This window comes from Hypoxylon trugodes (assembly GCF_022578975.1).
Source record: "Hypoxylon trugodes strain CBS 135444 unplaced genomic scaffold F4822scaffold_3, whole genome shotgun sequence".
NCBI lineage: Eukaryota > Fungi > Ascomycota > Sordariomycetes > Xylariales > Hypoxylaceae > Hypoxylon > Hypoxylon trugodes.
This window is the reverse complement of record NW_026250018.1, coordinates 1,701,319-1,755,649: the sequence shown is the minus strand read 5'-3', so window position 1 is coordinate 1,755,649 and position 54,331 is coordinate 1,701,319. Positions and strand designations below refer to the sequence as shown.

Below are 54,331 nucleotides of genomic sequence, written 5' to 3'. Positions count from 1 at the left end.
TCATCATGTTGCTGCTGCTAGGAAACCATATTCAAAGCAATTCTGGTCGTTTAGACACCTATCTATGCCCCCGATCTTTAGCGAGTGAACCAGAGCCGCGATAACGAGTATGGCAAGGTCGACCACCCTTTCGCGACGGGTAAAGCTGTTTATATGAACAAGTCCTTCGATATCGTGTATCAGGCGCAGGAAGGGAAGTTTCGTTACATACAGTAACTGGGATGAAATTCCAAGTTTTGCATTCGTTTATGAAAAGGGCAGGGAGTGCTATTCGGTCAACATTATCACCAGCACTCGATTTTCGTCCCTCTCGCTTCAGAACTGGTGGGATATTGTGGCGCATAGTTTTTATGTGAAGGCATCTGTCAATTCGAGATTGAAATATGACAAATGCGCCTAAATTTACAGGGCTATAAACGCTGTAATTCTAGAGGGCTTTAGTGGAGTACTGTAGAACGCTGTATTTATGGGGGGTAAGCGCTATAAACCTACCTAGCAGCTATTGGAAGAATCGTTGCTTAAAATCCGATATCTCCGGAAATTTGTCACGTGCTCTAGGTGTGTTACGTCGATATCTTAGGTACCTAGAATAGCCACTAATACGTTATCGGTTAGGCTAGTTATAGTGGGAGTCTTTTTTCGAATGATCACCACCAACTCTGCATAATTTCTATCGGCGCGAGGCGAATTCATTCCATTTGTCATCACCACTTCCCAAACACCAAAAAAAGCTTACCGACACATCACGGCGGCAACCTTTAAGTCGACAACCGCTCTCGCCCGCTTTACTAGCGGTTGTCGCACCCATGAAATAATACGACCCGCGACATTTCCCATTCCTCCGAAACCCCCTCCAAACCACCCGCCTTTTCAAGCTACCGGCTTCTGGTCTTGCCCACCATGTCAAGCTTATTAAGGCGGTCGGCCGGTCTTGCGCGGGTCGCTACCTTTTCATTCAACACTCCAGCCCGATCAAGCATACGGACCACCCGTCTATTACGAAGCACAAGACCTATTTGGTCCGTTCAACAACCTCGATACTATTCCCAGGATAAGAAACCCGAGAGCTCCGACGATAAAGATGGAACCCCTCCACCGAAAAGTTCCAAGTCCAAGCCTCAAGTACAGAGTTCGGGATCACCGGGTCCGACGGAGGGTAACGCACCGGGAGCGTCCGGTGCGGAAAAGGATGACAGATTCCCGCTGCCTGAGGGCTGGGTGCACCTCAACGAAAAAGAGTATCAGCTTGTCGAAAAAATACTTCGTGCTGGACCTCTTCCTCTACAGGATGATATGATCAAAATGGTGAAGCGAATAGGTGTACCAAAATCTCTCCTTGACGTCATCAAAAGACAGGAAGAAGGCACAGCTTCATTTGGTGACATTGGCAGGACATTTAAGAGTCTCAATACCTTAGCTTCGAGGATAGCAGAAGTTGAAATGCGGGAAAAGTCCCAGGAGTCACCTGATAAGCCCGTCTCAAACGAGCCTCGAAGGAGAACGAGAAGCCAACTCGAAAAACCACAAGAAAAGCCACAGGAAAAAGAACAGGAAAAGGAACAGCAAAGCGATGAACAGAACCCTAAGCAGGGTGAAAAGGGTTTCAGCGGGTTTGACTCAAATAAAAAGCCGCCCCCAGGATCCGAAAATAACAACAACAACAATCCCTTAAAAGGAAACGACTGGCTGACGACGATTATCGGCTCGGCCATTGCTTATTGGATTTACAGCTCTTTATTCGAGGAGAGTGGCCGAGAGATCACATGGCAGGAGTTAAGGAAGAACTTCCTAGACAAGGGTCTGGTTGAAAAAATGGTTATTCAGGGTCATCGAGTCCGTGTTGAACTCAACCGAGATGCAACTCAATCAATGTACCCCGATTCGGTTGCAACTCGCCCTGGTTTTAGCTACTATTTTTCTATCGCTTCCCCCGAGGCCTTCGAGAGGCGTCTCGAAGAAGCTCAGAACGAGCTTGGAATCCCTACCAATGAAAGGATTCCCGTAAGTTATGCCCCTGAAAGCCCAGTATTGAACCTCGTACTGGCATTTGGCCCTACGGTAGTGCTGGTCGGACTTCTTTACTGGGCTTCACGACGTGGTCCTGGTGGCGCTGGCGGCGGGACCGGTGGCGTTTTTGGTTTCGGCAAGAGTAAAGCGAAACGCTTTAACCACGAGACCACTATCAAAGTTAAGTTCTCAGATGTCGCCGGCATGGACGAAGCCAAGCAAGAAATCATGGAATTCGTTAGCTTCCTCAAGAAGCCAGAAAGGTTTCAAAGACTTGGCGCAAAAATCCCTCGTGGTGCAATTCTCGCCGGGCCTCCTGGTACAGGTAAAACATTGCTTGCAAAAGCCACTGCAGGCGAATCAGGAGTACCATTTTTCAGTGTGAGCGGATCTGAATTCGTCGAGATGTTTGTTGGTGTTGGTGCATCCCGAGTCCGAGATCTTTTTGCTACGGCGCGAAAACACACACCGTGCATCGTCTTCATCGACGAAATCGATGCCGTTGGTAGATCTCGTTCAGAGGGGCAGCGATTCGGAGGGAACGACGAACGAGAAGCTACTCTTAATCAAATTCTCACGGAAATGGATGGCTTCAACACGACTGACCAAATTGTTGTTCTTGCTGGTACCAACCGAGTCGACGTCTTGGATAAGGCGTTAATGCGGCCTGGTCGATTTGACCGACATATCAATATTGATGCCCCAACGATGGCAGGACGGCAAGACATCTTCAAAGTATACCTCAAGAAAATTGTGACGAACGAAGAGATAGAATATCTAAGCGGCCGACTTGCGTCTCTAACACCAGGATTTGCTGGTGCAGATATCGCAAATTGTGTAAACGAAGCCGCTCTCATTGGTATGTTTATCTGTTTCTTTGACAATGATTTTGCGTACTAACATTCAAATAGCTGCAAGAAATAATGCTACATCAGTCACATTACCACACTTTGAGCAAGCTATTGAACGTGTCATCGGCGGTCTTGAGCGCAAGTCCCTCGTTCTTAACCCTAAAGAGAAGAGGACGGTAGCCTATCACGAAGCCGGACACGCTATTTGCGGCTGGTTCTTCAGATATGCCGACCCACTCCTCAAGGTTTCGATTATACCTCGTGGTAAAGGTCTAGGATATGCACAATATTTGCCAGGAGATGCGTACCTCATGACTTCGGAACAATTAATGGACCGGATGGCTATGACGTTGGGAGGCCGAATTTCAGAAGAACTTCACTTCCCTACAGTAACGACGGGAGCTAGTGACGATTTTGACAAGGTGACACGAATGGCGACAGCCATGGTAACACAATGGGGCATGTCAGATAAAGTTGGGCCACTACATTTCCGAAACGACGAAAGTAGAGTGTATAAGCCATTCTCGGAGGGAACAGGCCAAGTTATTGATGCGGAAGTAAGACGCATTGTTGAGCAGGCCTATAAGAAGTGCAAGGATCTTCTCCTAGAGAAGAAGAAGGAGGTGGGAATTGTTGCAGAGGAGTTGCTAAAGAAAGAGGTGTTGGTTCGAGATGACATGGTCCGATTATTAGGACCTCGACCGTTCGACGACCCAGACGATTTCAGCAAATACTTTGGTGGTGACAAGCAAGCACCACCAGGTCCTCCGCCGCCACCAGCAGCACCCGAGCTTCCCGATGCTCCTGAGCCCCCAGTTAGCCCTGCACTATTCAGGGACATTAACGGCGAAGATAAAAGATAACACTTATGTATATAAACTTAGGGGGGTACATCTTCGACCGGGAGCTGTTGAGGGTTATCGTTATGCTACGTAATGACTTAAAGCTCTCAGCTCATCTTATGTGTTATATTTACTGACGAGAGGAAGGTCGGGACAAGAAGAAAAAGGAAGAAGCACCCCATTCTCGTCACAATCTGCATATACTGTACAAATACTAGATAGAAAACTTATAATCGCAAGGCATCGGAGTTTGGAAGTTGGAAAAGAGAGTTTTCAATGGACAATGCCGATGACGCAGTCTTGTCGCCCCCACAAAAAGCCGTTGCTCGCCCATGCTCACTCACTCTCATCAGATCTATTCCTTTATGGTAATGTACCACCGCTAAGTTGCCCCCGGCCTCTGTGGGGAAAAGAAACGAATCGGCGAGATTAGGACTAAGCCAAGTAGAGCTACTACGTCAAGGTTCTTTGCATATGTAAGTACATCTCGCATTTGGTGAAGTAATTGTAGATTTTTTTTCTCTCCCTTCTTCTTCAATTACACCGCCGGTCTAACTTTGTTAAATTGATTGGTATTTTTACTCATGTGGTGAACCATTCATGTTACGCTGTTGGGCCTCACAAGACGCGGTTTTTCTAGATCATGTCGCTTAAGTCTAGATCTATGCTCTACTTAAGCTAACGATTCATTGACGCTTGTCTCTTGGTTGGTTAAACCTTCAGGACGAATCGGATTTTTATATATACATTGGTCGAGCTATATTATATTGATTTGTGCGGATGGCATCCCGGCTTTGATTAGTTGATTGGATTCGTGCTGGATGTTGGTACGAGGTTCTTGGGTTTTAATTTTTTGTTTTGAAGAGACTGATACAATATGTCGCGAACTACTGACTCGCTGACTTTTCCGACGGCGATGCATTCTTCTGGAAGCGGCCACGGGGGAACGAATGAACCCGGAGGGGCGGGAGCCGCAGCCGGTCCGTCGTCGAACGGAGGAGTTCGGCGTTGGGCGAGGTCGCTCTTGCCGTCGCGCAATGCCGCCGACTATTACCATGGCAGTCGCTCCGGCGCTAATAGTAGGAGCTATAAAGCTGATAGCTGGTGGAAGATACACTTCTTCCGCGGTATGATCAACGATCTGCGTCGCCGTGCACCATATTATTGGAGCGACTGGCTTGATGCTTGGGATTACCGTGTCGTGCCGTCGACAGTATACATGTACTTTGCTAAGTACGACCCTATCCCGCCTATTCCATTCCCTGTTAATCAATTTACTACGATACTACTGTATCCTATATAAGAGTTCTTAGAGAGAGAGAGAGAGAGAGAGCTAATCGTGAGCTTCTTCTAGTATTCTACCCGCATTGGCTTTCTCATTGGATATGTTCACGAAGACGAATATGCAATATGGCGTGAATGAAGTATTGCTGGCGTCTGTTCTTGGTGCGGTGGTTTTCTCTATATTGGCGTGCCAACCGTTGGTGATTGTGGGAGTTACAGGTCCTATTACGGTGTTTAACTAGTAAGTCATGTCTGACGCATTAGCATGGCTTTACTGACCAAATAAATCCAGCACGGTTTATGATATTATGAGGCCTACGGGAACTAACTACCTGGCATTCATGTGTTGGATTGGACTGTGGTCTCTCGTATTCCACTGGATTCTCGCCGTCACCAACTCGGGTAACTGGCTGCGCTATGTGACACGGTTCCCCTGCGATATTTTCGGCTTCTACGTCGCTTTTATATACCTGCAGAAGGGCATCCAGGTGCTTGAACGTTTCGGCGACCAGGCCCCTTTTTACCTCTCCCTCGCAGTGGCCCTGCTCGTCTTCATGATTGCGTACGCCTGCGGTGAACTCGGCGGGTCCCCCTTATTTCGCCATCCTGTGCGTGTCTTCCTAAAGGACTACGGTACCCCTCTTACTGTTGTCTTCTTTACTGGATTCGTGCACCTTGGACGCATGAAGACAGTTGAGCTAGAGAGGCTACCTACTACAGCTGCTTTCTTTCCTACGGCTGATAGGGGCTGGCTTGTTCGGTTTTGGGATATTGATGTTGGTGACATATTCATTGCTATTCCATTTGCTGTCTTGCTCACGATATTGTTTTATTTTGACCACAATGGTAAATTTAATGAACATTCACTTCCTTGATTAGGGGGAAGGCTACAGAAACTACGAATAGACAAGCTGATACGAGAAATAGTATCCTCCCTCATAGCCCAAGGCACTGAGTTCCCTCTCCGCAAACCCGCCGGTTTCCACTGGGACCTGTTCCTCCTAGGCCTAACCACAGGCGTCGCCGGCATCCTCGGTCTCCCCTTCCCAAATGGGCTCATCCCCCAAGCCCCATTTCACACCGAATCCCTCTGTGTGACAAAAGTCGAAGCCGACACCGAAGAAACCAACGGCGAAGCCAAGGGTCACTACGTGCTCAAACGAACACACGTAGTAGAACAACGCGTGTCAAACCTAGCGCAGGGCCTTCTAACCCTAGGAACCATGACCGGCCCTCTCCTCATCGTCCTCCATCTAATCCCACAAGCCGTGCTAGCAGGTCTATTTTTCATAATGGGATACCAAGCCCTCGAAGGCAACGGCATAACCGCTAAAATCCTATTCCTCCTCCGCGACCGCACCCTCACACCTGCCGGTCACCCGCTTTCCCGTATTCCGCGGCGGTCGGCGGTCTGGGCGTTCGTGGCGGTTGAGTTATTAGCTTTTGGCGCTACGTTTGCGATTACGCAGACGGTGGCTGCGGTCGGGTTTCCGGTCGTTATTTTGGCGTTGATTCCGGTTAGAGCGTTGGTTTTGCCTAGGTTGTTTACGCGGTTCGAGTTGGGGATCTTGGATGCGCCGACGGCGAGCCCGTTTACGATGGAGAGTGTGGGCGGTTCGTATGCGGCGGCTGCGGCTGCTCCTGCTGGTGGCGATGTGCAGGAGGTTGTTCGGGGCGGGGTTGTTGAGGGTGGGAGTGGGAGTGAGGAGGTACTCGCTGAGGAGGGACGGGGTCGTGCGGTCGAGGATGTAGGACCGTATGGGGAGATTGAGATGGGTCGGCTGGGTGTTAGTCGGAGAGGTCAGGCGAGTCGGAGTGTTGCTCGGGAGGAGAGCGAGTGAAACTTAGTATGAACGTTCGCATGTAATGTCTTGAAAACTGGGCAGTAGGTATCAATCCTCTCCAGAGCGGCCTACATTAGACGGTGGTATTGTAGATAGAATTCAGGATACATAGAATCAAAGGGAGACTGCAAATACCTGAATCCACCCGGATTTGACCCTAAACCCTACCGTCGGATTCGATTTGAATATCTCGGTGAGCTGGAGTAGTAAGTATTCCTAAAAGCTGTTGTACAGATCTACATAGACCCCATATCGTAGAAATAAAAAATAGGAATCTCCGACGCAAGCCATAAAGGCGCCGTCGTACTCGTACACTCTCCATAAATTCGACATCATTTCAATTTTCTATCTAGTCTAGTAAGCAGAAAGCGATGCTAGAGATTGCGCGATGATCAATTTTCTCCTTTTTCTATGGCTAGTGTGGTACGGACGGTAGTAAACGGTAACATGATCGGAAAGGTTTGCAATAAGGTACATCTTACCGCTAAATTGGAGGATATAGGAGGAGTAAAAGCGTACGTAGATGTGATGTTCCTTCCATGCCGGCTTGGGAAGCCCCCTACTGTATACCCCCTATTTCAATTAGAGAAATGGATGTCTTCTCTCCTCATTCTTTTACTCGGACTTCTCTACCTAGCTATAACCTTTTTGTCTTTCTATCTGTTCTGTTTAGGCCGACCTATAGGACGATGGAGCATCTTGTAGCATTCTCGATTGTGATGGTGTAGGTGTGTGACCTATGGAGCATAATATTGGTTCCAATTCCGCTACGACAATCCAATCACTTTTCGGTCAAGGTATCTTCAAGGGTGTACTTCCATGCTAGGTAAACGATTTTCGAAGAATGTTCTGCGTTGTTGGATCTGCTGGGAGTGGTTGGATACCACTTGAGGGCTGTCTAAGGCTCGCCTAGTAAACAGAGTTAGTCGGACATCCGAAAAGTCAAAGCACAAGCCCAAAAACCTGTAGCTCCTCCCGCATAGTCGTTGGAACAGGAAATATGGAGATATATTGACGTTCTCAGTCTGTTTCCAGTCTGACTATTGGAGGAGGCGACTCGGAAAGATCTTCGGTTTGCTGTGCTTGGATTCGGCTGGGAAAGGGGTAAAGTGAAGACAACAACGATAGAAGCAAATATACCTACACTTCACAAACTATAGGGACGGTTAATTATAAAAGCCTAACATATTTATATCGCCGCGTTGTTGGATTTTATCGTGGCGCTCTAAATCGAGCGAATCGTCGCGAGTAGATCTGCAGTGCCCCCTTTAGAGATTCTCGTAGCACAAACCCAGCGATTTTTACACACAGTTTCCGACTTATGAAGGAACCGTAGGTTTTTATGACATATTATGACGATGAAATAAACCAGCGCGTTATTTTATTCATTTCTAAATTCTATTTCGAGCCTGTGCTACGAATTGCTCTCCTTAAACGACTCAATCGCATCTGACCGGTTCCTGAGTTCGCCTGTCTGTTGGGCTGGTTTCTACATGTGATAGGGCCGTTAACTGCTTTACCCGCACTTCTAGGGCCACGCCTTATAGGGGCGAGGCCCTCTATTCATATGAATTTGTAAATTGGCTTCATTAAGAGGAGCACATGTCTGTCTATTAGAGCTCGCATGTTTAATAATTACTATAGACGTTGATGCGAATCTATCGTTCGCCTATCTAAGAGATTCTCTAACTTCTACTTGGTCGAATCTATAACTATTAGGGTCCGTAGGTGCTCGTACGTACTGAATCCTTCATAGGACTGGCCACATTAGCCCCTTCCTTGTTGTAAGAGGGAAAATTGCTGAAAGTAGCCGAAACATCGACTCCATTTCGTGCTTCCCCCCTTTCCCATAGGCGACGGCAGTAGTAGGTATCATCGCTACGACGGATAAACGCTGCTCTTTCGTCAGGTCCTCCTCATCCTTCCCTTTTCTGTTTTCCTGACGGTTTCCAAACCATGAAGACCCATTCTACCGTTTCGACTCCGTCGTCTTCGTTGCGCCTAGGGACTTAGCACTACGTAAAACAAAGACAATGGGCGACTGCCGTGCTAGCTTCCCCTCGATCTCGATATGAGCCGGTGCACTTAGGGCGGCTAGCGGAGGTAGTAGGGGGTTGGTAAGAATGAGAAAGATGGGGCTTGGGAGTAGGAGCGCGGCAGCCCAAGCGGAGCTGGAATGGGACGTCTACATTGGGTTTCCAAGCACATGTGTTGACCCCCCATGGCTCATTCTCACGTAGAAACACCGAGTTTCTGGCCGCTTACCTGCTTGTGACTGGTAGTTGCTAGCCCCCTGCCCCTTTTGAACGAACGGGGGTTACAAGCCATCGGGAGGTGAGTAGTAGTGCGTACGGTAGTCTATCCTGCGTCTCGTCTGTTTTCCCCACGCTAGAAGGTCGTGTTAAACTAAGTAGAAGTCCTGCAGAGCACTTTAAACATTAGAGACATTGCCCAGGTACTCGCGCTATGCTGCTAGATAGATAGGTAGATAGATGAGCCAACCCCCGCGCTGCAGCTTCCCAGTCGCCCCCGGATTCCAAGACACATGCTCTAAACTAGCTCGTCTCCTGGACGAAGGGAAATGCCCGGGGGCACTCCTCGGAGCCGCCACGGGGATTCGCAAGCATTGGAGGATGAACTAATTTCCTTGTAAGTAGTACACGGGTGGAAGTATGGCGCGCCAGACTTCGATAGACCTAAATGTACACCGCAGCAGACCCTGGACCAAGCCTCCTGCGGCGTGGTTATTTCCCCATGCGGGAGCCTACTTGGAGAGGGCGCAATTATCGACTCATAAAACACTCGGCTTCTAACTATAGATATTATCAGGGGCTTGGTCGCGAAGAAAAAAAAGTTTACATGTCGCTGTTTCCGGTGGCCTACTCTTGCAAGCCTGCAGACTAGGGTCTGCTGTCGGCGAAATATAAATCGCATGGCATCATCGCGTGCTAAGAGCAACCATTACCATAACCGCAATGCATGGGAAATGGGGACAGGCAGGGCGCGGCTATAAGACAATGTAGGCCAACCTAGTTGCAATACAGCCGAGTCGGGTACCCAGGAAAATACGTGGAAGAACCGGGCCACAAACAAAGCCCGCAGACGCCAACAGCTGCACGGTTATCGTCATCCATCTGCAAGGAGGAGATTACAATCTAACCCTCCCAAACTGGTGGCGTGATACGATCTGCTGGCAAAGTCGAAAGATATGTAGTAGACAAATGCAAAAGACACGAGATTTTGACGCGCAAGGGCGCCAGAATTCGGGCCCGCGACCGGGCTCACGGCCGAAGTGGCTTGCCCCTCGGCGCGGCACGCTGCTCGTATGGGCAGCCCTGGCGGCGCCACTCGTTTCAGCGCTGTCCCTTCGAATTACAAACCGACATCCTACCTAGGTACTAGCAAATTTTCGGTAAATCCTTTGGGGTAGGTCACAGCAGCGAGTAACAGTAGTATAGGTACACAAATGAGATAGCCAGGGGGGAACAGGACCTGCGTCCGACAAGCCACTCAGACGATTTTTTTCTCTTCACCAACCTAGCCTACTGCTGGCTAGAAAAGATAGGTAGTTTACGATACTGTGCATACCCACTAAGAAGTAATCTCAGCTCCTGGTGAAAAAGAAGAAAATAAGTGCCGAACTGCATCTAGGCTCCAGGAACCGGTTTCTGGAGATCGTCCTTCCGGGGCCCCGACATCTCCTCTGTCGACCCTTGACTATTTCGGAAATTTCCACTGTCGTTCGACATCGTGGAATCCGGTTCGCCTACCCCTTATGCGGCGTCCCTTGTTCCCTTCCTTCCCCTCAGCCAGCTTCATCGTATGAAGGAGCAGAGAAGTATGTATGCTTTATTCGCTATTTGTTTGTTCCCCCACAGCTGCTGCGCCGGAAAATTTCTTCCTGGATAGGCAAACCTATGGGGTCCAGTCAGGCCAGACCTAGTTATCATCGTCTCGGCTCTCAAGCTGGCTGGCTGGCCCCCAGGGGGGACCCCATCCATATGTTGTCATTCCACACCTTTTGCCTAAATGGCGGGCGAAGTCTCATCCTAGCGAATCTAGGCGGTTCCTGGCCTGTAGGCTAGGAGCTTCAATGGCCGTTGAGCGAGGCTTCTTCGGTGTTCAAGGCTGAAATTTCCGTCTAGTTTTCTGATTGTCTTGTCTTACTTTTTTTCGCCTTCAATCTACGAGTGTGTAGAGGGGCATATCTAAGGGGTGGAGGCAGATCTAAATCTTAGCGGTCCATCCGTGGTCAACGTCAGATCCGTCAGCCGGTAAGGATTTTGCTGAGTCATTTTCTATATTATAGATACGTGCGCGAATGATAATTTGTAGATCGGAAATTGCAAGCGAAGTCATGAAGTAAGCGAGCCTAGAACGCCATCGAGCCTGACTAAAATGATCGTCTTCCTGGATTTCTCTCTGCACACCCGTCACCGTGCATTCGTGCGTACCTACTGAAGAAGCACACGGTGAAGATGCAGGAGGTATGTAAGTATTTATGTAGGAGGGTACAATTACATGGCATCCTGTACTATGTATCTACTTTCACGGTACATAGTTGGCCTACCTTAGTAACCTACACGTACGGAAAAGGACAAGGCTATGACGGGATTGGAATCGCTGCATCTCAATAGGGGAAGTCAAGATTCAAGGAAGACTTGGATGGAGTGGAATGAGTGGGGGCTATAACAGCACATCTTATAGCCCTGGCCTTTCGGCTGCTACGGCCAGGTGCATAACACGAACCAAACTGTTGTGTCAGTCGGGTCCGCGGACTTTGATTGACAGTAATCAGTTAAATCTGTTCGATCAAGATTCAATCGTCCAGAACCGATCGACGACGCGCGCTTGCGGCTGTGGCTGAAAAAGAAAAAGGAAAAATTAGAGGGGGTGTGTAGACCGGTTCTGTCTAAGCGTAGGCGTATCGTGGCCGCAAAAACGGGAGAATAACAAAAGAACACGACAGAGCTAAGAGTCTCCAAGACGCAGAGACACGTTGACTAAGTCGAACTGCAGTCAGATTCGGCCGTCGCTGATGTTGTATGCAGTCTGCATAGATACGTAGGCATGGATGGATGGAAAGAAATCCGTGAACAAAACACAACAATAACGCCAAAGCCAACGTAGCTAGGTAGCTACCTAGCCAGGTAGGTAGGCACTGTGGGTGCTCATCGTCGATGCTCATCGACGCAAGGCTAGACCGAGAGATTCCGACGGGTACCGAAACAGCAGAGAAAAAGAAAGAAAAAAAATGAAGGAAATTAAACCCTCGTCTGCAACGCCGACGTTGTCTTGTCTCTTGTCTGTGCAGAATGACGCAAAGATCATCCTCGTCGCTTTTTTATAATACTCAGACATAGAAAAATACACTACCGATGCTGCGCTGTCCGGCGCCTAGTCCCGAAGGAGCTGGGCGTTAAACGTACCGTCTAGCCAAAAATATCGGAGCGATCTTAAGCGTCGTAGCGCAGCTGTCTGTTCTGTCTTGGGCACGGTCGTTGTACCGGGAATCCTTGGCCGGAATCTCAATCTGCCCTAGGCTAAGCTTCGACATATAGCTTTGCCGGCGAGCGACGGGTGCGGCATCTGCAGTGCAGCATGACATGTAGGTATTGATGTGAGTAGGAGGCAGGAGGTAGGTTATGTTGAAGACACCTTTGCATTCAATAATACTATGTTGCTAGGTATACCCAGACACGTATCTATACATGCCTTTCGTAGGGTACGCTGTCGTATAGGTAAGTACTAGGGCTAGCATGTAAGTAGGTAGATGCTTGCTTGCTTCGCTTGCCTGACGGGAACATCCCTCTTTCTCCTCGAAGGTTGGGAGAAGTACGGCCGTCCAACTGAATCCTTCCCGTGCCCGAAGATCTGAGCCAATCGTTATGTCGTGGCATCTGGCACAGCGTATTTGGGGCCCCTTGTACTTGTCTTCTACAAGAACTAAGATCCAGCTCCCGACAGGGTCTCACTGCGGCGCTGTTTATGTACCTAGGTAGGTCGGTATGTACATTGGACATTCCTTTCGTCTCCTGCATAGGTAGCGTAGCCTACCTACCTAGGATTTGGTGGAGGGTCGCACCAAACGCAGCAGCCGTCATAAATCCCATCCCTTTCGTATGCAGCGGGCTGCGTCTTGTGTAACCCATCAAATGCAGTTGTCAGCTTTGGGATCTTTTCTAACCCTTATTGGCCTTTTTTATGAAATACCCTGGGTGCATCCATGTAACGCAGTGCTAATTACCTTACCTAACCTTCATTCAAGCTGTTACCGCGCGTTTCGCTATCTGTGCTTTAGGTATACTGTCAGTGTAGATGGAAGATAGGAACATCCCAGGGGGTTCGGAGACGTTCTCCTACGATGAAGGAGTGCGAGAATATGATTGATAGGGATCCCGAACTCGCCGATTGAGACCCCTGGCAGTTGGTTTAGGGTCGGCTTTTGTTTGTTAGGTGTGTAATGGGGGTTCCTTGTTCCCCGTCTTGCCTATTTAGTATTATGAGCGAAAAAAAACACACACAACTAGGTATGTAGAGATTCGTAAGGATTTTTTTTTCTTTCTCTTTTTTCTCATACAGGTAAGATAAAACCTCTTCCCCTGGCCGGAACAATCCCGCTTTTCCCTCTACGCGAACAACACTGCCCACCCGGAAATAGACTCAAGGCAAATAATAAACAGGGAGAAAGTTAGCGGTCTGGCGCCTGCAATGTCGCATCGAACGACGCCTGGTAGGGAGGACCGTCTGTGTTAATTGCTAAAACGTGTTCGGGGAATTATGAGTGGAACGAGATCTCCCCAAGACGAGATTTACCATCTATCGGCGTTACATTCCGATTTTAGGGTCAAAACCCTCTTTCTCCACGCTGCTACGACTTGATCATGTACGCTATAAGGCAGGCGAGCAGACAACCTAGCGTACTGTAGTAGTAGTAAGCTGGGGCGCATACCTTCGGTAAGTGTTTGTCTAGTTGTCTACGTTGAGCCGTCTAAGCCACCGCGCAATACCGGGTGAGAGGCTTCGTGCCTTACTAGTCGTGAGCCTCAACACAGATCTATGGGGCTTGCGGAGAAGGTTAGAATTTGGAATGCAGATCGGTACCAAGCTTCAAATAGGAGGTATGTAAGGCATGTAGTAATCCGACTTGCTTGTCGCTATCGTGTGGATCCCGCGCAAAGAGAGCAAATATCAAACTAAGCCTTCACGCAAATAACTTGACACTTTGATGAGGTTGTTGATCACCAGCCTGATTCGCCTTTGCGAACCAGGAGCTTACATTGACCACGATCGAGGAGGTTGTCTATGTACAGCCCCAAGGGCAAAAGGTACTACTAGTTTTGCGCGCGTCAAGCGGTGTAAAAGTATGCTCGTTCGAATTTCGCCCATCTTCCCATCTTGATCACACGGCCTTCCATTTCCTAGTCGCACTAAGTGTACCCCCTACCACCAGAATGTATGTATGTTGAGTTATGATATGTTCTTTTTATCAAGCCATAAACAAAATTCATTCTGACTGATCTGACCTCACCACCACTAATACCAAAAAAATACTTCAACACTCCCAATAAAACCAATTGTGACGCTGTGACACATCCGCGCCGAAAATGCAACGGAACAAGAAAAAGAAAAAGGTATATAGTAACACATGGTAGTCTAATAAAGTCCACACAAAATTTTGGGTATTATTTTCGAATAGAACCAGAAGAGCGCCACGTTGATTTCGGGTTTCCGTGTCAACTCGCTTCACGTTTGGGCTTGGGCGTTTCGTAGGTCGTTAGTTTGGAGGTGAGGCGTCCTTCAGCTCGTGTGTCCGTAGGGTTGAGAAGTCTGCGCCGGGCCAGGAGTATGGCCACCTTGCGAAAGACTGAAAGAGCTTCGCTTCCGCTTTAATCCAGAGCTAGATCCACCTAGTCCTTCTTGTGAATAGTCCTCGCTTCTTTCATTAGACCCTTGCCCCTGGTTAACACCCAAGGGGCCACCGCCAAATGTGTCCCTCATAGGTGTTCTAGTGCCGTGTAATGCTTGAGTGAAGTCCTGCGGAGGCGCGATGGGTGCGCTCATCTGTGGCATTGAATAATCTTGGACGGAGGTCCTGTTAATCCCTGGCGTCCTGGAAAGTGGAAAATCGATTGGTGCTGTTAATGGAGCAGATGGAAAGCTAGTGGTGTATGCAGATGATGAACCGTAAGGCGTAGTAGTAGCCACTCGAGGTGTTGAGGAGTGGCTAGGAGACTGGAGACTATGGCTAGATGACATAGGTCGGTATTGGTGTCGTAAATCGAGGCCGAGTGGAAGATTCGCAGAAGCCGCCCTGAGGCGCGACCTGTTCTGTGAAGGCTGCTGCAAGCTCGAATAATTAATGTTGGTGGGGGAAGATTGGACGCCCGAAGCTGTAGAACAAGTCAACAATCGGAGCCCGAATGGTTAAAGTGGTGATTCCTACAGGAATAAGAACTAGAGTCGTAGTTCATCGAACTACCTGGGTTACTACTCATCTGGTCGGATTGGTAAATAGATTGATGCCTCCCACCAATCCCGGGGCTGCCGCTAGTGCCCGGGTACGTAGTGTAATCGATAGAATCCCCTTTCCATGACATACTCGAGCGTAAAGGTGATTGCAAATTGTCTGGTCTTGATCTCGACATCGTTTCTCGCAGTTGGAGAGGCTGTAGAGGGCGAATTTGTTGCCTGTTTTGCGGGTGCATCTGGACCCCGGAATCAAGACTACCCTGCCTAGCAAAAGGGTTCGAAGTTCTGTGACCTCCTCCAAGTGGGCTCGTCAAATGGCTTGAATAGTACCCCCGGTCGTTCGAAGACGTTGACAGTGGTGAAAGAAGATCGGAGTTGCTCATTGTTCCTGAAGGGTTGAAACCAATACTTCCAAAGGCTGGGCTTAGTCCAGTAGAGGACATGTGGTCTTCGTTCTCGCCTCTTCGCATGGTGTCCACCATCAATGGCCGCATCATGTGCTCCGCATATGAAGAAGTCCCAAAGTCGACGGGAGGAGTAATTGGCGTCCCCAATCCATGGACTGCCCCGTAAGGTGAATGCAGTGCCTGAACATTATCAAAGTCGTCTGGCACAGCACGCATTTTGATCATTCGATCCCGATCATCAGCTGTAAGTCGCTTGATCTTCGCTCTCCTGCGAATTGTTTAGGTTTCTTCCTAGAAAATAATATCTAGAAGTCTTACCTGTTTTGAAACCAGACTTGAACCTGCCTCGGGCTCAAGCCTGGGATCTCCCTCGAAAGCCGTTCTCGGTGTGCAGCATCTGGATGGGGCTGCTTCGCGAACTCACTCATTAAAAACCGAGTTTGTTGGTGTGTGAGCCTGTTGGTGTCAGCATGGCTTACTTGAATTTAAACCATTTTGTTGTCTCACCTAAAACGCTTCATTTTCCTGCGAGCAGCTGTACGCTCCGCTGCAGTTTGTGGTTGCGTTGTCGTCTCCCCTTCCCCCTCCACCATTTCATCATCTTCCAATACTTCGTCGTCATCGTCTTTTCCTATCGCTGACTCGTCGTTTCCGGTTGGACCAGGGATTGTTTCTTGTCCTTGTCCTGTTGATGATGTTGATCCTATCGTGTTCGGCCCGAGTGGCAGCCCATGGTGGTGATCCGCAGAAGCTAACGACTCTTCGTGGGCGGACTCCGCCTTGATAGCATAACTCGCACCCTGTACGTCAGGTTGTTCTGGCGGGGGAGATTCGGCCTTCGGCTGTCGCAACCCAAGCGGATCTAGTATGCTGCGGTGGTGGTTCATTGGCGAATTTAGACTGCTTTGAGTTGCCTGGTTCGTGTTGTCAAGAGTGCTGTTGTGCGCACTAGAGGGGCGCTGCTGAGAAGGAATGTCATTATTGCTGCTAGAACCCGACACTTGCTCGAAAGGTTGTGCGAAGATGCTGCCCTCTCCAGGAGGAAGAAAGGAGTACTGCCCCTGCCAATCAGGCTGTGTCGACAAGTGGCCGTCGTAGCTCGACATGCGTGGGCTTGTAGGTTTGTGAAAGGCGGTCTCGAACTTGCTAGACCAGTGGTTTTGCTCCGTATCGAGATGCCTGGTAACGAGCATTGGAAATGTTGCAGGGGTTGGGTATCGATGGCGATGTGATTCCAGAAGCTATAGGATTACTTGCCGAAAGTACGTCGTTCAAAATATACCACGAAGGAAACTAAACTTCCACGGTTGATGCTCGACCAGGTGTTAGTAAGACCAGAAGATTTATTTCCCGATCTCGAGGGCAACGGTAATCTCAGCTATCGATACGGCTGCAATACGACCGTCCGGGCCTTTAGTACCAGGGTAGCCTTGGGTGGACTGTAGTTTCTAGGTGTCTTCCTAATATTTTTAGAGGTGAATGCATATGTCTACTAAGGTCTTGTAGAGCTGTTGTCGAAAGTGCAATTTTTTGTGAGTCTGATATAGTTATTCGTTGTTGTTTTCCTCAAGGATCGTCGCGGGAAAAAAAGAACCAGATGGTAACGCTCGGAGCCAGTAGAGTAGGTACTCTTCACCGCTTAGGACCTATTGGATATATATATCGAATCGTCGAAAAGAACGGTTAGGCAACGCAGGTTATAACAATACAACCTTATGGTCAAGTTTTAATGTCACCGACTGGATTGGATGACTAGAAGGTTGCGAGATGTAGACATGAAGCCACCACGTGTATACTAAGAATGTAAAAGGAAGTGTTGCCTTGAAGTTCGTCCGTCTTAGGAATTCTTATGATGAGTCGTGTATAAATCGAGGATCCTCGAATGATGGTCTGGTGGGGTCGGTCGCCTCAAAAATGTCTAGACACTGGTAGGCCCTATGTTATGTATGTATTTGGGCTTTTGGAGGTTGTCCGTGGTCGCAACGAGGCGCCTTTGAGGGAACCCCTGCTCTCGAGGATGACAGAGGTGGAATTAATACCGAACGGTACCGCCCATCCTTACGGAGAAATGTCCAGGGAGGGTCCGAAGAAGGGACAGGGCCTGCACGGGCTGGAGAAAGAAGAGGGTGTTCGTGAATGTTGGGTCAGCCTGGGACGGTACCTGGCCAGATACGGTAGAGATATTGAAAAGGGACTGGATGCACGTTTTAAGGCTTCGTTGACGAGACAGAAGCCGCACTGCTTAATAGGCTAGGTGTGGTAATAAGAAAAAAATCCCCCAGCATGGTAACTAACTGCTGAGCCACACACCTCTTCTGTCCAGTCATGGATGATAGCAGAAGTAGCAACGTCTATATCGAGTGGGCCGTGACCATTGGGTTTTCTCGGCTGAATGGCTAATGCCGTGTTATGGTGGCCTGCCAAAGAACCAACAGACAGACCCTTGCCGTCGCAGGCCCCAACCGGAAACGTCAATAGAAGGACAGTAACTTGCGGGAAGACAGCCGCTAGACTGCCAGGCGTTATTTGTGATCAAACGTTCGAAACTCAACAAGTCTAGGGTAAACTACTTTTTCCCTCTCAACGGCCTGGGTTTAGACGAAGTGGTAGAGATTGGGAAGTATCTGACACGTCCAGGATAACGACGGTAACGAGACTTCTCCGTTAAAGATCGTTCGCACTACCTACCAAGGTACATACCTTGAGCCGAAAAAACTCATGCCATACGTACAAAACTGAGGTACAGCGGTAAGCAGAACCCTCGGAGAGAGGACAGGATAGGGAAAACATAATATCTCGGCTGGGACATCTGGGGGTCAGTCATTGGTCCTTCATTACATTAGCTCAGCGTAGACTTCGCGGATGAACGCATGACCGTTGATGAGACTAGTGGAGGTTCACGCCAATAGGAAGATCAACGCTGCTTGGGTGGGTGTGGTCCTCGATGTCTGCGGGGATGGCCTGAAAGTACACTGGGACCAAGCAGCCTGGGACAGAATGTCTATGTACAATACACATGTACAAAGACTGCTTGGAGGATCGCATCCGAATCGGTAGGGAAGTAAGCCTGCGAATAATGTGGGTCGAATGGTGAGCAAGGGGCATCGATTTGTGATGCTTGCCCTGGCGGTGGCGACAGGGGGTCAAGGGAAGATCCCATAAGATCTTCCTTGCCGAAAGCCCAGTACAATCTATGTACCTCGCACAGACAGAGCGAGCATGCAGAGTACCGTACCTGTCATCGTCCCGCGTTCTGATGCTTATTAAGAATAGTGAGCCGATGTGGACAGATGAGGATTCTGCTCAATGGACCTTGTGATCACGTATAGAAGACGGAATTATAGGTAGGTCGATGTGATGATTTTTTATACTAACGGGAGTAAAATAGGGCCGGCTTCCCAAAACGAGTCTTCCACGCTATGTGCCCAACGAACTTGTTGTGGATAGCGAATGAGTATAGGTGATATTGAGAGAGCTACGGCACCTACCCAATGTAAGGTAAGTAACCAAACTAACAACTTTCAGATCTGGGGGGTCCCGCCATGGGGGGCAAACAAGAGGCGCGCTAGGTGGCTAAACCACAAGGGCCATCCGAGCACTGATGGGGTTGTGGGAATCTGCGCCGAATGAGCCGTAGGCTGATAATGTGTTACCTACAAAAACCAGTGGGTCTCAGTGCAACGGTAAGTAAAGTCAGGTAGTGAGGTAGCAATGCAAGTCTTGATCTCATGAGATTACGGAATCTTAGAAGGAGCCGCAAATGAAAGAAAATTTAGGTATAGAGTAAGATCTAAGTGGAGAGTCTTCCAGGGAAAGAGAGATTTTGACATTTGAAAGTACTCTAACAAGGGCTAGGGATGGCATGAGATGTGTTAAGGGTCTGCAGAGATGGCCCCCCCGATGGGCTTTGTGACGTTGGAAGGATACTCGAAATCTAGAATAGAACTTCAAAAAAGTTTGCTGGCAGATTTGGCTAGACTATTGTAGGGAGGTCTGTGGGTACAAGAAGAACGGAGCAAGCCTCTAGCGTGGGAAGGCTCTGCGGCAAGGATATCAGCCCGTGGTTTCATCACGGGAGGCTGGCTTGAAAGAGGACATGGGTCCCTGCCAGGGTGAACATGAGGATGATGCGATAAGATTGATTTCTCTTTCGGATTGCCGTTCGAGACAGACGAAGGGATTCATAAAACAACGACCAACACTACTGCCAAGAAATAGTTCCTAATGAGTGCCGCAAACTTGAGCTTGGGAGGTTGTAACGAAAGGAAACGACAGATACTACCGACTGAACTGAAAGGTGATCTGTAACAAAAATGGGAGAACTTCAAGCTGTGGAGACACGCGAGAGCCCTTTCATTACCTGCAAGACCGCCCTCATGGAACAGATTGTCTCATACTACTGGCGGGATACGAAAAAGGTCGGCAGCGAGAAACATATCCGGCATCATTGCGTAACTCATGATAGGTACCTACAACCTAACCTATAGATGTTAGGTATGCCGCCATGCATGCAAGTGAAAGAATCCTAGGTCCCGGTGCTGTGGGATTGCTCACTAGAAGACATTTGTGATATATTCTTCCTTTGTCGCGACTGGCGCGCGGGGTGAGATGGGTACCCTCCTTCTAATCCCGATATATACCTAATCTTGGTTGAGGAGCGTAGGATCTCAAGCCATACACCATCATCATGGCCATTTATCAATGTCATTATCACCACCACCACACCACCAGATGAAGCGGTGAAGACAGCGACCTCGATACCTGTTTTTTTCGTTTCCAAGAATAGGGAAAAGAAGGTTAAGAAGCGTGGGATACAGCACATATGCGAGTGTGATGGAGGGGGATTAGCGGATTGGGCTTTGATCATTTCAGATCACATTGGCAATTCCAGGATAAGTCTCACAACTAGTAGATGTACCTGCATACCGGCGTGTCGGGTCGCTTCTCCGGAAGTACAATGTACATGACATGGTTTATTGGCATCTGAGCGAGCATCTGTGCTCATTGATTGGCATCAGCATCATCTCTCTAGCACAGACCTATCGATGTCTTGCAGCACGGGGTGGCTGAGCATGGGACAACCCTCAAGACTTCGCTATGGTTAATCTTTAGTTCCTCGCTGTTAGAAGCTATTAATACCTTATTTCTACTACATTCGGAATATCAATAAGCACCCCTTTTGGTTTTCAGTCTTATACCAGGTACTGGGGTTTATGTCACAATATACATAAGGCACTTTCTAGCTGCGTCTAAACTTAACCCACGAAGAAGATGCTATTTGCTGTTATATTTTTCGGTTTCAAGATTATAGGTAGGGATGTTTATGGCGCCAACGTGCTCGATTAAAATACATCTCATGACGTTAGGGGAACGTGGCTGTAGCAGGGATTGGTGTTTTTGGCGATTCTGTACATATCTAAATATTAATCTACTAATTACCTTACCTACTCTTACCGGCCCCGAAACCTGGGATTACGCAGATCGTACGAAAGAGATTCTGAGACAGCTACACATAAACTTATTAGCTGTTCCTGACTAGTATCTAAGGCCTAGTCTAGTCAGGTCCCGACGATACGGTCGCCGGCGATTGCATAGCTTTGTCCGGGTTTCGAAAACCGTTACCACTAGCCTCCAACGCACGAGAGAGGAGAAAAAAATAAGGGTCGGCAATTCCCGTCCATTTCTCTTACACGGGGAGAGGGACTAAGCGAGTTTGTTCGCAAATCCTCTTCGCAAAGGGAATAGCAAAGGCCCGTCATCATAGCCCCTTGGAAACCTAGTGGGTAGCAGTCGCCGAGTCTTGATGAAATGCAGTGGCCGGCTTTCGAGGGATGCGACGCGACGATGCGAGCATCTGCTTTGATAATTTACCAGATTATATGTGCAAGGAATAGGGAGCGTGCCGTGCGATCTTGTGGCGTAAAGATACCTAGGTACGGGATCGTCTCTCTTCTTGACAAGGGTCGACTGCCCGTCAAGATGCTAAAAAGTTGCGAAACGGCCCCCACGAGGTGCCGTCGACGTAAGTCAGCAGCAGGTAGCCGAAGGATCGGGAATTGTTGACTCTCGGGTATCAATCATCTGCATAAGGTTATGTTACAGTCTGCCTCTGCCTGTGTGGTACCTATTTAGAAGCTAAGGTATTCTCTGCCCATCATGGAGGTAGCTAAAATAGTCAACTAAGTATAAGCTTGAGCAACCATAAGCGCGCATCCGTCTGCTGAATTCAGTAGAATCACATGTAGTGTAGCAGTGACACATGTGCCGCCCGCCATCGAGTCTTGCTTTCACCTCTTTAGTCCTATCCTACCGAGGTGGAATCAACGATGGTCCAAACATTTGCGCCACAGTCCTTGGCGAACGATCTTTAGCGACTTGGGGTGTTTCTTGTGGATTATATGTACTTACTATTAGGGATGACAAGTTGAAGCTATATACAACACCTTACTTCGTAATACCTTTATGGAATATTATAAGTGGGGAAAGGAAAGGAAGGAAAAAAGAGTAGCGAATTGTAAAGACGGAAAAGAGAAGAAAAAAAGGGGACCCCTGATCGAACCCCCTTGTTAAAAAAACTACCTAGTACGCAGCTGCAAGTATCATTTGCAGAAACCCGATTCTACGTATCTGCATTTCGGTAAGAGCTGTATTTAGCATTGGAGTTAAGTTTGCAAATCTTTCAAAAAAAAAAAAAATCGTATACCTGATCCTTGAAGATGGACGCCTAAACCTGCCGCGATAGGTACGCTGTACGCAATTCTATTTGCGCCACAGTCTCAATCAAAGAACCAAGAACCCGAGGGATAATACTACCTACAGTACAGTACAGTACGTGCGTAGCGCGGTATCCTTTACCCGAAATAGCATGAGCGCAGATCCTTCTATCAGCCTTTACCCACAAAGGTAGGCCATACTTAGTTATTGCAGCAAGATATAAATAGGTAACTCTTGCCTACCTAATGCGAATTGAGGCGTTGAAGAAGAGTTTTTTTAATGCCGGATGTGTGCTGTCGACCTGCCGTCCAGGTTTTGGTTCAACGAGGTATATACAACGTAGTAGAGAAGATCTCTCTGTAGGTCCAGGTACTAGATGCTCCGTGCCAAGGGAAGAAAGTGACCTACCCTTCTCGAGAGATCTGACACAAGGATTCTAGCGGCATACAAGCCGACAACTTACCGACCTAAGTATGTAATAATATTCTCATGGATGATGCGTCTGATGGCGGATGGTAACCGCTAATCCCCGGGTGGTCATGTCGCCAAATGTCGTCAAATGTCTCTCTTTCGCAAGGCTCCCCAAGCCTCGACCACGTCACGCTATTCTGGATTTTGGCGCATTGACAAGTTTTTTTTTTCTTTCCTTTTTTCTAAGATTTTACTGTCGTTAGACGTAATTCCGTTCAATATGACGGTTCATCGGCTGGCCACGCAACACCTCCGCCATCCGAGCCTGAAACCACCTACGTATCGCTTGGAAGATACAGCCACGGATCGCGATAGGGTCGTGTTAGGGTCTGGCATTGTGCGGCCTGGAGAAAGTTGATCCAAATGGCACTGAATCTCCGCAAGCCGGCATATTCTTTAAATTTCAGCCGTCAAGGCTTAGCTATGTGAGTTGATACACAACTTGCTACATTGCATCCTCGGGGCTGTCTGATTTTGAACACGCGTACAAAAACAAGGCATAGTCTGGTCAGATTTGAGTTGTTGTCTTTGTCTTGGCTAGGAGTAAGTACATAATAGGTTGCTCGAGGAGTTATGGACCTGATTGGTTTCTATGCTCCTCATGCAGGTTTGAACAAATGATGCATTACTTGCCTACACACATCTTATCCCAGGCCTTGCACGCCTGTACACGTTACCCCCATGAGTTGCGTCGTATGAGCGCAATACTTGGCAGGACACAACAACTCGAAGCTTGACCTATAGTCTGGTGGAAGTGATACTAAAACTCATCCAATGTATATATACCAATTGCTTCCTTACTCAGCAACTCGTCAATCTTGATAATATATTCTGAAATTAATTCATAATATTCAATACCACTATGCAAGGTACATAGCAAACCATCATTAATCGTAGGGCTGAGCTGAAATACGACAGTACTTTCCAGGTAATAGGTAAAGAACTAGAAGGGAGACAACCATACAATCAGTCTACCTGATTATTACTAAAGATATGACTCAGCTAAGTTTGTACGATTTTTATATTGAGCATTCAACATTTGACGTTTGGTTTCTCCGTGTGCTTCCAACCTTCGCTGTTGAGATGCAAGTTGTTCCGCTGTAACAAAAATGTGACTAGGGGGGAAGAGAGAAGATGGAAGGAAAAAAAAAGAAGCGAAAAAACGAAAAAAGGGGTTTATTGTTAACGTGTCCTATCGATAAGCCAATTTTATACCTACATCTTTATGTCAAGGGTACCTAACTTCTTATACATCTATATGCATCATAAATCTAACATAACTTACACTAATCGGGATGTAATCACCGTTTATGATGTCTGTCCACAAAATAAGCTTCCCCCTTCCTACACAGCTAATGCACTGTTTTCGTACGTAACGTGCAACCTTTTATTTTATTTGGTTTCTTTTTCTTTTCTTTTCCTTCTCAATCCTCACCCGCGCACCCACGCCGCTAAAGTTGGAATGGGATCCCTTTCGTCCCTCTTCCTCCCCGTTCCTCCTACCTACTAAGCTAACTCACTCATGAGCGAACGGACGATTCCCCGGTAATTACATCTCCGTTTCTTGTAACATGTTAACGAGGAATACGAATTCTATGTTTTGCGTGTCTCTTTGATGCCAAGCTGCCCCCCATCGCGGTCAAGGTACTCCGTTGTACAAAAACAGCCACTCATTTTCCGCCCGGCCTATACCAGGCTAGCATTTACCCATTCTGAGACTACAATACTGGGTCTCGAAAATTGTGGGTAGAACTATGTAGGAAGCCGTCCCGGAGTTCAAGCTAGGTTGTGGCCGGTACCCCGAGATCCCAAGAAATGAGATGTGGGTGACGGGAACCGACCTCACGCCTTGCTGGAGGCTTTATCGCTGTGCGCCTACCATTGAGAGCGGGAGACGCGCAATTACCTAGGTGAAGAGCAACACGATGGCTGTCCGAGAAACCCCAAGTTGCCTGCGTTGACCCACTGTATTTGCGGTCCCGTCACCCTTCATCGTGTTTCCGACGTACATGTCAATATCTAAGAGGTGGACTATCTATCACTTTAATGTCCCGGATCTCTCCTCTAATTCTATCATAAACGTTCGAGACCACCAATTGAGCGAAAATTTTCTCGCCTGGAAATGTTTTGGGTTAGAGCGAAAAAGATCATAACCTGTTGCATACTTCGTCGGTGAAGCTCTAGGCTGATATCAACGCGAGTCTACAGGGCAAACCCTTGGCCCCGTGGCCGTTTCCACCGCATATGAGTATTAAATCCGCGGATACGAAACGCCTCATGGAACCTACCGATTGGGTAGGCTTAAAATCAGCCCATATGACACTAATGCCAGTTACGCTACAGGTAAAATCTAGATTCCGGCTGCCGGGGGGCTTTTCGGTCCCCTTGTCTTGACCAACGCGCATAGACAGCTCTCGCAGTAATAGACAAGAGATCTGCATCCTACCCCAATCAGCGGGATAAGTGAAGCATCCCCAAGATCCCAACGGCCGAGCGGGAATTGTTCAAGCCACATTACGACTCTAACCTATGAAATTCACCGCGTTGGTGACGAAAACTCTAGCTATCTAGGGATTTCGCATTTTCCCTAGAATATGATGGGCTAACGGCTTCTAGGTACAACTTATGGCCTTTCGCAGAATTCATTATTGGGTGCCCCTCAAGCCTGCTACTGCCGCTAACACCTGAGTAAGCATGCTTGATTAGCCGACGACACTGATCCATAGGCGAAGTGCCGTTAGCAGAGTTCCCTTCCCGACGACTATCATCCAAGAATGATGTTTTGAGTAACTCCAATGACATTATCTCTTATGTCAAGCCGTCTTTGTATATGCTTGTTTACGTCATATCGTACTTGGAGTTATTGACGTCCCAGTAGCCGGTCGACGATTATCTCCGGCAAAGTCAATATGCCTCATAGAGCTCAATGGTGGAGCTTGTATACAATTCGGGTCCAAGAGCTGCCAAGGAACTCTCGTACATCTACTTACGGCTACATTCGCGGCAACACAATCGACGAGCTCTTCGCTGCCCGTGCAGATGCCATATTGGATTGGCCGCCAGGGGCGCATCGGGAGAACTCTAGACTATTATTCATCTGCCGCTAAGAAAAACGGCCATCTAAGTATGCTATTGGGTTTGAATGATCCCCTTATTGCCTAGGTACGGAAGCGGGAGGCCAGAAACCTCCCAATACCAGGATCTCAACCCGTAACCTACAGTACACGGGTTTCCTCAATTTCCCCTTCTCCGTTACCCTAGGCTGCACGATTCATCAATTTATGCAGGAGCAATCCATTGCGGCCCATTATATCGTCTCACCCGCTTCTTGCATGAACCAAAGCTGTGTCGTTGCATAACTTTGCGGCACGTGGGCGATTAAGGTAATTTCTACCCTGAATGAACTAAATGGGGTGGCTCTTAATCACGATAAAGCTATACGCTTCAACTCTATCTAACCTTGTCCGTCCTAACTCCTACAATGATCTATTTCATGACCCATGAGCTATAACAAGTGTTATAGTCAAATTTACCCACAGGGCACATTGGACCTAGTATCCTAGTCTCGGAAGTCAAGTGAGGGTTCTCCGTAGTATTATATATCGATTTATTCCCATACCCATGAAGGACGCTCTAGGAGTAAAGACGACATATAAATGTTTTCTCCGTACCCTGTGGTAGATGATGTTTCTTTGACCTAATTTGATCGACGAAAGGAATGCTGGCGTGCATCCAAGCCAAAAAAGAAAAGCTTGTTACTATGCTGTACCTGTTTTTTTCAACGCCAAGGGTTACTGATGAATACCTTGATGATGGGTTCTCGATATCTCCTACGTTCTACGGTATTCGGTGTACAGTTTTAACGCCAGGATGGTTAAAGCCACGAGCTGCTTTATTCGCTACCGACGGTACTTGTCCCGTTAGCTCCAACCGCATTGGGAAATACCGGACAAGGTTCGATCAAGAGCCTACCACCGGCTAATACGGGTCTTGCTCCAAAGGGAAAGGCGTAACCACTGGAGCGTGAAGCCCTATGATATGATGCCGCCAGGAAACTCTGTGCGATCCTCAATTCCCTACGCGGCCTTGGATCCTTGGGCATCCTTCGCTCCCATTGGTCCGCATCCCACAGCAGTACCTATTCGCCCGCGGAAGTAGCTTCACGAACCTCTGACCTTTGCGGGACTAGCTCGCCCGTTCTTTGACAGCCTACGGACGTGTGGATGCGACACATTACTATCCCGGGAATATCTGGGTTGGCTTTTCCAGACGCGCCTGTCGGTAGGTGTATCTGACTGCTCTCGCTAAGCGCGCAATGGGGCCATACAGCTGCGCGGGGACGAGAAGCTCCCAAGCACACCAGGATTGCAACCTTGGTACTGATAGAAGGACCGATGCTTCTCCCAAACGGCCCCCACGTTCTAGAAAACTTGTTACTAGCCTTGATGTCGTTGCCAAGGTCTTACCCCCGGGCGCTTCAATGCCATCTTTGTCATGAGGTGGTAATGCAACGACCACAAACCCTTCAACCTTGATACTTGCTACAACTTACCATATCTACACTATCACTCGGTTAGAGGTGAAGCTACAGTTATTTCCCCTTTTGGGAATCGAGCCAGTGTCACTGTAGATGCTGGACAAAAAGTCAATCGAATTTTCAACGTCAATAGTTGCATCGAGTACCTGGGTAGGTGGTCTTCAACAATTGACGCTCAATGTTAGCCTATACTCTAGGATTTTTCAGTCAATAGCAGTAAGATATGGGATGTACTTCCCTTATTCTCGGTCGACCTCTTTCCGGCCTAAGGTGTCAAGTGTGTGGGCGTTGCGTCGCATTCTGCTTTCAGGCGCCAGCATCTCTGACATTCGGGGTTTTGGCGTTACTATACGCTGTACAGTAACAGAACGATATGCGGTAAGTCTTACTCTCCAGAGCTATATCGAATTCGGTAGCACCCTTCGGCAAGTCGACTGGTGGTTCGTAGGGATTCTAAACCATCTGGTAGAAAGTATCGACGAGGGTATGATCCATCACTGTATGAGTAGATCTTCGAATTCCTTTCCCTATCGTGTGTTTTCCACTCTTCTATTTTTAAACCCTTCATAACACATGTAGTATGCATGGGTCTCGGAATTTAGTTAGAGCCAATGGACATCATCCTTGACAATGGATCAATCGGTTAAGATGGGAGTCGAAGTGTCTGCTGGCAAGATGTCGCGAGCAGTCGGGATCCGCGGTTGTCTACTCGGCTCGGTAGACCCCTCGACTGGCCCCATTGAGGGCGAGGTTTGACTATAGTCAACCTTCCTGTCGCGACACCTTAAGTCGACGTAGGGTTTAAGACATAGTATATGAGGACAAGCTCCCTTTAACCATGTGGCCTTCTACTTGCTAATCGAAATAGTCTACACAGGCGATCATAAAGCGGGCCAATTTCACCCCTATCACCCCTCTTCATCATTGTCATCGCATTGCATCGGGACTAGTCTTCGCATGAACTAAAATCTCAACTAAAAACAAAGAAACAAGCGGAGCCACGTCAAGAGCTGGCTACCCAGCTGCTTGTAAGGCGACTCCTAGGCCGGTGGAATACCGATGATCCTCGCCTTCGCCTCCCACCGGTGCGACGATACGGGCACCTTCATGCGTTCCCATCTCCCTGGGCTCGCTGTTATGCGAGGCTAAGGGTGTTGCGACGGAATAGGATTGTTTCTGGTACGATGGTCAAGCGATTGGAGCCTTAGGGAGAGGGTCATGTGGTGGGTCGCTGCTTGTTGTCGCGGGCTTGGGGTTTTGGGGATGCTCTGGAGTTGTTGGGAGGTCGTCGTGATCTTTGCTGCTACTTGGGGTGCCTATGGCTGAGTAAGAGATGGGCTTGGAATATCTTCAAGGTGTCGCCTTTGTTCATATCACAATACGAGCCATGTGCTTGAGTACCCAGGTAAGTAGGTGTTCCAGTCGCCGAGGCCAGGTGAACTCTAGATATTCAAACCATCGTCTTGGACTCCCGGCTACATGGTAGACCTATAGAATCAGGTATAGAGAGCAGTTTTAGTCGAAATAGACCATCAAGCTTAAGCCTATCCTCCCGTTATGCATCTAAAACGTTCGCGCCAACAACGTCATAAGAATTAGTAGTTTCACTCTTCAGCAAAATGGTTAGAGGATCACAGAAGAGCGAGACGTTCGAAAGAAGCGCATGGCTTTCTATTGTGGAAATTTATAAGTAGAAGGTAAGGCGATCATGATCTGATCGTCTTGCTACTCCTAGTTTAACAAAATAATAATGGCTGTCGGTGGGCACAACACAAGCTAATCATTACATATCTCGCACGGATTACCGTTCCACTCAAGATGATTGATTGATCAATTGATCGCATAGAGCAAAACATATCTGTTCATCTGTTCGTTCGAAGTATCCAAAATCCGTCCTGACCATAATGATTATGGTTATGCCAACGCCTACGCCAAATTCGAAAATGCCGAGTACATATGCCTACCAAAACCCCCCGTAAACCCCCTTTATGCTTGCTTCGTCATCGTTGTTAATCGCTTACACCTCTTCCTTGGAAGCGTTCTCGACGTTGGCCACAGCGACCTTATCGGTGAAGCCCATGTCGGCGGCGTAGGTAGAGTGAGGTACCCATTTGGCGGATGTTCGGGGTGTAGTCTCCTCCAACATGCGGTCGACTTGTTCGAGGGTTAGTCCCTTGGTCTCGGGAACTAGGAAGTAGGCGTAGATGAAGCAGACAGTGCAGAGACCGCCCCAGATGTAGAAGACCTTGGCACCTAGGTTGCCCTTGTCCTCGTCTACCATGTAGGGCGTGATGACGGCGATAATGCAGTTCCAGAGCCAGTTGCTGGCGGTTGAGAGGGCGACACCGCGAGCTCGCATTGGTAGGGGGTAGATCTCTCCGATGACAACCCAGGCGCCACTGCGTGAGTATGTTAGCATGTGCTATGAGAGATTTTGTAAGAATGGATAAACTTACGGGCCCCAGGTGCTGGCAAAGAAGAAGATGTAGATGCAGATGAAAGCAATCATAGCCTTAACTGCGCTATCGGCGCTAGTAACTGTACCCGTGATGGCGACGATGAACTGGCAAATGACCATACCAAGAGCACCCCAGAGGAGCAGAGGTCGACGTCCAATCTTTTCCATACTCCAGAATGAGATCGGGGTCGAGCACACGTTGACGAGGGTGGTGATCAGCGAGATCAAGAAGGGGTTCTGGATAGTTCCGAGCTGCTTGAAGAAAGTTGTACCAAAGTAGAAGACGAAGTTGACACCAGTCCACTGTTGCATCATCTGAAGAGAAGTACCGAGAATCGTTCGTCGGAGGTTGCTGCTGCTCTTGAAAATAGATCCGCTAAAGCAGCTTCCCCAGGAGCTCCAGTAACCACCCTGCGGAACGACGGACATCTCGTATTCGTGGTTCGCGATAATCTCAGCCAACTCATCCTGAATGAAATCGGACTCAACGGCCTGACCACGTAGACGAGCCAACACCTTGGCAGCTGCGTCTAGCTTGCCCTTCTTGACGAAGTATCGAGGGGATTCGGGGAGGACGAAGAGACCGGTTCCGAGGATGAGAGCCCAGAGCATCTGAATGGCGATCGGGATTCGGTAAGAGCCGCTATCGTTTCGATCTTGAGTGCCGTAGTCAATAGCTGACGCTAAGAGCAGACCGACCGTTACGCAGAATTGGTATCCGGACACCAATGCACCACGGACTTTGCGGGGAGCGATTTCGGACATGTAAAGAATTAGAATAGCGGAAACGGCACCCACACCGAAACCAGCAACTAGACGACCCGCTACAATAAGAGCTAGACCGGCTGAAGCAGTTTGGAGGGCAACACCGACGAGAAAGACGACACAGCCACCAATAATAGTGGTTCGTCGACCGGTCCAGTCGGCAATATCACCGGCCATAAGAGCACCTATTTTTACAGTCAGTAAGATATGTCTTGAAGAGGAAAGCAATATGATAGGGAATAACGTGAATTTTCACATACCGAAGAAAGTACCAGCGGATAGAATCGAAGTGATGAGAGATTTGTGGTCACCACTGAGGGCAGTGGCATCTTGACCGTCGATTTGGTGAATGAAGTAAGACATTCCCATCACACCGTTGATATAACCACTGTCGTATCCGAAGAAAATACCACCGAAAGCCGCAAAGGCACACATGAGATATGCCTTGATAGTAACAGGGGCTTCGACCCTGCTAGGGTCGGCAGACCCCTGAACAACAGTACCTCCAGCCATTTTTTCTTTTCTCTCTTGGATGAGGCTTTCCGGTCGACTTATTAGAATTGTAACGCGTGAGGTAGAAGATGATCTAGTCGTCGAGGTGCTAGTGCTGTATTAATTATCCGTCGCGAGTGATGTTAACAAGACGACAGAAATTATTGTTGAAGCACTGCTTGCCCTTATATCCTGGAAGGTTGACAGGGGTCCGGAGGGGTCGTTATGAAGAAGGGAAAGAAAGTGAGTGAGAGAATGACGACGAAGTATTAAAAAGAGGTGTGAATCAGCCAAGGGGGAAGAGACAACGTATTTAAATGCGTATGTGTGTCACCCATTATAACGTTGCGGCTCATTTAATTAGGTGTATACAAGCAAGTAGCCTAGTACAAGCACTTAATCTTCTCTTTCCACTTCCCCCTGTTGACCCACCTCACCTCTCCACGCCCCAGACAATATAATTGAAATACAATTAGTATGCAGCAAGCGTGTCTCCATCTTGGTCTCCACGGATAGGCACGAGGTCAACCCGCAACGTGCCCAGAGCACTCCAGGCCCCCCAGGAGGGCCCCAGGGGCACGCCATCCCCTCGGGGTCAACACCTACAGCTGGTTTAAGCTGGTTACCATCAGCTCAATCGCTCCGACCTTAGTTAACCTAGGTAGGGATCGTTACTAGGAACCTTACGTTTCTGGAACACAGATTGATGATTTTTTGGAGCTAGTTTGGTAGGTTACATTCGTCCCGAGGTACATGGTATTACACGCGTCATGCATCCCACGTCCGAATACTATGCAGCACGCAGCAACGCATATGCTCTGGGACAATTCCCCTGATTTCACCCCCACAATCATCAGCCCGCGCTATTGTTGAAAGTGTTTCGAAATTATAGTCGGGATTTTGTTTTTTGCTTGTGAAGCTATCGTGAAATTTTCTACAGTCATGCTTGACAACCTGAAAAATTGAGCCAAACTCCTGACTAACAGGTGACGTGGAATCCATACTCAAGAATTCGCGTAAGTCGCTCGCTTGACATGTATTCTTCTCGGCCTAATAGATTACACCTCACGGTGAATTCGGCGAGATGATCCTGCAACGACTAATGGCTAATGTGCGTAGAGAGGCCACGTCCTCTACATCACGTCAATCATTCCAACAAGCAAGACGTTTTCGGTCTAATAAGGCATCGTATGGATTGAAAATCCGGAGAGAGGAACACTAGAACCCCGTTCCCGTACTAGAAATGGTGTAGAACCCCGAAACGAAGGAACATGTGGGAAGATTCTTTCTTTCTTTTTTCGCCTCCCCAACCCCATACCGTTCTATTTCCCCATCGTCGAGACTCCATGGCGGAGATCTCCACCGCGTATTGGTTGACAGACCGACAATATGGAGAACCATCGGTGCCTCTCCAACTTTTTCTTCTTCCTTACCCCAGCGGTCGGACCGGTGTAGTGTGTGCCAGAAGCGGGGAAGGAAGAAAAAAGGGAAACGATACGTTCTGGAAAAGGGCCTTTAGGTTACAACGTAAAAGAAGACAGGAAAGGAAAACGGCCGATTCGATATTCTCGAAACCAAGAAAAAAAAGAGTACCAGCTCGTGTGCGTATGCTGTGGTGTGGTCTTGACTCGGTATACTCGGCTTCATTGTGGATCCGCGGCGATAGCGTCGGCCGTTTTGTCGTTGGTTCGAACTTGGCCTGGTTCTTTTTCACTATGGTAGGTCCTATTACCCCTAGCTGTACCTACTTAACTCAATTGCCAGGAGATGCGGCTCCGCTGGTAGCGCTGGTTCGATGCGCGGTAATTGGTTAGTTAGGGCTTGGCTAGATGGTTAGTTAGATCTTTGATTAATTTTTTAGCTGATGATTGTTACCAACGATCCCGTTCCAGAAGTGCGTGTTGAAGAGCTGAGTTGATTATATCATGATGGCGGACCAGGGGTTGAAGGGAAAAAAAATTATGCACGCAAATCCTGGGAGCGGAATTTGCTTCCCGTTCCTCGGTGCCAATTGCAATTAGAACACTTCTAGTAATTAGCTCTATTTACTAACTACCTATTTGTTTCTTTCTCTCTTTCAACCGTGCTCTAATGGACTTTTCCCGGCCCCTACCTTAACAAGTCGATTATTGACGTACTGGTAGCGAAGACGGTCCGATTCGGTCCATTAACCTCATAAGATCAACTATACTACGCCTTTACTGATTGGTCTAAATGATCTGCAAGATTATCGATAACGACGACGAGGGTGTACATATTGTATCAATAGTTCAGGGATTCGCTGTCGAAACAGATGTTTCTAATCCCAATTAATCTACTGTATCTTTCCTGATAAGATCCTAATGTTGCATCAATATATCTCCAAGATTCAAATTCAAACGTGACAATTGACTACCAATGTTTCTGATTCTGCTTAGCTAAGTACGTCATATAAGAAGATCGTTGACAGGTCTGTCATTCTCCATCATATTTCACTACTATTACGACCTAAGTAAACAAGACTAGGTAGGGGTTTCTGGATCTTTCTCGGTCGTACCGAAAAGCAATACTAGCGGCGCCGCCGCGGTGGATGATGCGGATGTCTACTTTGGGACATCTCGTACCGAAACTAGACCTAGCGCATCTCTTCGAGATCGATCCATACCAATTGCAAAATTCTGCTCATCTTCATCGGAAATTAAGGGTCTTTACTACTAGCTATATATTTATTAAGCCTATACGCCATCTACGAAGCCGTCTAGCTCTTACGCCGAGGTTTTTCTATAATACTTACGCCACATTGCTTAATTTTATGTAGGCACAGCACAACACATCACAATCACTAGCAAGACAAAGAACAAATAATTTGGTAGTTTAACTGGTTTCTCTTCTCTTCTCTCGAATAGGCGCCACACACACGTAGCTTTCCAATCCGCATTATAGAGTACATTGCAAAATCTTCGGGAACATTAGGTATGATACCTATTTTTTCAAAGTCCCCCAAAAACCATGCAAAAGATTTTCTTTGGATTGACGAAGCCGGAGAAACAAACCAACTCGGCACGTCTACAGTATCTGCAATGAGGCGCCAATGCCGCACCACCCTTCCACTTAAAAACGCCATTCGGTGCTGAAAAAAAGTTGATCAAAAATCATAATTCCATTCCGGCCATGAGAAGAAAAAAAAAACACCAACGCAAAATTTGTTATCAATCCGAACGTTTCTCATCTTGAAAAATCGTCGCCAACTCCCTAAAAACGCCAAGCAAATGCACACGTGGAATACATAGTATATACCGCCCGTCATGAACAAGCATTTGATAGATACCGTATTAGGTCCCCTTCGTAAATCTCCCCGGAGAGTTAGAAGCTCCGTGGGGACTTTCTTCAAAGTCCTGAGTCGAACGATGGCGCCGCCACGCGACGCCACGTGCGTCTATCCCCAAATAGATTAGAGTTTAGTTTTGGGGGGTCATGAATCTCGATCTGGGCGAAAATCGGCGAATCGGGCTCCATCATCCATCTCATTTTCCTTTTTTCCACTTTCCATCCCGTTTTATTAGATGCATACCCACTCCGCGAATACGCACCACCTAGCAGTCCGATCAGCCAGCACCAGGCCGCGCCAGACGCCACGTTCAGAGCACTTGATAATCGTTTCCCACGTTCCACCATCACTCGTCTCATCCTCGGCGCTACGCCCGCCGACGCCAATCCCCGACCGTCCGCTCCCACGCTCCTCCTTGCGCATGAGACGAAGGATTTTGCCGCCAGGGGTCTGGATCGCAAGTTTGGCTGGTTTCTTGCCCGCAATACTTCCTGTAGCGGAGCTGGGGTTAGAGCCTGCTTGACTACTACTCATCATGCTCATAGCACTACCAGGTCTAGCAAACGGCACAGGGCTTGTGCCCCCAGGGTTACTGCTTGGCGCACCCGCAGGGCTAGAGGGATGTTGCCGGATCGCAAATACGAAGGTATTATTTAGCGCCAGTTTTTGGCACTGGGGTTGCACGACGTAGATATCATGCCGTTGGGCATGTGGCGTAGGATGTCGGGTAACAAACTCGTAAGGTGGGTTTTCGCCGGTGTGGATAATGGGCAATGCAAACGCAAGGGGATGCGGGATATCCTTAATGCTATGCATGAGTCCACGCTTCCCTGCGTACACTTTCAAAACGCCATTACCCTCGTCGCCTGGTAGGAGTGCCTTTATTGTGTATCGCTTTGCACCGCCGTACCAATCTGCTTGTGCGAGTGCACGCTTCCTGACTACCTCGCCATTTTCAAAAATGTCACCATCTGAGTCTCGCGTGAATCCTCGTACTTCGACCTCAGCTGCTATCTCGATATCGGGTGGTACGTTGAACTTGATATGTACCATTTCGAGATCTTCAATTCGAGTCAACGATGTATTGTAATCAACCATAGCGATGGATTGCTTGAAGAACGGCGGACAAGCACCTGGTAGGTTCAGTAGCGTTTCGTGGGCCACTGGCGGGCAGATGTGTTGTTGGCTATGATGTTCGGGAATGTGAGTCCAGCAAAGCTCCGTAGGCCGTGTGAGAAACCACCAAAACTCTGCTGTCGTACTGCTAGCGCCTGAGTATTGCCCACGACGAGGGTTGGATGGACTTGCAAGACAGCAATCCATCATTCGCCATTCATTATCGATCACAACGGCATTCCACCAGTGATTTGATCGAGGCATTAGGCCCGTCTCGGGAATCTCGCCTGGAGATTTGAGATAACCGCGGACGACTTCAGAATGTATACCGATCGCGGCACACATCTCATGAACTAAAACTGCGTATTCTTCTGAACATCCTCGTTTTGTCTGGATAACATGTCGTGTGTCTACCTCGCCTTCGTAATCCTCTTCCCAGTTGATTTTCTCTGCGACCCAAGTGAATATCGCTCGGAGACGCTGAACCTCGCTTTTGTATGGTCTGCACACGTAAGTCGTGGCGAGAGTAACAGCAGTCGTCATAGACGGTAGACCACTGATAAAACGAGAGTTCTTGTCCACTTGACTCAAGTTTATGACTTGATAGTTGATTGGGTTGCGAACTGGTAAGCCGTCGGCACCCTCATCCCCCTCAACGCTCTCATAAAGCTCGTCGACAGGATCTATTGCTGGGTAATCCAACATCATGCATCGGTCTCGTCGCTCGCTGCGTTCGTTTTTGCTCAGAGTATTTGATCGGTTAACATCCCTTCGTACCTGGACCCAGTCCACTCCTTTCGTAAGCCCCATATCAGTAGCCGCATCTCTCACTAGGCTGGTGCTACTAGCTCCGCCTGCGATCGCTGTAATCCCGTTAGGTCCCGAGCGTTTCGATGGCGAAGTTTGTCCAGATCCTCCCCCGGTCGTAATACTATTACGACCACTAGCAACACCTGTCTTCGTCGCCTCTAGAATTCTCTTAATGAAATTCTGCTTTTTGGGCTTCGTGGTGCCCGGTTGCACGAGACCTCCAACAGCCGCAATTCCATCGTCGGTGAAGCCAATTTGCGATTGAGGTCGCATAGCTGATGTAGAATGACTTGGATGATAGGATACGCCGCTGAATGGTGTAGTCGGCCGGTTGGCATCCCAATCATCATCACCATCTCGGAAGCCTAGAGCACTGCGCGCTCGTTGGTTTTTTCTGGCCAGGCTACCAGCGCTCGTAGCGCTGATTCCACCCGCAGAAATACCACTCATTAGACTTCTTTGCGTGCTATTCGTTGCGGTGCTTCGATTGCCGGACGAAGAATCCGTCGAAGTTGTTTTTGTAGTGCCTGTTCTATCCAAAAGACCGACTTCGTAGGATGACTTTTGTTTACGTAGAAACTTGCGTTCTTCATGGCCTCTGTTACCTATTGATGATTTCGGCCTACTATATAAAGGATTCTTAGGTGGTGGTGGCGGTGGAGGGCCCATGTCTTGGTCATCAATGACTCCCATGCTTGAGCTATGCTGGTGCATTTTTCGGAAGCGATTTTCCATTCTCTCCACATAGTTGCTTAATTTGGGAAGTGGTTGTTCTTGTGGGATGTCATTGTGATATGTATTCTCTTGCGATGAACCACCGTTCAAGGAACCATATCCTGAATCCTGAAGGGGTACACCCATCGATGTTAACGGCCTCGTTTTGGCCTTTCTCCGGGATCGATGATGTACCAAATCGAAAGATTCCGGCGACCATGGATCCAAAGGCGGCTCTGGGGAATCGGTTTCGCGCGCCATGCCTAGAGCATCTAATTGCTCAATAACACCATCCATCGCCTCTCGTAATGGGGAGGGAGTAAAGCCATCATTAGCTGGAGATTGCGGGTTTGGCGAAGGTACTCTTGGTGTATGATATCCTTCTTGCGGTCTTCGACTATCGTAAGACGCGTGTGAGGCATTCGAGTTGCCTCTTGTAATAACGTGACGATGTGGTGGTGGAGCTGGTGGCGGAGGTGAATCGCGCTCTGCCCCTGGTCGATATGGCTTAAAGCTAAATGATGGAGCCGGTGATGGTACCCTTGAACCGTAATGTTGTACGGGGGGTGGAGCAGGTGATGGTGCTCGGTGATAGTCGTATGCTTGCGGAGGAATGGGAGAATGAGTTCTTGGGGAAGGGGCTCTAGAACTATATGTATGCATCGGAGGTGCGGGCGACACGGCTCGGGGAGCATATGAAGTTACCGGTGCCGGCGGCGGAGGAGGCGCGGGAGACGGAGCTCTTGACCCGTGTAACCGAATCTCGGACGGCGATGGGCCGCGACCAGAATCCTGACGCGCATTGTTTCTAAATGATCCATTTGAATTCTGCCTTGGTGGTGTGTTGGAAACGTTTCTTATTATTTCGGGCTGTTTTGCCGTTGTGTAGTGAGGTGCTTTCGCATAGGCCTCGAATGGTTTGCGGAAATTTCGCGACTTGGATTTCTGCGGTGTGTTGGTTGGACTCGGGGAATGACTCGAAGTCAGTGGACTCGCCGACCTCGTAACTGGTCGAAAATCTTCGGGTAATACCTCGACGAAGTTAGAAGGGAAGACGCCGACAGTCTTGTTGCGCCGTAGTCTGCCCGTCCACCATGACCCATCTCCTGCGTTTAGACATTCTATTAAATCTCCTTCGATGAATCCTAGATCGTGTTGCGACTAATAATGATGGTCAGCAAGAAAGTAAACAAAACCATCACGAAAGCGCAAGAAGCAAAATGCATACTTCTCCTCCCCAAGAATATACGGCTCTGCACCAGCACGGGAACCGCGTGGGTAGCGGCGGTGCTGACCCCATTATGCCGATATTCGTAGTGTAAGTAATCGATTATTCGCCAGGTTGTATATGCGGGCGTTGGTGTAAATCGGACAAAAACTAAAGGATTTCGAGCCTATTCTGAGTTCGCAGCAGCGTTTTCGGTGTTTGCTGCAAGGCGATGGAGTAAATACGCAGCAAGAGAAGTCGATAGCATCTGAGGCGGTGTAATATTCGTTACTCGAGGTAAGGTACTCGGGAGGGTTGTGGATGGATCAACAACACGGTGCAATAATATGTGGTATTATTATGATTATTGTGGCCGTTAAGCACCCCAAGCACCTATGCAAGCAAGAGATGGCAGTGGGAATACTGTATGTGAGTACTTGCAGGTGTAAAGTGCGTACGGGCGTAGTATGGGCGTGGTATGGGGATTGCCAGCACATCAGTTGAGATCTCTTGATCGTGATTGGGATATTCTAAGCAGAACTGTGGTTCAATATTGAAAGCTTGGGGCGGTATTGGAGCAGGTTACAGTTCCATTAGCTTGGCATAACCATCATAGGAAAACAGAGGGGTCCTGTGTGGCCGTTGCCCGGTAACGGTCTAGCTGTGGACCCACAAACGGTAGCCTAACAGTTGAGAAATAAGGTCTGTTCCAATCTTAATTGAGTTTAACACTACAGCTAGGTTATTATGTAACCGATGTATGACAGCATGGGTGTTTACTTTCTGACCATTCACAAATCAGAATTCAAGATTTACTGTGCATGCACCGATGCCACTAATGTACCTGGGTAGCCGCTGGCATGCAAGACACTGAGAAATGTGCGTCTATTGTATGCTTTATCAGAAAAAGGCAATCCAGCGTGCGCTACCTTGAACTTTCTTTCTCTCTTTCTTACCTATACACTCATTCCCCGACATCCATCATGAGAAGCATCTCCAAGTTACAACAGGAAAAATCATTGACTTTTTCCATGTCTCTTAAGAAGAAAAGACGAGCAAACGGAATATTTAATACCTAGGATATAATAATACATCCCTACCTAGCTCGAGACCGAGGATAATCCCTTCTGATAAGTCCCACACTACCCCCAGAACGGCAGTCTGTTGTTGGTCATAGCTCTTTGGAGCTTGCGCCCCGGACAACGGGCGCACCGGCACCTCTAGCAATTACCTAGGCTATCGCAGATTACCTACCATTGATCTTCTTTTCCTAACGGCGAGTTTTATTATTACAAGTCGTCGCAAACTCCTTTTCGCACTCCTATCTAAAAACCAATTCACCTTCTAGTGAACGCAGAAGAATTCTCCTTGCATCTTACAATTCTGGTGTTGCTTTGTTTGCTTAGCTCCTGGCTACTTGACTACCATATCACTGTGTCGCTGAACCTTTCCATCTTTGCTGTTTTCTTGGGACATAGGAATTGGAGTGCAAGCGAGGCAGCTTTGCTGGCAAAATGGGGACCGAGGCGATCGCAAGTCACTACCAGGTCCTCGAGGAGCTCGGCCGTACGTATCTTCCCTATTCCACCATCCAGTCATTTACCATAATGTTAACATTTGCTAACGTTGTGACCTGTCTATAGGTGGCAGTTTCGGAGTAGTATACAAGGGTATCGAAAAAGCGACAGGCGAAGTTGTTGCTATTAAACATGTGGGTTATGCGCCGATCGCGACAATGATGTAAATCGCTGACATGTCTCGGCACAGATCGATCTCGAGTCCACCGAAGATGATATCCAAGACATCCAAGCCGAGATCTCGGTTCTGAGCACATGCGCCAGTTCATACGTAACGCAGTATAAAGCTAGTTTTCTTCGAGGGAGTAAGCTATGGATTGTCATGGAATACTTAGGAGGAGGGTCCTGTCTTGATCTGGTAAGGTATCATAATTAGTACTGGAAAGTGCCAAAATCTGACAGGTCGCTCTTCACAGCTTAAACCCGAGCCATCTACCTTTAGCGAGACGCACATCGCTATCATATGTCGCGAACTACTTCGTGGCCTGGAGTACCTTCACGCTGAAGGCAAAATCCACAGAGATATCAAAGCAGCAAACATCCTTCTCTCAGAGACGGGCAAGGTTAAGTTAGCCGACTTCGGTGTAGCAGCTCAGCTTACTAACATCAAGTCGCAACGTAACACATTCGTTGGAACACCATTTTGGATGGCACCCGAAGTCATTCAGCAAGCTGGATATGACTTCAAGGCTGACATTTGGTCCTTGGGAATCACTGCTCTGGAGATGGCAAACGGAGAGCCACCCCATGCCAATCTCCATCCCATGAAAGCCCTATTTCACATCCCTAAAAACCCTCCCGCGAAACTAGAGGGCAACTTCTCAAAGGATTTCAAGGATTTCGTATCGCAATGCCTCATGAAGGATCCTGACCGAAGACCCTCAGCGAAGGATTTGTTAAAACACCGCTTCGTGAGGTCCTCAGGAAAAGTGGAGGCGTTGCAGGAATTAATCGAGCGACGACGCAAATACGATGCAACAAAAACCAAGAAGAAGAGCAGAGCATTCTATCAGGAGACTTTGCAAGATCTTTCCCCCAAGGACGAGCGAGATGAGTGGGTTTTCGATACAGTCCGATCCGTTGTCCCTAAGAGAGCAACTGTCAAATCCCGAAAGCCATCCTCAATCTTCTCTACTGAAGAAGCATTGCGTAGAATGGATCTCAAGGACGCTCCATTGCAGCCATCTTCACCTGCACCTGCCCCGGTCACTATGCGCAAGGCTACAATGCGAAGACAGCCCTCATTAGCACAGATGTCGAACTCTGGTTCAGTGCGTGGTCCGCCCGGCCCTGCAATGAGACGCCCCCTTCAGCCAGATATGTCATTCGGCAACTCAGGCTCCTCGCAACGTCTCTTTAGAAGAGTGCCCTCTGACAGTTCCACATCCGGCCAGGTCGCTTCTCTCAATTCGACCGATATGCCTACAGATGAGAACAAGCACCCTAACGCAGCTGAGGCAACCAGCAAGGAGGCGGTTCTAGGACGACGTCTATATTCTAAGGCCGTCGAACCTACCCTAGCAGAATTACATGCGCAAACTTCGAGCATGGTCAAACGAGAGGCGCTTGGCAAGTTGTCAGACGCACTCGCGCTATTAGACTCAGTTGACCCCGAAGGAGCGTACCATCTCCTTCGTAACCTCAACTCAGCTATTTCCCAAGACACAAAGCTTTCAAGAGCTTTCTTACAAGATACGGGAGATTCTATAAAGGGATTTGACAACATAACTCCACAGGGTACGGTGATCATTAAGAGTACAACACCAAATCAGAATCAGAGCCCAACGAAGCTCGTTCTCGCATCTAACAACCCCCATCTAAAGAGCCATAAGAGACGTCAGGAGAGTGTAGCAGTGAACGGTGGTGGCAGTCCCGAGAAGATCTCTAGTCGCGAGCGAGATCCGGAAAAAGCTGCCTTACAAGCAAAATACCCCGGTCACGAAGCTCAGCCTGGTATGGAGCATTGTAAGCAACTTTCCGATGTCCTATATGGTCGATGGGTAGATGGCTTGCGCTTGCGTTGGCCCAATGTATAGTTTTGGGGTTCCCAACATGGAGAATGTCTCAAATGAAGGTGGTGTAGGAATATGAGGGGCTTTTCTTGCATTGCCCTAAGGATATAATTGGACGGGGCGGTAAAAATGGCGCAAGGGATTCCTTTGCCACCACTAATAATGAAGGATAAGGGGGGGGAAGAGGGGGGTCACGGAGTTTTGGTGGTTATTGCTTTTTCGGTCTTCAATGCATTTGCCATCGCCGGGGCGAGATAGATCCGAGATCCGACACGAGTCACGATCTTTTCCGCATTTGGATCCTCTTTCACGCCCACTAGGTAGCTGCATTGCAAAAGGTGTTTGTGTGTGCTCTTTGTACAGCATTTGTAAACGGTAAATAGGAAGATTCTCATACTGTGATGGATAGATAGTCACTTAGGTACTCAAAATGCCGATCTATAATTCTTAAGTCAACGCAGAGGCACAGTGCAAATATAAGTCCGCATGCTTAAAGTTTTTTAGTTGACTATACATACATGTATGTATGTGAATACGTCACTTTCTAATTCAGATTGCTTTTCTTTGACGATCCCACTCTACTCTACAAACTTCCAGGTATATGTAACGCAACCGAGTACCAACTCTTAAAATATGAAATTTGGATCGTACTTGGCCTAGATACCTTTCAGTTTGTTCACATTTTCTTCGCCATACCGTACAATAACATCTTGGTCGTAGCGCATCATTTCCGAATGCTATGGCGAGAAACTCCAGGGAAGAGCAATAGTTGTGCAAATAATAATTACCTATATCACATATTTAATAGTAATTACTACTAGAAGGGTCGCTATTATTGAATGGGTTATTATCACTAAAGCTATTGCCAGATTAAACCTACTTTTCTACTATGGTAATATAATATCTATATTTACTTAAGATTTTTATTTTATATTTATTCCCTCCTCTCAATTTTCCTCCAACCAATTCTCCTACCCAATTACTACTTCTACACGAAATCGTATTGATAAGATTGTAGTCGTAGAACCGTAGCCATAGGAGTATCATAAGAGCACCAGGTAAGACCCCAGAGCTCCTCCTACTAGAAGAAGAAAATAATGAGATTTAGGAACAGTGACGCAAACTAACTTCAATAACAACAACTTAGACAACAGTTTAGGTCCTATATTCAGTTCTCATCCATGTAATAGTTATCAGTTGTAAGTAGTGGCTGTTTCCACCTTAGCTTTCCCGGTATAGTACTTTAGGGGTAGGTACCTACTTACCTCGGTAGAGAAGTACCCATAGATAATGTCAAAAGAGGCAAGGGAAGGGAGAAACAAGCAAAAAGAGTCCGTAGACGGACAGAATTACCTGATGAAAGGCAGTTGACCTTCGATCTTTCACACTCCTCGATCTTCTTCCTTTCTTCCTTTTCTTTTCCTGAATTTAACATAGTTATTCGACCATGGCGGGAACCATCATCCTCACTGGAGCTAATAGCTCCCTGGGAACTCCTGCTGTAGAACATCTCATCCAAAACTATGGCGACTATACAGCCATCCTGACAGTGAGAGATGCCTCCGATGCCGATGTCAACACAAATCGACTTCGTCAGGTTATTTCTCAATATCCACGTGCCAAGGCATACATCTATGCTCTCGATCTTTCTAGTCTCTCTGCTACCCACGCCTTTACCCGTGAAATTGCATCTGAGATTACAAACGGAAGGTATCCCCGCTTGTCAGCCATCATCTGTAATGCGTACTACTGGAATTTGGTCGGTGATCCAGAACTGACTGCGGACGGCTTCGATAAAACCATGCAGGTCAACCATATTTCCCATGCTTCTCTTGTCCTTCAACTCCTAGGCAGTTTTGGAATCGACGGTCGCATAATACTACTATCCAGTGACTCTCGCTGGCCCGGGAAGAACCCAATGGAAAAGTATCCGCCGTCTATCCCAGACGATTTGAGTCTTCTTGTGAGACCCGACGTCGACGATGACAAGCAAGGTCGTGGTTATCAGAGGTATGCTACGTCGAAATTGGCGATAGTAACATGGATGTACGCGCTCAACCGATATCTTCAAAAGGTATGTGCATCAAAAAGCATTCGCTTACTATCCCCCTTTTACGTATCCCCCCTTTACGCATATTATTCTAACAGATTTTGTCAGGACCCAAACCTCAACAAAGTAACTACTGTAGCTATCAACCCTGGGAACATGGTCGACTCGCGTGCTCTTCGCAGCAATACTCCAATTAGCATGCATAGGATGCAGACATGGGTTTACAAGCCCTTACTTCCCTTACTTCAACTCATGACCCCCACCCTACGTTCTGCAGCCCCGGCGGGAGTCGACGTCATCGAACTAGCTATTAGCCCGACGTATGCCGGCCAACAGGGCTTCTTCACGCTTCTGCAGAAAGACGAGAGCTCACCGGAAAGTAATAACGAGGTAAAGCAAGAGAGTTTATGGAAACAAACACTACAATGGGCTCAGGTTACACAGGAGAACACAGCTTTGCGGACTACATTCAAGTGACCTGCGCAAGCCGTTAATCCATTCTTGGGAACTTGGATAATTGGATATGGGCGTAATTTCAAGGACAGAATATAGGGGAGCAGATTGTAAGTTTCCCTTTTATATCGGTTAGTACCATATATATTTTTTGCTCTACGCTGTTGATACTCTAATATAAAGATGCGGCCCCCAAATCTATACCCTTGTCACCTTCTTACTGGGGTATTACTAAATTTTACCGTTGGCGGCACAGCTTTTACGTATTTTCCCTCTATTGCTCTTGTTCTTCGGCTCTCTTACTTAAATCCCATTCCCACGTCCAGCACTAATGGGTACACATTCTCGACTTTTTAATAAAGTGGTGTAGTAAAGTGCTTTACTGATTAGCACTATGTCTACCTCTCGTATCATTGAGCTCTCTACTAACATCGCTGCAAACTCTGCCAAAATACACGATTATCTAGTAACTCATGGCCTTCCCACGCTGTCTTTCGATATCAATGCCCCCTCAAGCAGTATTATACCCAAGGATGCGGTTGACATTGAATCGGCCCGCGTCTCTATAATCGATGATACTTTGGAACTTCGTCGTTTGGCTCTTGGGCCCCGAGAACATCTAATGAGCTACACGGTAACCAGTTCCCTTTGCCCTTCTTTTTTGTATATATGTTCTGAATACTTAGGCTGACCGTGTATTAGCACAACGAGCTTATCAGCCAGCAAGCTATAACACGCTTCGGCTTGGCCCATGCCTTCCCCATTGGAAGTGAAGCGACTTTTGCCGACATTGCGAAGGCTTCCAACCTAAATGAGCAAATTGTCAGACAAATTCTTCGTCACGCGATTATGAACAACATTTTCGCGGAACCAAGGCCAGGAATCATCCGTCATAATGCTGTCTCGCGTTTACTCGCGGAGGACCAAGTCGTGCATGACTGGGTTGGAGCCAATACCGATGACATGTGGCAGGCAGCCGCCCAAACGTGTAACGCACTGGCGAGTTTCCCAGGCTCTCAAGAGCCTAACGAAACGGTAAGATTTTTCTATAATTGTGGTGTTATAAGTAAGCTAAAAGATCGAAGGGTTTCGCATTAGCAAACCAAACGATAAAATCGATGTACGAGTTCCTGTCCGAGCATCCGGAGAGAGCACGTAGATTCGGAAACGCGATGAGATGCTTTACCGAAGGGCCCGGCTTTGAGCTTAGTCACATCACGGACAACTTTCCTTGGGGTGACCTTGGCAACGGCACTGTAATCGATGTGAGTTCGCCAAGGGTGTTGCTGTTGATCTACTTCGTGCTGACAAGTAGCCATAGGTTGGCGGTTCTCGAGGATTTGTCTGCCTTGAACTAGCCCGAAAGTTCCCCTTATTGTCTTGTGTAGTCCAGGACCTCGAACCAGTCATTGCCGCCTCGCAGAACGATGTACCATCCGACCTTGCTAATCGGGTGAGATTCATGAATTACGACTTCCTCTCCGGCAACCAACCCTGTCGAGGTGCCGAGGTTTATTTCTTCCGATGGATTTTTCATAATTGGTCTGATAAGTATTGCATCAAGATCTTACAGAATCTTATCCCTGCACTAAAACATGGGGCAAAGATAATTGTCAACGACAATGTCTTGCCCGAACCGGGGATATTGCCACAGAGGCAAGAAACCCGCCTCAGGTATGTATTCCTATGAACCTTTTTGTTGTGATAGCAAGGCTAATAAGCTTTGAAGGTCCATGGATCTGTGCATGACTGAGATTCAGAACTCTCATGATCGTGAGCTAACTGATTGGGTGGCTCTTTTCAAGGCGGCTGACCCTCGATTTGAATTTCAGCAGTCAGTCCATCCTTCTGGTTCAAACCTATGGATATTAGTTGTTGAATGGAAGGGCGATTGACGATTTCCGTAGTTGTTGGATTTCTGATAGGTTGCCCCGGGTTTTAACCCCGAACCCCGAATACTATTTAGTACAAGCAATCAAGTTCAAAACGCATATTCAACATGTATCTTTGGCGTTAAGAGTATACCGTGCTGAATCTAGCTTAGCCATCGACGGCCCGTATTAGACAGTGAAGGGCTTCGGTCCGTGGATCTACTAAAATTGAGCCGTTGGTTGCTCGTACGCGTGCGAAACCGCTTCTCTGGGTTCTCCTTAGCTGTCTCATTGGCCTTTTAACAGTCTGTGGTCAGCTTACTGGAGCCTCGACCCAATATTACATCGTTTCTGGGGGGGGGCTGTGCGTTCTCGCTAGGGGCAATGATCGCAAAAGTGGATTTAAAGAATCTGGGGAGTGGTTTCGATATGGTTCCCGAAGATCCATAACTAGGAGCCTTCTTTCGCATTACGCATCGAAGTTCACGTAGTGGGCTTGCACTGGATGGGCGACAGCGGACGATAGTGTCTCTACTGGGCCACTACGCTGTTGGAACGGTACCTAGGTAATTGAAAAGCGCCCAAGTCCGAGCCCGACTGCTGTTTGACGGAAATGACTCGGGTTACACAAATGCCACATAAATACCTAGATAGCACCCTTGCGTGGTAGACAGTGAATTCTTTTGGACCTAACAATTTCATCTCACTGCCGTGTCATTTACCAAAGAAATCTAGATAACCAACATATTTAAGTCCAAAGATAGAAGTGAGATCATTGTAATTTAGGTATGTAAGGGATATTTCTGGATTACCATACTTCGTACATACAGCTACCTAAGGAGGTGTTATGTAGAGGGATTGCCCAGCTACGCTACTTTTCTTTCCAGTGAGATACTCAATATAAATTATTTCCATTCTCTACTTGATGTAGCCTACCCACCCAGGTAGGAGGTAGCTTGATACCAGTTTAACACCATGCAGTTGCCCAGTTTCGGGAAGCTAGTGCTCAATGCGTTGTACTACAGAACAGCAGCCGGTGCTGGCTCAAAGCTCTTGAGCGGCGGCACCATTGTCGCATTCGATCACGATACTGGATTATTTAATATTGTACGTGACGGATCATTGCTTGTTACCGACGACCGTATCACCACCATCTTCAATACAACATCGCCAAACGGTATTCCCGAAAACACCGAGATTGTGAATTGTACTAACAAAATCATTACTCCCGGCTTCATCGATACACATCGTCATGGGTGGCAGACAGTCTTTAAAACCTTGGGGTCCAACACGACGCTGGGCGAATACGCGAATCGATACAGTGCCCTCGTAGGACTCAATCTCTTTACTCCCAGCGATATATACATCAGCCAGTTAGCAGGTATTCACGAGGCCCTTGCTGCTGGAGTGACGACAATTCTTGATCATGCGCATCATACATGGACGCGCGATCATGCTGCGGCAGGTTGGCAGGCCTCTGTAGACAGTAGCGCTAGGATATTCTTCGCATATACATTCCAGAATACCTCGACAGACTTTCAAGTTCCGCAACAGATGGCCCATTGGCGCGAACTTGCTGCGTCAGCGGTCCCTGGCCTTGCGACACTTTGCATATCCTATGACGACTTCACGGGTAACCCCGAGAACATTACTCAAGCGGTAGTCAATCTTGCCAAGTAAGTAAAATTTCCTGGGCCCAAATAAATCCAAGATCTTCTATTGACGAATGTATTAGGGACGATAACGTCGCAGTACTCACCACTCACCAAGTCGAAGGGCCTTGGCTACGTAAGTGTCAATCCAACACATCTTCTTGACTCCAGCTCACCGTAATAGTTGGAAATACCCCCGAAGATCTAAATCGCGTTGGCATTCTGAATTCTAGCGTACCTGTTGTGATTTCCCATACTTCGTTTCTAACCGCGCGGGGAGCTCAATTATTGCGAAATACAAACCAGCACATCTCTATCACAGCAGAGTCTGAAATGCACTATGGGCATGTGCACCCCTCAAGCCATCTGATTTTAGATCAGGCCTCACTGGGTATCGATACGCATTTCACATTTTCGACAGATATTCTTACCCAGGCACGTATTTGGTTGCAACGAGTCCGCGAACGTTTTTATAGCTACACAGTAGTCGATCTGTGGGAAGTTCCTGCTAACAATCCCATGTCTGTCAATCAGGTGAGCAACAGAGGTTTATTACGTCTAATTCTAGTTTGAAGAGCATCGCATCATTTGCAAGGCTTTTGGTTTCCGTGCCAGATCTAAATTCTTCAATCATTCAACACACACTGTTTAAGATGCCTAGGTAAATACTGACATTTCACTGTAAAGGCATTTCTTCTCGCAACCCGAAAGGGCGGGCTAGCTCTCGGTAGAAACGACATTGGCATCATAGCGCCGAGCGCGAAAGCAGATCTCGTGGTCTGGGATGGGCGCTCGCCCGCAATGTTAGGATGGACCGACCCTATCGCAGCGGTAATACTACATGCAAGCGTAGGCGACATCGAGCACGTCTTAGTAGACGGGCAGTTTGTGAAGCGCGACAAGAAACTCGTCATAGAAGGGTACGAGGACGTTCAAGATCGGTTTTTAGACTCCGCTAGACGCATTCAAGGGGTCTTGAAGGACACCCCGCTGCCACAGCAAACAGGCACCTTTTTGACTGGGTACCCGTACGGACCAGTCAAGCAAGCGGATGTTCAACGAGGTGACGGGACGGGGTATGGACCAAGTTATGTTTAAACATTTACAACTTGCTGAAAACGTGGGAGCGAGAGATTCATTGTTGTAATAGGAAGAATTGAGCTTTAAGAGACTGTATTGGCTGTCTAAGGTATCTAGGTACTATTCTCATATACCCCTCACAGTAACCGAAGCACTGTCCAATGTGGTACCTTTAATGTAGATTTTTGAGTCCTGACATACAACCACGTTCAAATATATCCCGAAGAAAGCTTTTCATCCCTCTTTCTCTTTGGTCTATGGTGTTGAATATCTACAAAGAATGATACCCTTTTTTCTATCCACCCAATAGGACAAAGAATGAACAAGAAGCGAACGTGCTTCGAGCACACCTGCTTCTAGGCAAGTATCGTATCTCCAAAAAGAGGGAGGCCGGTACAACCAACAACCCCGCTAACTATCCATCACACACTACAGTCGGGCCAAAGGCCGACGTAGAGGGAGCTATCTACTGCGCAAGAGATAGTTGACCAGTGCCGTAATCAATGTTCCAGACAGGCTGCGACGTCAACGCCACAGTAGTGCCGAGTTGGTGCGCGCACGTGGGCTGGTTACCCTGGCTCGGGTCCGGCATCGTGCACGTCTCATTGTAGCCCCAAGTGCACTGCGTGTTGACGATGTTGTACAACGCGTAGTTCTTGCCGACCCAGGTATCCGCCGAGCAGGAAGTGATGAAGTTCATGCTGTTCGCAGCAGCGAAGGCGAGTTTACCACCGCCTGCCGACAAGAGATCCGCGCAGTCGGACATCGGCGCGTCTTCCCAGGTCGCGTCGATACCGCCGCCCTGAGTCGGGTCGTCTTTGGCGGATTGGCCCGTGGAGAGGTAGTTCCACGCATCGTAACTGATATCGTGGGCACCGCCTGACTGATCAATCTTGAGGAGGTGGACCGATCGCCCGTTTGCGCTGACCTTGACGCAGATGTTGTTGCAGTCGGGTGATGAGGGCCAGTATGCGACACGGTTGGTGTTGATCTTGCAACCTAGTACTCCGATCGAGGAGGAGTATCGGTCGTGTGGCGTCACGGAGATGCCGTTATCACGCTTGGTGAGAGAAGATGAGGGAAGGACTGCGGCGGACGCTAGCGTCGCGGCAGAGGTAAGGAAGGACAATGTGCTGAAGAGCATTGTGATTGTATTTGCAAAAAGGAATGCTGTTTTTTTATGGGAAGGAATGACTGGCCGACTGGCTGTGGGATGATACAGAGATGGACAACGGTGAGCTTCTCTATCCTACCTATTCTCTTCACTCCATCGTGGGATGACAGGGCTCCCTTATATAGAACCAAAGTTGAGTAGGAGCCCTTCAAAGAGGCGACCTATGAGAAGCAAGGGTATAGGCTATACTATTTTTGAGGCGGCTCCCTCAAGGGGTGCAACCTCTTTGCCTCGAAAGGGATTGCTAAGAGGTTGTCTCTCCGAGTATAGACCCTGTTTTTAGAAATCTTTGTAGTTTTGTTAAGAAAACAAAGGAAGGTGGTACATGAAGGATCGTAGCCGGGGTGCCTTAGCCGGCCCCCATCGTGAAGCCTGTAGATTCACATGTAAGCCGCATAGGGGGGGTTTCTTATCGGCATTGTCTGCATGTTACCCTCGTAACAAATAACCAACTCAAGAGCTTTATCAGTATCAATCAAAGAAGTTTGTTACATCTATACATTTGTTCCGCTGTTGGTGCTCGTTGTTGAAGGTCAATGTGGGAGCTCATTCATTTCGAAGAAACATCGTCTTAACCGCAAAGATACCTGGTTTGATTAGCATCGGGCCGTTGGAATATTCGCAGGATCCTGCCAAGTTTCAGATATCATTGACAATCTAGAGAGCATACAGCACGATACCAAGACATACATAGTATTTTGCACCTCTGCCCCCTCACCACGTGTCGGTGAACGTGGCCCTGACCCGAACAAAAATCACTCACGTGGCTTTTTGGCATTTTTCTTTCAAGTCGGTGTAAGCTGATTTTCCCCTCTCGTTGATGTTGAATACCCGGAAGAGGGACCTGAATCCTTCAAAGACGTCAAAGAAGTTGGTACCTGGATAGGGCTTCAGCTTAACTCAGCTACATCCTTGTAGTAGAAGTCCTTGTTAATGGCTTGTTACATTGTACCTGACAGGGATTTATGGGAATAGTATAAAGATGAATTAGCGGTCGGGATAAGCCGGCTTGGCGTGCTGCAGGTACAATCTCAAACTCGATCTTAATTCAGCAAACTATAGATAGGTGCAATTAGGTGCAATTAGAGGGCACAGTCCCCTAAATTTACCAACATTAGTACTGTACTAATTAACTGTAATCTTCATCTTCGATAATGATAATGTGGCCTTCTCTTTCAAACATCCATTACATAATTAAAATCGCAAAGTGACCAACTGATTTTTCACGTATGAAGCAAATCGAATATTTCCTATTCCGTAGGACATCTAGAAGTTTAGATGGTTGCATCGATACTACCGAATCGCGAATCGGAGCTACACGATCGAGCTTCGGCCGTAGTAATACTCAACCACGTGTTGGTAACACCGAGATAGGGAAGTATTCCGACTAAATAAACTACAAATTAGCTAAGCTACCCCATTTTGAGAATTTTTAAGGTTCTCGACTTCTCGATTTCTCATCGCATTCGAAGAAGCTTTTGTCTAGCTCGGCAGCTAATCTCCAAACGGTTGGATCCCGAGATCTTCTTGGTCTAACCGTTCCCTTCAAGCTAAAATGTTTTCATATCATTTGATTACCAGGTACTTAATCTTGCTCAACAAAAAAGCATTCACCGTTAGAAGTTGACAAGTATCGAATTATCAAACACCAACATACATATGTACCATTAATTAGAAACCCGAAGATCCGAGATCTCGGGAATTCAGGAACAGATCTTCATCATATCCACTTTCCTTTGTTACCTATTACGCGTTGTCTAACTGGCACGTTTTCCCTACCTCGGCACCCTTAATACATACAAACATAGCCGGAAAGATATTGAAACCTCATTTGAAATACCCAGATATATGTCCTTACTCCAAATTCGGTCCAACTAAAACTACCGATCTTGAAAATATCAGATGTTGCCCTCTATTCGGATCTAACGCCTCCGCTCTTTGACTCTATTACTTCAGGGGGTGTTCCTTATCCGCCTTTTCATGCAGTTGGTCTTCAACTTCCCTGCTCTCTTCACCATCAAAAGGGATACCATTATTCGCAGGGTGTCTCAAGAAACCCTTCTCTTCGGCCTCGCGGATCTTCTCTAAGAAAATATCTCCCATCATAATATAACCCTCGTCTGTTGGGTGGATACGATCGCCTCCGATGTCTTCAGGTCGCGGCCGGTAGGGGAGCCCTTGATCGTAATGCATTTCTGCTAACGTGACTGGCTTTTTCTCTCGGATCAAGTCGGTTGCCACTTGTCGGATCTGCGCGTTTGCGCTCTTCATGCAGGGCTCCACCTCAGGGTCCGGCGTAGTCGCGAGGGTCGACAAGATGACAGTGACTCGTGGCGAGGCTTCTAGCAGGTAGTCGACAAGATCTCGCATCCTCGCGAGGATGTTTGTAGGATCGTCCTTTTGGAAGCAGTCGCTAGTGCCAACCTGAATGAGGACGAGGTTCGGCTGGAGGTAGGATACGGCCTGTCCCGCGTGGTCGCGGATTTGTCTGATTCGATTGGCACCATAGCCTTCGACGTCGTTATCGGGAAAGTCGCCAAAGCGGTTGAAGCCGACGCAGTTGACTGGATTACCCAGGGACGTGAGCTTGTCTCGAATGTGTTTCCTGTATCCTCTGTCGCCGGTCGAAACTTCACCGCGTGTGACTGAGGCTCCTAGGAACATAATACGGAGAGGAACACCGCCAGCTATAGCCCCCCCATGGGGGTTCTTGTTTCTGAATTTATTCCATTGGTAATCGACGTCGACTGTGTGGGTGAAGAATATGACTATATGGGAGGTTCGGATATCAGTTTACCTCCTATGAATGCGACACCTCTCTGCGCCTAGGAAGCCTACCTACCTATCAATACTAATGCGGCTATAGAGATGCCACCTATTTTATAAATATTGGGCATGATAATCGGCTGGCGACGGCGATCATGTGTTGCGAGATTCACTCAACGTCCGTATGAGTTATTCGCCACCACTATTCAGACCATGGCCAAATTTCAACAAACTTCAGAAAATTTTCGATGGAATTTTTGCTTCTCATTATCTTTGAAAGAACCTATTTTTGCCTATTGTTTGTGCATCCCCCCCTTTGATAAAAAAATACCAAGAAACCAGGTCGGCAAAGACGGCACGAGCCTTGCAAGATTGTACTACGTCACGCACCAAACAAACACCACCCTGTAGACTTGGCGAGACGCCTCCCATTATACGCTACGTGCCTATGTTAGAAGTGAAAAAGCGACTCCGAAACCTCTCCAATTACGGACAATGTCTTGCGTGGCTTGCATGCGGCGCGGAGCTACCTCCCAATCCTATTGCTAACATCCCTAATTTACCGATCAGGGAATGTCGTAAAGGTTGTTACCTTTATCAGCATAGTCCCGTCCCATAACGCGCAAATATCACATCACGATTCGTGGACTCATACGAGGGAATAGAGTTGATGGTTTATCGCTATTTTATCTATGTAGCCAAGCTGCCGGTGCCAAAGTTAAGAGTCGATTATTCTGGGGAAACCTTGCACTTTTTTCGGGTAACTCTTATCCTATTCGTTGGCTCTTCGCCGCTTATAGATAATTCCTTGATTTAAATAAGCCGACTTTCATGCGCCTATCTCAGCTCTACATAAACCCTATCTCATCCTTTTTTTCTTACTCTTAAATCTGAGACGCTAATAGTTTGTGGCGTCAACATTTGTGCGAGCCCTCGTCGGAATTCCATATTGCGCCCGAACCCCGAATCCGGCTGTGACCAAGAATGTAATACGTGGCTTACGAAGCTAGATAGATCACCATGTGCGAATGGCTACCGTACTGTACACCAAGAATCATCAGCGAGAAGATCTAAAGATCTCAACAATGTGGTTGCTCGTCTCAAGACAATACTAAATGGCATTAGCCTCTTCAACAAGGCCCAAGCCGAGTAGTAGGTCGAGGATATCATATTCGATACTATCGTTGACCTCCGCGCGGTGGCAATCATAAACTAGTCGCCATTTGGCAGAAAAGTGCACGATGCCGATACAAATCTGGCCTGAGTCTAGACCCATTTGCTGTTTCGGAAGTTCATAGCCAGCTAAAGCCCCCCCGTCTCTTTGGCTTGTACCTCCTCCAGTGGTATAGAGATTGGTGAAATTGCGTGAATTACGACCCCCGATGGCGCTGTACCTGC

The 54,331-nt window shown here is 47.8% G+C and overlaps 11 protein-coding genes across 11 annotated transcripts; 6 read left to right on the top strand and 5 right to left on the bottom strand.

Annotated features, from left to right (window-relative positions):
- The first annotated feature begins 663 nt into the window (after window positions 1-663).
- F4822DRAFT_395201 (ATP-dependent metallopeptidase Hfl) lies at window positions 664-4,171 on the top strand. The gene is made up of 2 exons (XM_051457418.1): window positions 664-2,866; window positions 2,919-4,171. The coding sequence occupies exons 1-2, from the start codon at window positions 901-903 to the stop codon at window positions 3,719-3,721; spliced, it is 2,769 nt and encodes a 922-aa protein (XP_051316789.1). The 5' UTR covers window positions 664-900; the 3' UTR covers window positions 3,722-4,171.
- F4822DRAFT_170083 (HCO3 transporter family-domain-containing protein) lies at window positions 4,167-6,966 on the top strand. The gene is made up of 4 exons (XM_051453272.1): window positions 4,167-4,933; window positions 5,055-5,225; window positions 5,277-5,830; window positions 5,912-6,966. The coding sequence occupies exons 1-4, from the start codon at window positions 4,578-4,580 to the stop codon at window positions 6,823-6,825; spliced, it is 1,995 nt and encodes a 664-aa protein (XP_051316788.1). The 5' UTR covers window positions 4,167-4,577; the 3' UTR covers window positions 6,826-6,966.
- Window positions 6,967-14,429: 7,463 nt separating this feature from the next.
- F4822DRAFT_170026 (uncharacterized protein) lies at window positions 14,430-17,244 on the bottom strand. The gene is made up of 4 exons (XM_051453271.1): window positions 16,215-17,244; window positions 16,026-16,163; window positions 15,275-15,975; window positions 14,430-15,221 (listed from the first exon to the last, which is right to left on the bottom strand). The coding sequence occupies exons 1-4, from the start codon at window positions 16,898-16,900 to the stop codon at window positions 14,629-14,631; spliced, it is 2,118 nt and encodes a 705-aa protein (XP_051316787.1). The 5' UTR covers window positions 16,901-17,244; the 3' UTR covers window positions 14,430-14,628.
- An 11,791-nt stretch (window positions 17,245-29,035) lies between these two features.
- Window positions 29,036-31,352, bottom strand: F4822DRAFT_169972 (general substrate transporter). The gene is made up of 3 exons (XM_051453270.1): window positions 30,913-31,352; window positions 29,886-30,837; window positions 29,036-29,828 (listed from the first exon to the last, which is right to left on the bottom strand). The coding sequence occupies exons 1-3, from the start codon at window positions 31,163-31,165 to the stop codon at window positions 29,447-29,449; spliced, it is 1,587 nt and encodes a 528-aa protein (XP_051316786.1). The 5' UTR covers window positions 31,166-31,352; the 3' UTR covers window positions 29,036-29,446.
- A 3,112-nt stretch (window positions 31,353-34,464) lies between these two features.
- On the bottom strand, window positions 34,465-38,507 carry F4822DRAFT_169666 (uncharacterized protein). Its single transcript, XM_051453269.1, has 2 exons — window positions 38,320-38,507; window positions 34,465-38,252 (listed from the first exon to the last, which is right to left on the bottom strand). The coding sequence occupies exons 1-2, from the start codon at window positions 38,389-38,391 to the stop codon at window positions 34,683-34,685; spliced, it is 3,642 nt and encodes a 1,213-aa protein (XP_051316785.1). The 5' UTR covers window positions 38,392-38,507; the 3' UTR covers window positions 34,465-34,682.
- Window positions 38,508-39,170: 663 nt separating this feature from the next.
- F4822DRAFT_395165 (Pkinase-domain-containing protein) lies at window positions 39,171-42,347 on the top strand. The gene is made up of 4 exons (XM_051457417.1): window positions 39,171-39,864; window positions 39,942-40,009; window positions 40,066-40,233; window positions 40,292-42,347. The coding sequence occupies exons 1-4, from the start codon at window positions 39,813-39,815 to the stop codon at window positions 41,909-41,911; spliced, it is 1,908 nt and encodes a 635-aa protein (XP_051316784.1). The 5' UTR covers window positions 39,171-39,812; the 3' UTR covers window positions 41,912-42,347.
- Window positions 42,348-43,134: 787 nt separating this feature from the next.
- On the top strand, window positions 43,135-44,662 carry F4822DRAFT_169523 (NAD(P)-binding protein). Its single transcript, XM_051453268.1, has 3 exons — window positions 43,135-43,961; window positions 44,046-44,521; window positions 44,647-44,662. The coding sequence occupies exons 1-2, from the start codon at window positions 43,335-43,337 to the stop codon at window positions 44,412-44,414; spliced, it is 996 nt and encodes a 331-aa protein (XP_051316783.1). The 5' UTR covers window positions 43,135-43,334; the 3' UTR covers window positions 44,415-44,521; window positions 44,647-44,662.
- Window positions 44,663-44,784: 122 nt separating this feature from the next.
- F4822DRAFT_426860 (S-adenosyl-L-methionine-dependent methyltransferase) lies at window positions 44,785-46,285 on the top strand (the record flags this gene model as incomplete). Its single annotated transcript, XM_051460645.1, has 5 exons — window positions 44,785-45,024; window positions 45,093-45,425; window positions 45,476-45,655; window positions 45,712-46,064; window positions 46,120-46,285. The coding sequence occupies 5 exons, from the start codon at window positions 44,785-44,787 to the stop codon at window positions 46,283-46,285; spliced, it is 1,272 nt and encodes a 423-aa protein (XP_051316782.1).
- Window positions 46,286-47,236: 951 nt separating this feature from the next.
- On the top strand, window positions 47,237-49,011 carry F4822DRAFT_426859 (amidohydrolase; the record flags this gene model as incomplete). The annotated part of the gene is made up of 4 exons (XM_051460644.1): window positions 47,237-47,937; window positions 47,997-48,049; window positions 48,098-48,447; window positions 48,601-49,011. 4 exons carry the CDS (start codon window positions 47,237-47,239, stop codon window positions 49,009-49,011), a joined length of 1,515 nt encoding a protein of 504 aa, XP_051316781.1.
- Window positions 49,012-49,459: 448 nt separating this feature from the next.
- On the bottom strand, window positions 49,460-50,137 carry F4822DRAFT_426858 (uncharacterized protein; the record flags this gene model as incomplete). The annotated part of the gene is made up of 1 exon (XM_051460643.1): window positions 49,460-50,137. One exon carries the CDS (start codon window positions 50,135-50,137, stop codon window positions 49,460-49,462), a length of 678 nt encoding a protein of 225 aa, XP_051316780.1.
- A 1,395-nt stretch (window positions 50,138-51,532) lies between these two features.
- Window positions 51,533-53,222, bottom strand: F4822DRAFT_169401 (carbohydrate esterase family 3 protein). Its single transcript, XM_051453266.1, has 2 exons — window positions 53,010-53,222; window positions 51,533-52,935 (listed from the first exon to the last, which is right to left on the bottom strand). Exons 1-2 carry the CDS (start codon window positions 53,062-53,064, stop codon window positions 52,115-52,117), a joined length of 876 nt encoding a protein of 291 aa, XP_051316779.1. The 5' UTR covers window positions 53,065-53,222; the 3' UTR covers window positions 51,533-52,114.
- Window positions 53,223-54,331: the final 1,109 nt, after the last annotated feature.

Coding starts and splice junctions, on each gene's coding strand:
- F4822DRAFT_395201 (XM_051457418.1), top strand. CDS start 901: ATGTCAAGCTTATTAAGGCGGTCGGCCGGTCTTGCGCGGGTCGCTACC. Junction 2,867..2,918: donor AAACGAAGCCGCTCTCATTG/GTATGTTTATCT, acceptor ACATTCAAATAG/CTGCAAGAAATAATGCTACA.
- F4822DRAFT_170083 (XM_051453272.1), top strand. CDS start 4,578: ATGTCGCGAACTACTGACTCGCTGACTTTTCCGACGGCGATGCATTCT. Junction 4,934..5,054: donor GTATACATGTACTTTGCTAA/GTACGACCCTAT, acceptor AGCTTCTTCTAG/TATTCTACCCGCATTGGCTT. Junction 5,226..5,276: donor CCTATTACGGTGTTTAACTA/GTAAGTCATGTC, acceptor AAATAAATCCAG/CACGGTTTATGATATTATGA.
- F4822DRAFT_170026 (XM_051453271.1), bottom strand. CDS start 16,900: ATGCTCGTTACCAGGCATCTCGATACGGAGCAAAACCACTGGTCTAGC. Junction 16,164..16,214: donor AGGAAAATGAAGCGTTTTAG/GTGAGACAACAA, acceptor TGACACCAACAG/GCTCACACACCAACAAACTC. Junction 15,976..16,025: donor CAAGTCTGGTTTCAAAACAG/GTAAGACTTCTA, acceptor AACAATTCGCAG/GAGAGCGAAGATCAAGCGAC.
- F4822DRAFT_169972 (XM_051453270.1), bottom strand. CDS start 31,165: ATGGCTGGAGGTACTGTTGTTCAGGGGTCTGCCGACCCTAGCAGGGTC. Junction 30,838..30,912: donor ATCCGCTGGTACTTTCTTCG/GTATGTGAAAAT, acceptor CTGTAAAAATAG/GTGCTCTTATGGCCGGTGAT. Junction 29,829..29,885: donor TTTGCCAGCACCTGGGGCCC/GTAAGTTTATCC, acceptor ATACTCACGCAG/TGGCGCCTGGGTTGTCATCG.
- F4822DRAFT_169666 (XM_051453269.1), bottom strand. CDS start 38,391: ATGGGGTCAGCACCGCCGCTACCCACGCGGTTCCCGTGCTGGTGCAGA. Junction 38,253..38,319: donor TATATTCTTGGGGAGGAGAA/GTATGCATTTTG, acceptor CATCATTATTAG/TCGCAACACGATCTAGGATT.
- F4822DRAFT_395165 (XM_051457417.1), top strand. CDS start 39,813: ATGGGGACCGAGGCGATCGCAAGTCACTACCAGGTCCTCGAGGAGCTC. Junction 39,865..39,941: donor GGTCCTCGAGGAGCTCGGCC/GTACGTATCTTC, acceptor ACCTGTCTATAG/GTGGCAGTTTCGGAGTAGTA. Junction 40,234..40,291: donor GAGGGTCCTGTCTTGATCTG/GTAAGGTATCAT, acceptor CGCTCTTCACAG/CTTAAACCCGAGCCATCTAC.
- F4822DRAFT_169523 (XM_051453268.1), top strand. CDS start 43,335: ATGGCGGGAACCATCATCCTCACTGGAGCTAATAGCTCCCTGGGAACT. Junction 43,962..44,045: donor TCAACCGATATCTTCAAAAG/GTATGTGCATCA, acceptor AGATTTTGTCAG/GACCCAAACCTCAACAAAGT.
- F4822DRAFT_169401 (XM_051453266.1), bottom strand. CDS start 53,064: ATGCCCAATATTTATAAAATAGGTGGCATCTCTATAGCCGCATTAGTA. Junction 52,936..53,009: donor AGCCGCATTAGTATTGATAG/GTAGGTAGGCTT, acceptor CCTCCCATATAG/TCATATTCTTCACCCACACA.